The sequence below is a fragment of the Pristiophorus japonicus genome, unplaced genomic scaffold (assembly GCF_044704955.1).
Source record: "Pristiophorus japonicus isolate sPriJap1 unplaced genomic scaffold, sPriJap1.hap1 HAP1_SCAFFOLD_296, whole genome shotgun sequence".
In the NCBI taxonomy this organism is placed as follows: domain Eukaryota; kingdom Metazoa; phylum Chordata; class Chondrichthyes; family Pristiophoridae; genus Pristiophorus; species Pristiophorus japonicus.
The window spans coordinates 235,966-308,054 of record NW_027252735.1 but is presented as its reverse complement, the minus strand read 5'-3'; the positions used below and the strand labels follow the sequence as shown (position 1 = coordinate 308,054).

At 46.0% G+C, this 72,089-nt stretch overlaps 7 non-coding genes across 7 annotated transcripts; 4 read left to right on the top strand and 3 right to left on the bottom strand.

Annotated features, from left to right (window-relative positions):
- Positions 1 to 448: 448 nt before the first annotated feature.
- On the bottom strand, positions 449 to 521 carry trnav-uac (transfer RNA valine (anticodon UAC)). The gene has a single exon. It is a non-coding gene; the product is annotated as a tRNA-Val (tRNA).
- Positions 522 to 30,510: 29,989 nt separating this feature from the next.
- Positions 30,511 to 30,583, top strand: trnak-cuu (transfer RNA lysine (anticodon CUU)). Its single transcript has one exon. It is a non-coding gene; the product is annotated as a tRNA-Lys (tRNA).
- A 439-nt stretch (positions 30,584 to 31,022) lies between these two features.
- Positions 31,023 to 31,105, bottom strand: trnal-cag (transfer RNA leucine (anticodon CAG)). The gene has a single exon. It is a non-coding gene; the product is annotated as a tRNA-Leu (tRNA).
- Positions 31,106 to 42,495: 11,390 nt separating this feature from the next.
- trnaw-cca (transfer RNA tryptophan (anticodon CCA)) lies at positions 42,496 to 42,567 on the bottom strand. The gene has a single exon. It is a non-coding gene; the product is annotated as a tRNA-Trp (tRNA).
- A 10,220-nt stretch (positions 42,568 to 52,787) lies between these two features.
- On the top strand, positions 52,788 to 52,861 carry trnan-guu (transfer RNA asparagine (anticodon GUU)). The gene has a single exon. It is a non-coding gene; the product is annotated as a tRNA-Asn (tRNA).
- A 10,872-nt stretch (positions 52,862 to 63,733) lies between these two features.
- trnav-cac (transfer RNA valine (anticodon CAC)) lies at positions 63,734 to 63,806 on the top strand. Its single transcript has one exon. It is a non-coding gene; the product is annotated as a tRNA-Val (tRNA).
- A 5,791-nt stretch (positions 63,807 to 69,597) lies between these two features.
- Positions 69,598 to 69,671, top strand: trnan-guu (transfer RNA asparagine (anticodon GUU)). Its single transcript has one exon. It is a non-coding gene; the product is annotated as a tRNA-Asn (tRNA).
- Positions 69,672 to 72,089: the final 2,418 nt, after the last annotated feature.

Genomic DNA, 72,089 nt, shown 5'->3' with positions numbered 1-72,089 from the left:
AAATAAAGTAAAAGAATTTTGCAGTGAAAAGATTTAGAAGTGTTACTTGTATTTGTGTCTTTAATTAAACTTTGTGGCGTCTGATTCCCGTTCATGCCATTGCTGAAGAAGAAAGGAGGGTTTGACGTTGACCAGACTGCACTGCCCCTGATATTTGTGAGCTCATCCTTTATATTCAGTGGTTTCTCGCCCTTTGATGGGCTGCAGTGTAGCGGATATCACGTTGGCCTCACACGCAAAAGGTCCCCGGTGGATCCGTTTTCTCTCACTGAAAGTTATCTATTTATTGGTTAAATAAAGAGCAATTCAGGAATAAGGGAGCCCTTTTGCCAGGAGAATAAATAGCAAATAAAAACAGCAAATTCTGCAAATCTCAGCAAATCAGGCAGCATTTGCCAGGAGACTCAACTCGCCTCCGATTGTTCCCATTTGGCAAGTTTAAACAAAATGTTTCTGCCTGGGATCGAACCAGGGACCTTTTGCGTGTAAAGCAAACATGATAACCACTACACTACAGAAACCACTGGAACAACAGCCCCAACAGAGGGGAGCTGACCAGTGAGCTCCCTCTGCGCTGATCGGAAATGAGGAGGCTCACCTGAAACAACTTCTGTCCCACACTGCAAGTTCTCAATCCTTCTCCTCCGCTGCCCTTTACAGAAATGTCACGGATCACCCAGCCACCGTGTTCACTTCCACATCCTCACAGTGGGGCCACAGAGGCTCCTACCGTCTCCCCGCGATCAGCGAACTCGCCCAATTTACAAAATTAAACCCGGAACACGTGCCCGGCAAAGGGCAGGAGAAGCCAGATAGTCTGTAAGCTCGGTCTATCACAGAAAGTATTGGTATTCATGGTGCTTACAGCAATTATCAATCGTCTCACAGACCTCAATTATTTTTATGCGATGAATTGATCGAGTATCGTTACCAGGTCAGTGCGACGGATCTTAACCCCTCGACCACCAGGGAACAGTTATGATAGATGTTGATATATTTATATATATTTATATAAGAACCTGAATATCAACGGCTAGCTACCTTGACCTCATGGCGAACGGCAGTGCATCTAACTTTGAGTGAAGTAAATTGTTCCACAATGAAACCCATTTCATCTTTTGTTCCCTTTTAAACACTAGAAACTGAGACAGGGGGAATAAATAGAGAAATAAAAGCACAGGGATAGAGACAAGAGGAAGAGAGAAGGGGAAAGATACTGCCCCCACCCAGAACTAATGCAGAAACCCCTCTGCTGCGCTCGGGGTGGCCACCCACAGCCTGGATACACTAACGGGAGAACATCAGCGGCAGGTCGGGGCCATAAAAGGAACGGCGAGCGGCCCTGGGAGCAGCTTGGAGGTCCCGGGAGACTGCTCCAGGGAGCAGCGTGAGCTGGTGCAGGAGGGCAGCGGCAGCGAAGAGTGACGTCATCAAGATCCAGGTCGGTGATTGGAGCGTGGGCAGATACAGCAGGAGCGGCGAGATCGGGGCGAAGGAGCGGCGAGAGACTGTGGAGGGATGTGATCGGGGCCCAGGGGAGGCATGAGTTCAGGGCCAGGAGCCCAGGGTTAGCACGGGCCAGCCCACACTGCGATATGTGTGGACACTGGGTCCGTGCAGCAGAGCTGGTCTCCAGTCGTCTTGTTTAACCCTTGCCACTGGACCAAGACCTCGCTCTGTCAAGCCCGTGTGATGGCTGGGGTGCAACGGCCACCACACGTTAAAAAAATCCACGCACAGGCATCTTCCACCCTTCAACATACATTTCAGGACCTGGAATATTGAAACACCTGTGAACTCATCCTTTTTTGGCGAGGAAGCAAGTCATCCTCTCTTCGAGGACTGCCTATGATGATGATGAACTGGATTTGCTGCAGTCCACGGGCAGCAGGTGATGAAAGCGGGCGTGAGAGGGTGAGTGACAGGTGGGCACTGCTTCTGATGCTGTCTGACCCACGCTGGGAGTGACCGGGGATTTTAAAGCCCTTTCATTGCACCAATGCAGGGTAAATGAAACTGTGTTTCAGGAACCTTCATGTTTCCAAACATGGACAGTTTGCACTGTAGACCTTGTGGTGTAACGGTAGTGTGTCTGACTCCAGATCAGAAAGCTGTGTATTCAAATCATGTCGGGATCATTGTTCTTCAAAAGTTGCAAACTTCTTTGCTGTTTGGCAATAACCTGACACTTGCTCCAAGGTTTGTCTCACTCTTTCCCTGGTGTCAGGCACAGATGTGCCAGATTCCCTCATTTACTTCATGCAACAAGACACAAAAGTTCAAAATTTAAATGAACTTACAGTCTGGATGGCCGAGCCGTTGAAGGTGCTGCGTTCAGTTTGCAGTCTGCTCTTAAAGCGCGGTTTCAAATCCCTTTTCTTATTTTTAGTCATTAAGCAAAACCCATTTGCTTGGCACCACGACCAGCTCCTTAAAAGTGGGATTCTGCAGTTCACCTGCTCGCTTAACATTTCCGTCTGACCTGGTGCTGAAAGTGGAAATGTTTCCGCAGTGTCGCGGTTAACACGTTCGCCTCACACGCGAAAGCTCACCGGGTGGGAATATTTTCTGGAACTTTCTCCTCATGCATGCTCAGGGCGAGATTGTTCTCCTGTGAAAGGTCATATGATCATAAACATGTAAGGATTAGGAGCTGGAGTAGGCCATTCGGCCCCTCGAGCCTGGTCCACCATTCAAGAAGATCCTGGCAGTTCTTCGACATCAAGTTTAAACATCTGGGGCGGAGCCAACAGGCGTCTGGCTGCAATCAGTGACAAAAACGTTTGCTTTAGCAGAAGCACAGCGAGCTCAGTTGATACAGCGTGAGATTTTTAATCTCAGGTTCTCGGGTTCGAACACCAAGTTTGTTGATTACTTTTTAACTACATTTTATGTTGCTTTCATGGGAATACATCGTTAATTAACCGATGATCTTCTTTTGCACAAATAAAGAAATTCTAACTGAAGGAGAGTCCATAATTGGATAATTTATCTATGCTCTGCAAGTTAACTCTTAAACCATAAACCATTTTACACACTGCTTTCGGGGTCTGGTTCAAAATGTTCATTGCTGGTAACATCAACAGGAGACTGGGGAAACAGTGAGACTGACTTTAGAGCAAGGGTCTGGTTATTGTGAAACACCAAAGAAAATATACATTCTGGAAGAATAACATTGAAAGGAAATGTGACCCGACACCCAGAAAGAAGTGTTAAGACAGAAGATGAAATGCTGCATCCCTTTCTGCAAAAAATTCCTTTCACAAACATTTCTCTGACCGAAGCTGCACAAAACAAAAATGTTCGTTTCAAAGTCATTAAATTCCCGAATTTCCGCTTCACCGGAATCTCCTGAATCAGATGCCTCTAGTTTTGCCGACTCAATCCATGTCCCTTTGCAATGTTCTGCTTCCACCCACACTATGAAATGTGCCGCTAACTTATAGAATCATGGAATGGTTACAGCACGGAAGGCCATTCGGCCCATCGAGCCCGTGCCGACTCTCAGCGAGTCCCACTCCCCCGCCCTTTCCCCGTAGCCCTGCAATTGTTTTTCCTTCAGACACTGATCCAGCTCCCGTTTGAAAGATAAGATTGAGTCTGCCTCCACCATCCTTTCAAGCCGTGCATTCCAGATCCTAACCACTCGCTGCGAAATGGTCATCTCCTGTTCCTATGTGTAAAGTCTGGGAAACATGAGATCAATTCCTGCCACACTCACAGACTTCCTAAATATAGCACCGTCTTTCTATTCTCATAAATCCAGCTCCTGAAGTGTAGGCCAGCTGTGTAGGTGAAAGCTCTGGTTATGTTCCTAACATCACTTCAATTGCAGTGTTTCCGTAGTGTAGTGGTTGTCACATTTTCTTCACCCGCGAATGATCTTTGGTTCGAAACTGGGCGGAAACATTTTGAAAACCCGTTTAATTAAATATTAGAAAAAATGGATTTATTCATATTAATGTTTCAATATTAACAAAACACAATGTCCCACAGCCTTGTTAAATTTTCTGATATCTATGTTCAGTTCTGTATACACTCAAATTCGACACTTGAACTGAATGCTCATAAAAGTATTGGAGTGGGAACTCACTGGATAACAGCACAGCTGGCAATGTTTGCAGAATATATTCGTGACACCAAAGCACACAATGACAACCTGGAACTGTGCGGCACAGTATCCTCGGGGAAAACAGTTGAAGTCCCTGAGAGGGCTTAAACCACCAACTTTTTGGTTAACAACCGAACACGCGAACCCATTGCGCCACAGAGACTGACACGAGTGCATACTGCAAGACATCCCAAACCAGGGTGTCCATCAGTTAAAGCTTCAGATTGCTCCGACCAGTTGGAACTTGTCCACTCTCAGTTGCACTTTTCCCAAGTAAAGGGTGGGACATTCATTGTGGATGTGTGGAAGCAGTCTGGTCCCGCACATTGCAGACACTTCCATGTCACCACCAACCAGCTCTCCCACAACCGGTGTGATCTACCTTCCAGCCTTCCGGTGCCTTGTCTGTGACGAAGTATTCTGATTGTCCCGAAGCCTTATTAGGTTTTAATTCCTTTTCAGCTCCTGACTGCGGATATTCCTGTGATTAAACAGGAACTAAATGCTTGCAGGGAGAGTTGGATTCAGCGATTCTTTGCTTGGTGAAATTTCAAAGATTGAAAGCGACGCACATCATCCCCAAACCTCGTCACCTCCTCGCTAACCGCTACACGCTGCTCCCGTGAGATGGAAGCCCAGTTGCTGTTTCAAGCTTGAATGCAGGTACAAGCAGAACTCATTCAAAGAAAGTCCAAGTCCCTGAGGCACCTGATTATTTGCACCAAACTCCTTTGTAAAGAGTTGAGGTTCATGTTTGGTGATTTGGGCACATCTTTCCCCACACTACAACACTTCAAACATAACTCAACGGCTGTAAAGCGCTTTGGGGTGTCATGAGTTCCTGAAAGGCACTGCAGAAATGCAAGTCTTCCTTTGTAAAATTTCTATGCAATTTCAAAACTCGCCGGCAAAATAATGGACTCGTCCAGGATTGGAACCCAGGACTTCTCACAAATTTCATTTAACTTCTACTGAGCAAAAGTCACACTTTTAGATCAACGAACCAACTGCTTGACAATCATAATGCTAATGTATAGCCATTATAAAAGCAAGTTTTTGTGTGTGGCTACTCTTGATTAGAGAAGCACGTGAGACCGAATCAGTGACTTTGCTTTTTCGACCTGTCTTCTGAAGCGCCGCACAGTCCCACTCCGACAGTCAATGAGCTGTTGGGACGTTAGTGTATCCAGGCTGTGGGTGGCCACCCCGAGCGCAGCAGAGGGGTTTCTGCATTAGTTCTGTGTGGGGACAGTATTCCCCTTCTCTCTTCCTCTTGTCTGTATCACTGTGCTTTTATTTCTCTATTTATTCCCCCTGTCTCAGTTTCTCGTGTTTAAAGGGGAATAAAAGATGAAATGGGTGTCACTGTGGAACAATTTCTCTCGCTCAAAGTTAGATTCACTACCGTTGTGCCATGAGGTCTAGACAGCTTGCCGTTGACATACAGGTTCATATATAAATATATATTTTTATGTTGATACAAATTATCGAAGCTGTTCTCTGGTCGAGGGGTTAAGATCCCGAGCATTAACCCTTTCCATTCTCAATCAGTTCATCGCAGAAACATAATTGAGGTGTGTGAGAGGATTAATGATTGCTGTAATCGCCGTTAATAACCCCACTACTATCTGTTACAGAATGAGCTTACACACTCTCCCGCTTCTCCTGCCCTTTGCCGGACACATGTCCCGGGTTTAATTTTACAAACTGGGCGAGTTTGCTGATCGCTGGGAGACGGTCGGAGCCTCTGTGGCCCCACTGTGAGGATGTGGAAGTGAACATGTGAGATTTCTGTAAAGGGCAGCAGAGGAGAAGGATTGAGAACTTTCAGTTTGGGACAGAAGTTGTTTCAGGTGAGCCAACACATTCCTGATCCTCCTCTCTTCTTAGGTAATCCCGGAGTCGAGGATGACTTGCTTCCACATTAAAAATCAGTGGTGATCAGCACAGAGGGAGCTCACTGGTCAGCTCCCCTCTGTTGAGGTCACTGTGCCAGAGGTTTCCCTAGTGTCGCGGTTATCATGTTTGCTTTACACATGAAAGGTCACTGGTTCGATCCTGGGCGAGAACATTGTGTTGAAATTTCCGAAAGGGGAACAATCGGAGGCGAGTCTTGTCTCCTGGCAAACTCTAACTGACCTGCTGAGATTTCCAGCATTTGCTATTTATTCTCCTAGCAAAAGGGCTCCCTTATTCCTTAATTGCTCTTTATTTCACCAATAAATAGATAACTTTTAGCGAGAGAAAATGGATCCACCGGGGAACTTTGGCGTGTCGGAATAACCGGTGCTGATAAATTTGACAAAAGTTGCCCCAGATTCCTGGTGTCGCCAGCGATGAGGATTTTGAACCAGACTCCTAAAACACAGTGTGTAAACTGGGATCTGGTTTAACAGTTAACATGCAAAGCACAGAACAAATGATTGAAGTATCGACTGTCCCTCAGTCAGCATTTCTTTCATTGTACAAAAGAAGATGACGGGTTAATTAATGATGCTTTCCCGTGAAAACAACACAAAAGTTAAACAAAAAACATTCGGTGACTGGCAGGTGAGCGCTTCTTCTGATACCTGGTGGGAATGGGCAGGGATTTTAAAGCCCCTTGTATTGCAGAATCTTCATATAGACGAACATCTCAAGCTCCCTGTGTAGGCCTTGTGGTGCAACAGTAGTGCGTCTGACTCCAGATCAGAAGGTTGTGTGTTCAAATCACGTCGAGGTCACTGCTCTTTTGGGTAATCCCGGAATTAATATTTTCTTTGCTGTTTGGCAATAACCAGACCCTTGCTCCAAGGTCTGTCTCACTGTTTCCCCGGTGTCAGTCAGAGAAACACCTGTTGCCCTCATTTATTTCTTGTGACAAGACACAAAAGTTCAAAATCAACCTGCAGGTGGCCATACACCGCACTGGATAGTCAGGACAGCCGAGCGGTCTAAGCTGTTGTGTTCAGTCTGCTCTGAAAGTGTGGGTTTGAATCCCACTTCTAGCACCTTTTATTTTTAGTCATTAAGCAAAACTCATTTGCTTGGCACAACGATCAGCTCCTAAAAAGTGGGATCCTGCAGTTCACCTGCTCGCTCAGCATCTCCGTCTGACCTGGTGCTGAAGGTGGAGATGTTTCCGCAGTGTGGCCGTTCACACGTTCACCTTACTGTCATGTATCTCACACTACTCTGCAGTTCTAAGTCGTTTTGAACATCTCTTTCAGCCAGGTGTGGGTACCTTCAAAGGGGCTAAAGTTAAAATCTACATCACACAGGATGCCAGACCGGTCCATCACAAGGCTAGAGCTGTGCCTTATGTGATGAGGGAAAAGATTGAACACGAACTGGACCTGCGGGAAGGCATTATCTCATCCGTGGAATTTAGCGACTGGTCAAGTCCCATATTCCCCGTCATGAAGCCTGATGGATCCGTACAAATCTGTGGGGATTACAAGTCTACCATAAACAGAGTCTCCCTGCAGGACCAATACCCGCTGCCCAGAGCAGAGGACCTATTTGCCACGTTGGCTGGAGGAAAACTTTTCTCGAAACTAGATCTTACATCTGCGTATATGACGCAAGAACTGACCGAAGAGTCTCAGCTACTCACCACCATCAACACACATCGAGGCCTTTTTATGTACAATCGATGCCCATTCGGCATCAGGTCGGCAGCTGCTATATTCCAGCGCAATATGGAGAGTCTGCTCAAGTCCATCCTGGGGACGGTTGTGTTTCAAGATGACATACTCATCACGGGCAGGGACACCGACTCCCATCTCCGCAATTTGCAGGAAGTACTAAGTCGATTGGATCGAGTAGGCCTAAGAGTTAAGAAATCCAAGTGTCTGTTTCTCGCGCCTGAGGTTGAATTTTTGGGCAGAAGGATTGCCGCTGATGGAATCTGCCCAACAGAATCAAAAACCGAAGCAATTCGTCTGGCACCCAGGCCCTGGAATATCTCGGAACTGCCTGCCTTTCTCAGGCTATTCAATTACTTTGGGAACTTTATGCAGAACTTGAGCACGCTGCTGGAGCCTCTCCATGCTACTCAGAAAGGGGTGCGATTGGTTTTGGGGGGACGCCCAAGAACGCGCCTTCAATAAAGAACTCAATCTTCTATGTTCCAACAGTGTTTTAGCCTTTTTTGACCCAGGTAAAAAGTTAGTTCTTACATGTGATGCGTCAGCGTACAGGGTCAGGTGCGTTTTACAGCACGTCAATGATGCGGGTAAATTACAACCTATTGTTTATGCCTCCAGGTCACTTTCGCGGGCGGCGTGCGTGTACGGTATGGTTGAGAAGGAGGAGCTCGCGTGCGTGTACGGTGTCAAAAAGATGCACCAATACCTTTTCGTGGCCAAGTTCGGGTTAGAAACCAACCACAAACCCCTCACGTCCCCGCTATCTGAGTACAAGGCAATAAACGCCAAAGCCTCGGCACGCATTCAGCGGTGGGCACTCATGCTGGTGTCTTACGACTACACAATAAGGCACAGACCAGGCACAGACAACTGTGCCGATGCGCTTAGCAAGCTACCCCTGGCGACCACAGAAGGTTCGGATGAACAGGACTGTGAGATGGTCATGGCAATCAGTGCCTTTGAATCCACTGGTTCGCCCATGATGTCGCACCAAATCAGAGCCTGGACGAAAGATGCGTTTTAACTGGTGACTGGGCAGAGACCCGCGATGCCTGCCCCGAGGAGATCAAACCTTTCCATAGGCGCAGGCATGAACTATCACTACAGGCAGACTGCCTGATGTGGGGCAGCCGAGTAGTTATGCCCTTGCGAGGCTGAGAGGCGTTTGTCCGGGAGCTCCACCGCGAGCACCCGGGGATCGTCCTAATGAAGGCCATAGCCAGATCCCACGTCTGGTGGCCTAGCATTGACGCGGACTTGGAGCTCTGCATCCGTCGGTGCACCATTTGTGCCCAACTCAGTAATGCCCCCAGGGAGGCCCCCCTAATCCCTGGCCCTGGCTCACAAAAACCGTGGTCGCGGGTGCATGTAGACTATGCGGGCCCATTCATGGGCAAAATGTTCCTCGTAGCCGTTGATGCATTTTCAAAATGGATCGAGTTCACCATTTTAAACTCGAGCACTACCTCCACCACTGTGGAGAGCCTGAGAACCATGTTTGCAATGCACGGAATTCCTGACATATTGGTCAGTGATAATGGTCCGTGCTTCACTAGCGCAGAATTTCAAGAATTTATAGTTGACCACGGCATAAATCACGTTAAGACGGCACCGTTAAAGCCGGCCTCCAATGGCCAGGCGGAGCAAGCAGTGCAGATCATTAAACAAGGCATGCTCAGAATCCAAGGTCCCACGCTGCAGAGCCGCCTGTCGCGACTGCTGCTGGCATACAGATCTCGTCCACATTCGTTAACTGGGGTTCCCCCCGTGCAACTATTGATGAAATGAACCTTAAAGACCAGGCTCTCGTTAATCCTCCCAGACATGCATGAAATTATTGAGGCTAAGCGCCGGAAGCTAACTGAGTACCATGACCTAAATTTGAGGGGGAGGTGGAATGAGATAGGGGACAAAGTGCTTGTGCTAAACTATGGCAGGGGTCCCAAATGACGTACAGGGACAGTAACAGGCAAGGAAGGAAACAGGCTACTGGTTGTACAAATGGACAATCGCCAAACCTGTCGGAGGCATGTAGACCAAGTAAAAAGTAGATTCACCAACAATACTGCAGGACGATAGGCAGACTACAGTATGGAACTCACACCACACCTGGTGGACAGACAGAGGGAACAACCTGAGGAAAGGGCAGTCTCAACAGACAGCCCAGGCGAGATACCAGCAATCACACTGAAAGAAAAACAGGCACCAAGGCAAACAACTGAACCACAACTAAGACGCTCCACGCGAGAGCGTAGACCACCTGAGAGTCTGAATCTATAAAGACAATAAGACCTTGGGGGAGTTTGATGTCATGTATCTCACACTACTGTATATAACTGTATCTTACCATGCTATACATGACTGTAACTAGATATGACCTGTAACCACAAGCATACGTTACCACCAGGGGTGCACTTGCAGGAGACACTGCATACCTGTTCCACACAGGTATATAAAGGCAGGTCTCAGGCAAGTGTGGCACATGAGAGCTGTGAAATAAAGGTGCAGGTCCAGAGTGACCTTGACTTCAGCATGTGCTTCGTCTGAGTCTGTACTGCAGGGTCAGGACGTTACACTTACAAGCGAAAGCTCACCGGGTGGTAATATTTTCTGGAGCTTTCTCCTCATGCATGCTCAGGGGCGAGTTTGTTAGAAACATAGAAACATAGAAACATAGAAAATAGGTGCAGGAGCAGGCCGTTCAGCCCTTCGAGCCTGCACCGCCATTCAATGAGTTCATGGCTGAACATGAAACTTCAGTACCCCCTTCCTGCTTTCTCCTGTGAAAGGTTATAAGATCATAAACATGTAAGGATTCGGAGCCGGAGTAGGCCTTTCGGCCCCTCGAGCCTGGTCCACCATTCAAGAGGATTCTGTCAGTTTCTCGACAGCAAGTTTAAACATCTGGGGCGGAGCCAACAGGCGCCTGGCTGCAATCAGCGACAAAAAGGTGCATTTGGCAGAAGCCCGGCTCGGTCAATCGGTCGAGCATGAGAATCTTAATCTTGGATTCAGGGGTGTGAGCCCCACGTTAATTGTTAAATCATGTCCCATTTTACACACTGTGCTTTAGGGATCTGATTCAAAATGTTCATTGCTGGTAACATCAACAGGAGACTGGGGAAACAGTGCGACTGACTTTAGAGCAAGGGTCTGGTTATTGTGAAACAGCAAAGGAAATATAAATTCTGGAAGAATGACATCGAAAAGAAATGTGACCCCGACACACAGAAAGAAGTGTTAAGGCAGAAGATTAAATGCTGCATTCCTCTGTGCAAAAAATTCGTTTCACAAACATTTCTCTGACCAAAACTGCACAAAACAAAAATGTTCCTTTCAAATTCATTAAACTCCCGAATTTCCACACCCCCCGAATCTCCTGTTTTGCCGACTCAATCCATGTCCCTTTGCAATGTTCTGCTTCCACCCACACTATGAAATGTGCCACTAACTTATAGAATCATGGAATGGTTACAGCACGGAAGGCCATTCGGCCCGTCGAGCCCGTGCCGACTCTCAGCGAGTCCCACTCCCCCGCTCTTTCCCCTGAGCCCTGCAATTGTTTTTCCTTCAGACACTTATCCAACTCCTGTTTGAAAGATAAGATTGAGTCTGCCTTCAGTACATTCCAGATCCTAACCACTCGCTGCTAAATAGCCAGCTCCTGTTCCTATGTGTAAAGTCTGGGAAACACTGGATCAATTCCTACCACACTCACAGCCTTCCTAAATATAGCACCGTCTTTCTATTCTCGTAAAACCAGCTCCTGAAGTATAGTCCAGCTGTGTAGGTTAAAGCTCTGGTTATGTTCCTAACATTACTTCAAATGCAGTGTTTCCGTAGTGTAGTGGTTGTCACATTTGCCTCACACGCGAAAAGATCCTGGTTCAAAATTGGGTGGAAACATTTTGAAAACTTGCTCAATTAAATATTGGAAAAAATGGATTGATTCATATTCGTGGTTCAATATTAACAAAACACAATGTCCCACAACCTTGTAAAATTTTCTGATATCACTGTACAGTTCTGTATACACTCAAACTCTACACTTGAACTGAATGCTCATAAAAGTATTGGAGTGGGAACTCACTGGATAACAGCACAGCTGGAAATGTTTCCGGAATATGTTTGTGCAGTCAAAACGCGCAATGACAAACTGGAACCGTGCAGCATCGAATCCTCAGGGAAAACACAGTTAAAAACTTCGCTTCTGGGTGGGCTTGAACCACCAACTTTTAGGTTAATAGCCCAACGCGCTAAACCATTGCGTCACAGAGACTGACGCAAGTGCACACTGCACGACATCCAAAACCAGGGTGTCAGTCAGTTAAACCTTCAGATTGCTCCTACCGGGATGGAACTTGTCCACTCTCAGTTGTACTTTTCCCAAATAAAGGGTGGACATTCAGTGTGGATGTATGGAAGCAGTCTGGTCCCGCACACTGCAGACACTTCCATGTCACTGCCAACCAGCTCTCCCACAACCGGTGTGATCTACCTTCCAGCCTTCCGGTGCCTTGTCTGTGACAAAGTATTCTGATTGTCCCGAAGACGGTATTCGGTTTTAATTCCTTTTCTGCTCCCGACTGCAGATATTCCTGTGAATAAACGCGAACAAAGTGCTTACAGGGTCAGTTCGATTGACCGTTTCTTTGCTTGGTGAAATTTCAAAGATTGAAAGCGACACACATCAACCCCAGAAAATGCTGGAAACACTCAGCAGGTCGGGCAGTATCTGTGGAGGTGGGGAAGTGGGAATAATCGATTGGTTTGTTTGCGGCTTTGATCTGCTGCTGGGAAGTGAGGCAGCACTGCAGGATGCTTTTTTTCGAGGTGTAAGCAGAGGTTTCCGTCGTGTAACGGTTATCACCTTCGCCACACATGTGAAATATCCTCGGTTTGAGCACGGACAGAAACATTGTTTTGGAGAATATTTTTCTGTGGAATTCATTTTTTAAAAGTAGCCCCAGGTTCCTTGTATCATGAGCGATGGGCATTTTAACTCACTCTCCTAAAATACAGTGTGTGTAAAATCAGATAGGGGATAAAACTTCATCAATGATTAAAGTTCCTTAACTCATTAAAGTTCAGTTCTTGAAGTTTCCATCAATTCATTTCATAAACATAATTGAAGTGTGTGAGAGAATTAATAATGGGCTTTAATCGTTAAGGACCCCATTACTTTATGTTATAGACCCAGGTTACACACTCTCTTGCTTCTGAAAGAGTTGAGGTCCATGTGGGGGTGATTTGGGCACATCTTTCCCCACATTACAAGTGTGTCAGGAAATCAACCACCCAAAGCCCTTTCATTAACCACAGGGGTTCCCGCAATTGTCTGGTCTCAAAGCGGTTTTAGTCCTTGTCAATATCTCTTGTCCATTTCCCGGTGTTTCCCGATTCTGTCGGTCTCCCTGGCTCTCTTCAATCTGTGTTTGGCCACCTACAGATTGGATTTCAATGAATACCTGTGTTTGTGTTTTCAATAACAACAGAAAATGTTTCTTATATATTTCTTATGTTCTCTCCAAATCCTCGATATCCTTCCTAAATTGTGGTGCCCAGAACTGTAAACAGGATCCAACTGAGGCCTAAGCAGGGATTTATAAAGCTTTGATGTAAGTTCCTCACCGGTGTAATCTATTTCACGTTATAAAGCCAAGGGTCCTGTATTCTTTTTTAATAACCTTATCAACTTGTCTACCCACCTTCAAATATTGCTGTGTGTAAATCTCTCGGTCACTCTGTTTCTGCATCCCCTTTAAAACAACACCATTTCGTTGAAGTTTCCACAGATCACCACCGTGTGTTTCCCAGACCTTACACAGAGGGACATAGGAACAGGAGGAGGCCATTTAGCCCCTCGAGCCTGTTCCACTATTCAGTGAGATCATGGCTGATCTGATCGTGGCCTCAACTCCACTTCCCTACCATCTCCGCCTAACCCTTGACTCCTATATCGTTCAAAAATCTGTCTACCTCCACCTTAAATATATTCAATGACCGAGCCTTCACAGCTCTCAGGGGTAGAAATACAAAGATTCACGCCCCTCCGAGAGAAGAAATTCCTCCTCATCCCCATTTTAAATGGGCAACCCCTTATTCTGAAACTATGTCCCCTCGTTCTAGCTTCCCCCACGAGGGGAAACATCCTCTCTGCATCTACCCTGTCTAGCCCCCTCAGAATCTTACACCTTTCAAAGATATCATCTCTCACTCTGCTAATCTCCAATAGGTAGATCCCAACCTGTTCAACCATTCTTCATAAGACAACCTTGTGAACCTTCTGTGAAATGCCCCCAATGTAAGTTTATCCCTCCTGAAATGAGGAGAGCAAAACTGTACGCAGTACTCCAGGTGTGGTTTCACCTGTGCTCTGTACAGTTGTAGCAGGACTTCCGTACTTTTATATTCCATCCCCCTTGAAATAAAGGCCAACTTTCCATTTGCCTTCCTAATTACTTGCTGTATCTGCATGCTAACTTTTTGTGATCAGGAAGGCCAATGGTATCTTGGCCTTTATTGCAAAGGGGATGGAGTATAAAAGCAGGGAAGTCCTGCGACAGCTGTATAACGTATTGGTGAGGCCACACCTGGAATACTGCATGCAGTTTTGTTTTCCATATTTACGAAAGGCTATACTTGCTTTGGAGGCAGTTCAGAGAAGGTTCACTAGTTTGATTCTGGAGATGAGGGGGTTGACTTATAAGGAAAGGTTGAGTAGGTTGGGCCTCTACTCATTGGAATTCAGAAGAATGAAAGGTGATCTTATCGAAACGTGTAAGATTATGAGGGGGCTTGAGAAGGTGGATGCAGAGAGGATGTTTCCACTGATGGGGAGACTAGAACTAGAGGGCATGATCTTAGAATAAGGGGCCACCCATTTAAAACTGAGATGAGGAGAAATTTCTTCTCTCAGAGGGTTGTAAAACTGTGGAATTGCCTGCCTCAGTGAGCTGTGGAAGCTGGGACATTGAATAAATTTAAGAGAGAAATTGACAGCTTTTTAAATGATAAGGGGATAAGGGGTTATGGGGAGCGGGCAGTGAAGTGGAGCTGAGTCCATGATCGGATCAGCCATGATCTTATTGAATGGCGGAGCAGGCTCGAGGGGCCGTATGGCCTACTCCTGCTCCTATTTCTTATGTTCTTCTGTAAAAGGACTCCCAGATCCCTCTGCTCCACAGCATTTTGTAATCTCTCCCCATTTAAGTAATTATTAGCTTTTTTTGTTTTACCGACCAAAGTGGATAACCTCATATTTCCCACATTATACTGCAGCTGCCAATTTTTTCCTCACTCACTGAGCCTATCTATATCGCTTTGCAGATTGTTTGCGTCCTCCTCACAACTTGCTTTCCCACCATATCTTTGTATCAGCAGCAAATTTGTCTACATTACAAACATGCAGAGCCCAGAACAAATTATTTTGCACCCTGGCGATGTTTTCCCATTGCCTTTGAAGGCGTATATCGCAGATTACCCAGAATGAAACCGTACATTTAAGATTTATACTATGAGGGAAAATTGCACCTTATTTTATTAGTTCGAGGTGTTTCATTAATTGATTTGACATGCTGTATTTGTTTGAGGTGCTGTGGAAAAATGGATCCTTACTCATTGCTGACTCTAAGTTAGAACAAATGAGTGTTCGACAGTAAAATGAGCACTGCACTTTAATTGAGAATTACATATCCAGAGTTATAGTAGGCAGCCGCATATCGCAGTGAAGTAGAGCAGACCCGAGAGACTCAGCTAACATTTGGAAAGTAATCACTGAATTAACACAGAAGAGTGCAAAACATTCATCAGAACAATATACAATCAATACAAGGCGTCTGATTGTGTTTGAAGGAACATGGCCATTGGAGAGAGAGCATCGTTTCCAATTACATTATATAATAAGTCTGATCAACATTTTCCAGTTTTGGGACGTTTAGCTTCAATTTCGTAATTTTGCATTTAAACATATTCTATGTCATGAGGGACTCAAATCAGTGGCCGTAATGTGTTTGTTCAAACAACTGAAACTAATTTCAACTCTGTTGCATCTTGACTGTCCCAGTGGGGAGCCCACAGGATATAATTGAAAGGCTCCGGGAATATTTCAGAGTTTAATTCAGAGAGATTGCCTAAAGCATGAAGAGGCAGCATCGCTGAACACAGAAAATGCCTGATACGTCCTTACTACACAGTATAAATACACACGAGGCCCATGCTTGAGAGAAGGTCAGTCTGTGACCTGTCCTTTATTCCTTCGCACTCAAGTGATGAAGGTGGGTGGAGCTTCCCCTTTTATACCTGAAGGTCCAGGTTAGGAGTATCTCCCACCAAGTGGTCAGTGTTCTCACGGTGTACAACTTAGGTCAGTTTATACATGGGTTACAATGCTGGTTGAATACATGACATCACCTCCTACCCCAAAGTCTTATTGGGATCACAGGTTGAGTCTCTCTGGTGGTTTACGCTCCCTTGTAGAGCGCCTGAGTTGGGGCTCCAGTTGTTGGGCGCAGGCCTGAGTGTCTGCTGTTTGCAGTGCTCAGGCCTGTCCGGACTGCCCACAGTGACTGGGCTCTCCTCCCTTTGGTTCCGGTGTTCGGTCACCTGTGGTGGAGTGAACTCTATATCGTTCTCTTCCTCTGCTTCTTCTATGGGGTTGCTGAACCTCCTTTTTGTTTGATCCACATGTTTGCGGCAGATTTGTCCATTGGTAAGTTTAACTACCAGAAACCAATTTCCCTCTTTGGCAACCACAGTGCCTGCAAGCCATTTGGGCCCTGCAGCGTAGTTGAGGACAAAAACAGGATCATTTACATCAATACATCATGCCCTCGCATTCCTGTCATGGTAGTAATATTGTGACTGGCGCCTGCTCTCGACAATTTCTTTTATGGTGGGGTGTATAAGGGATAATCGGGTTTTGAGCGTCCTTTTCATTAGTAGCTCTGCTGGTGGAACCCCTGTGAGCGAGTGTGGTCGGGATCTATAGGCCAACAGGAGGCGTGATAAGCAGGTTTGTAGGGAACCCCCTTGGAATCTGAGCATCCCCTGTTTGATTATCTGCACTGCTCGTTCTGCCTGGCTGTTTGAGGCCGGCTTGAACGGTGCCGTTCTAACATGGTTAATTCCATTGCCTGCCATGAAGTCCTGGAATTCAGTGCTTGTGAAGCACGGGCCATTGTCACTGACCAAGATGTCCGCTAGACTGTGGGCGGCGAACATTGCCCGTAGACTTTCTACCGTGGCAGAGGATGTGCTTGAATTTAAAATGTCACACTCGATCCATTTGGAGTAGGCGTCTACTACAACCAAAAACATTTTCCCCATGAAAGGACCTGCGTAGTCCACATGGATGCGTGACCAAAGCTTGGCCAGGGGCTAAGGGGGGCTTCCCTGGGCGCATGGCCCAGCTGGGCACATGTGTTGCACCTGCGAACACAAAGTTCCAGATCTGCGTCTATCCCTGGCCACCAAACGTGTGACCTGGCAATTGCCTTCATCGTGACAATGCCCGGGTGCCCATTGTGGAGTTCTCTGATGAACACCTCTCTGCCCATCTGGGGCATGACTACGCGGTTTTCCCACAGTAGGCAATCGGCCTGAATCGAGAGTTCATCCCTGCCCCTGTGAAATGGTTTAAATTCCTCAGGGCATGCCCTGTACGTGGCTGCCCAGTCCCCTATCAGGACACATTTCTTGACTAGAGACAATAGCGGGTCTCTATTTGTCCAGACTTTAATCTGACGGGCTGTCACTGGTGAGCCTTCACTTCCGAAAGCTTCAACAGCCATGACCATCTCAGCACCATGCTCGGTAGCCCCCTCAGTGGTGGCTAGAGGGAGCCTGCTGAGTGCATCGGCGCAGTTTTCAGTGCCCGGTCTGTGCCGAATTGTGTAGTCATAGGCAGCTAACGTGAGTGCCCACCTCTGTATGCGGGCCGATGCGTTTGCATTTATGGCCTTGTTGTCGGCCAAAAGGGACGTTAGGGGTTTGTGATCTGTCTCCAGCTCAAACTTCCTACCAAACAGGTACTGGTGCATTTTCTTTACCACATATACACATGCGAGCGCCTCCTTTTCTACCATCCCGTAGCCCCTTTCTGCCTGGGACAGACTTCTGGAGGCATAAGCTACCGGCTGTAACTGACCCTTGGCATTGACATGCTGCAACACACACCCGACACCATAGGACGACAGATCGCACGTTAACACAAGTTTCTTACATGGGTCATATAGCGTTAACAGATTGTTGGAACATAACAAATTGCGTGCTCTATTAAAAGCCCTTTCCTGGCTGTCCCCCCAGACCCATTCATGACCTTTGCATAGGAGCACGTGCAGCGGCTCCAGCAGCGTGCTCAATTTGGGAAGAAAGTTGCCAAAATAATTCAGGAGCCCCAGGAACGAACGCAGTTCCGTCGTGTTACGGGGTCTGGGTGCTCTCTGGATCGCTTCCGTCTTGGATGCAGTTGGGCTGATCCCGTCTGCTGCTACCCTCATCCCCAGGAATTCTACCTCTGGAGCTAGGAAGACGCACTTCGCAGTTTTCAGGCGCAGACCTACCCGGTCCAGTCTGCGTAGCACCTCCTCCAGGTTGTGGAGGTGTTCTTCAGTATCGTAACCCGTAATGAGGATGTCGTCCTGAAAAACCACCACCCCTGGAATCGACTTGAGGAGGTTTTCCATATTTCGTTGGAAGAGCGCGGCGACCGAGCGAATCCCGAACGGACATCTGTTGTACTCAAACAACCCCTTGTGTGTCGTGATGGTGGTCAGCTTCTTCGACTCACTTGCCAGCTCCTGGGTCATGTAAGCTGAGGTCAGGTCCAATTTTGAAAAAAGTTTTCCACTGGATAGCGTCGCAAAGAGGTCCTCCGCTCTCGGTAGTGGGTACTGGTCTTGCAGTGACACCCGATTAATGGTGGCCTTGTAATCGCCACATATCCTGACTGACCCATCTGCCTTGAGCACCGGCACAATCGGGCTCGCCCAGTCACTGAATTCGACTGGCGAGATGATGCCTTCCCTCAGGAGGCGGTCCAATTCACCTTCTATCTTTTTCCGCATCACGTACGGCACCGCTCTGGCCTTGTGGTGTACTGGTCTGGCGTCCGGGTTTATGTGAATCACTACCTTGGCCCCCATGAAAGTGCCAATGCCGGGTTGAAATAATGAGTCAAATTTGTCCAGGACCTGTGAGCATGATACTTGCTCCACAGAGGAAATTGCATTGACATCGCCCCATTTCCAGTTCATGACAGCAAGCCAACTCCTCCCCAGTAGTGCGGGACCGTCCCATGGGACAATCCAGAGTGGCAACCTGTTCTCTGAATCTTTGTGGGTCACGACTACCGTGGCGCTGCCAAGCACCGGAATGATCTCCTTGGTGTAAGTCCGTAGCTGTGCGTCAATCGGCGATAATTTTGGCCTCCTGGCCTTGGATGCCCACAACTTTTTGAACTGTTTGATACCCATCAGGGACTGGCTGGCACTCGTGTCTAACTCTATTGATACTGGGATGCCATTGAGGAGCACTTTCATCATTATTGGTGGCGTCCTGGTGTATGAACTGTATACGTGCTCCACATGAACTCACTGAACTTCAGCTTCCAGCGATTTCCCCCAGTGTCCATTTCTGCAATTTCTGTAGGCATTTTGCTCATCTCTGCAAACTCCGGCTGAATGTATGCCTCCACGCCTCCAGCATGAGTTACGGTTTGAAACAAAAGATCCCTTGCCAGTCGATCGTCCCTGACTGCCCCTGTTATTGTCCTTGAGTGCACCATTAACAGGTGTTGATGGCCCCATTACTGGCCGCATTGTCCCTTGCAATGGCGTGAATCGCTGTTTAGCTTGCCATTGTCTCTGTCGAACTCCCCCTCTGGGTTCGACTCATGTTGGGGCATGCCTGACTGCCCTTGTCTGCCTGGAGAACTGTGTGCTGCTTTAACAATGTTGAATCTCTGTCCCAACCATTCCTTAACACAGTACCTCTCGTCTGTTCTGCTAGTGGCCATGCTCGTGTGGTTTAAATCCCAGTTTCTTGTCGCCATTGATACGTCCTTACTTCACAGTATAAATGCACACAAGGCCTATGCTTGAGAGAAGGTCAGTCTGTGACCTGTCCTTTATTCCATAGCACTCAAGTGATGAAGGTGGGTGGAGCTTCCCCTTTTATACTTGAAGGTCCAGGTTAGGAGTGTCTCCCACCTAGTGGTCAGTGTCCTCACGGTGTACAACTTAAGTCAGTTTATACATGGGTTACAATGCTGGTTGAATACATGACAATGCCTGCGACATTTTCCATCATTGATAAAATATTCTACGTGATCCTTGCAGTCACTGCTCTTCCTGGTCAGTGATTATAGTCATTGACGTTGTGTAACTCTGTGTGTGATCCATATTTGGCCTTGTTCTGTATCTGACAATGTAGTGATGACCATTAAATGATAGGGGCAGTGACATAATTTCAATAAATCGGAAGTCCACATTAGCCAAATTCCCACTGCTCATTTATGCCGTTCCTTTAACAGAAACCGTAACTCTGTACTCTGCAGACACGCAAATGATGAAGTTATTGCTGTTGTTGGAACACTTTGTATACTTGCACCTGCCCTCGGCACTAAAAGCTCTCTAAAGTTTGTTTCTTACTGGGATTCGCTGTCACAATAGAGTTGTGAGAACTGAGAGGCACTGGGCAGACTGCAATATCTGACCGGACTGAATCTGTATTACTGGGACTATCTGTCATTGTACAACTGTATTGAGTGTCGTTCATTGACTGGGGTCGAACATCTGACCATAGTGGCCATGTAATTACTGGAATTCTTTGAGGATACAACGAGCATGGTGGATAGAGGTGTACCGATGGATGTGGTGTATTTAGATTTCCAAAAGGCATTCGATAACGTGCCACACAAAAGGTTACTGCAGAAGATAAAGGTACGCGGAGTCAGAGGAAATGTATTAGCATGGATAGAGAATTGGCTGGCGAACAGAAAGCAGAGAGTCAGGATAAATGGGTCCTTTTCCGGTTGGAAATCAGTGGTTAGTGGTGTGCCACAGGGATCAGTGCTGGGACCACAACTGTTTACAAGATACATAGATGACCTAGAAGAGGCGACAGAGTGTCGTGCAACAAAATTTGCAGATGACATTAAGATAAGTGGGAAAGCGGTTTGTGTAGCGGACTCAGAGAGGCTGCAAGGAGATTTGGATAGGTTAAGCGAATGGGCTAAGGTTTGGCAGATGGAATACAATGTCGGAAAGTGTGAGGTCATCCACCTTGGGGAAAAAAACAGTAAAAGGGAATACGGAGACGTGGCTCCAGGATGATCAGGGCTGGGAACTCAACATTCAGGGGTATTCAACATTCAGGAAGGATAGAATAAAAGGAAAAGGAGGTGGGGTAGCATTGCTGGTTAAAGAGGAGATTAATGCAATAGTTAGGAAAGACATTAGCTTGGATGATGTGGAATCTATATGGGTAGAGCTGCAGAACACCAAAGGGCAAAAAACGTTAGTAGGAGTTGTGTACAGACCTCCAAACAGTAATAGGGATGTTGGGGAGGGCATCAAACAGGAAATTAGGGGTGCATGCAATAAAGGTGTAGCAGTTATAATGGGTGACTTTAATATGCACATAGATTGGGCTAGCCAAACTGGAAGCAATACGGTGGAGGAGGATTTCCTGGAGTGCATAAGGGATGGTTTTCTAGACCAATATGTTGAGGAACCAACTAGGGGGGAGGCCATCTTGGACTGGGTGTTGTGTAATGAGAGAGGATTAATTAGCAATCTCATTGTGCGAGGCCCCTTGGGGAAGAGTGACCATAATATGGTGGAATTCTGCATTAGGATGGAGAATGAAACAGTAAATTCAGAGACCATGGTCCAGAACTTAAAGAAGGGTAACTTTGAAGGTATGAGGCGAGAATTGGCTAGGATAGATTGGCGAATGATACTTAGGGGGTTGACTGTGGATGGGCAATGGCAGACATTTAGAGACCGCATGGATGAAGTACAACAATTGTACATTCCTGTCTGGCGTAAAAATAAAAAGGGGAAGGTGGCTCAACCGTGGCTATCTAGGGAAATCAGGGATAGTATTAAAGCCAAGGAAGTGGCATACAAATTGGCCAGAAATAGCAGCGAACCTGGGGACTGGGAGAAATTTAGAACTCAGCAGAGGAGGACAAAGGGTTTGATTAGGACAGGGAAAATGGAGTACGAGAAGAAGCTTGCAGGGAACATTAAGGCGGATTGCAAAAGTTTCTATAGGTATGTAAAGAGAAAAAGGTTGGTGAAGACAAACGTAGGTCCCCTGCAGTCAGAATCAGGGGAAGTCATAACGGGGAACAAAGAAATGGCGGATCAATTGAACAAGTACTTTGGTTCGGTATTCACTAAGGAGGATACAAACAACCTTCCGGATATAAAAGGGGTCAGAGGGTCTAGTAAGGAAGAGGAACTGAGGGAAATCTTTATTAGTCGGGAAATTGTGTTGGGGAAATTGATGGGATTGAAGGCAGATAAATCCCCAGGGCCTGATGGCCTGCATCCTAGAGTACTTAAGGAGGTGGCCTTGGAAATAGCGGATGCATTGACAGTCATTTTCCAACATTCCATTGACTCTGGATCAGTTCCTATGGAGTGGAGGGTAGCCAATGTAACCCCACTTTTTAAAAAAGGAGGGAGAGAGAAAACAGGGAATTATAGACCGGTCAGCCTGACCTCAGTAGTGGGTAAAATGATGGAATCAATTATTAAGGATGTCATAGCAGTGCATCTGGAAAATGGTGACATGATAGGTCCAAGTCAGCATGGATTTGTGAAAGGGAAATCATGCTTGACAAATCTTCTGGAATTTTTTGAGGATGTTTCCAGTAAAGTGGACAAAGGAGAACCAGTTGATGTGGTATATTTGGACTTTCAGAAGGCTTTCGACAAGGTCCCACACAAGAGATTAATGTGCAAAGTTAAAGCACATGGGATTGGGGGTAGTGTGCTGACGTGGATTGAGAACTGGTTGTCAGACAGGAAGCAAAGAGTAGGAGTAAACGGGTACTTTTCAGAATGGCAGGCAGTGACTAGTGGAGTGCCGCAAGGTTCTGTGCTGGGGCCCCAGCTGTTTACATTGTACATTAATGATTTAGACGAGGGGATTAAATGCAGTATCTCCAAATTTGCGGATGATACTAAGTTGGGTGGCAGTGTGAGCTGCGAGGAGGATGCTATTAGGCTGCAGAGTGACTTGGATAGGTTAGGTGAGTGGGCAAATGCATGGCAGATGAAGTATAATGTGGATAAATGTGAGGTTATCCACTTTGGTGGTAAAAACAGAGAGACAGACTATTATCTGAATGGTGACAGATTAGGAAAAGGGAAGGTGCAACGAGACCTGGGTGTCATGGTACATCAGTCATTGAAGGTTGGCATGCAGGTACAGCAGGCGGTTAAGAAAGCAAATGGCATGTTGGCCTTCATAGCGAGGGGATTTGAATACAGGGGCAGGGAGGTGTTGCTACAGTTGTACAGGGCCTTGGTGAGGCCACACCTGGAGTATTGTGTACAGTTTTGGTCTCCTAACTTGAGGAAGGACATTCTTGCTATTGAGGGAGTGCAGCGAAGGTTCACCAGACTGATTCCCGGGATGGCGGGACTGACCTATCAAGAAAGATTGGATCAATTGGGCTTGTATTCACTGGAGTTCAGAAGAATGAGAGGGGACCTCATAGAAACGTTTAAAATTCTGACGGGTTTAGACAGGTTAGATGCAGAAAGAATGTTCCCAATGTTGGGGAAGTCCAGAACCAGGGGTCACAGTCTGAGGATAAGGGGTAAGCCATTTAGGACCGAGATGAGGAGAAACTTCTTCACCCAGAGAGTGGTGAACCTGTGGAATTCTCTACCACAGAAAGTAGTTGAGGCCAATTCACTAAATATATTCAAAAGGGAGTTAGATGAAGTCCTTACTACTCGGGGGATCAAGGGTTATGGCGAGAAAGCAGGAAGGGGGTACTGAAGTTTCATGTTCAGCCATGAACTCATTGAATGGCGGTGCAGGCTAGAAGGGCTGAATGGCCTGCTCCTGCACCTATTTTCTATGTTTCTATGTTTCTATTATTTGAATGGGGAGAAATTACAACATGCTGTGGTGCAGAGGGACCTGGGGGTCCTTGTGCATGAATCCCAAAAGGTTAGTTTGCAGGTGCAGCAGGTAATCAGGAAGGCAAATGGAATGTTGGCCTTCATTGTGAAAGGGATGGAGTACAAAAGCAGGGAGGTGTTGCTGCAACTGTATAAGGTATTGGTAAGGCCGCACCAGGAGTACTGCGTGCAGTTTTGGTCACCTTACTTAAGGAAGGATATACTAGTTTTGGAAGGGGTACAGAGATGATTCACTAGGCTGATTCGAGAAATGAGGGGGTTACCTTATGATGATAGATTGAGTAGACTGGGTCTTTACTCCTTGGAGTTCAGAAGGATGAGGGGTGATCTTATAGAAACATTTAAAATCATGAAAGGGATAGACAAGATAGAGGCAGAGAGGTTGTTTCCATTGGTGGGGGAGACTAGAACTAGGGGACACAGCCTCAAAATACGGAGGAGCCAATTTAAAACCGAGTTGAGAAAGAATTTCTTCTCCCAGAGGGTTGTGAATCTGTGGAATTCTCTGCCCAAGGAAGCAGTTGAGGCTAGCTCATTGAATGTTTTCAAGTCACAGATAGATAGATTTTTAACCAATAAGGGAATTAAGGGTTACGGGGAGAGGGCGGGTAAGTGGAGCTGAGTCCACGACCAGATCAGCCATGATCTTATTGAATGGCGGAGCAGGCTCGAGGGGCTCGATGGCCGACTCCTGTTCCTAATTCTTATGTTCTTATGTTCTTATGTAATAGCGATTGTTGAATTGTACTGAGTGTGGGTCACGAACTGAAGTGGATCATTTTACCCCAGTTGTCATGTAACACTGGGCGTATATGCCACTATAGAACTGCACTGGTTGTGGGTCATTAACTGCAGTGGAACCCCTGATTCCATTGGCGATGTATTAGTGGAGGTATCTGTCATTGGAGAATTGTTCTGAATGTGAGTCACATATAGAATGACATATTATATACAGCACAGCAATAGCCCATTTGGTGTTTATATTCCACTCGAGCCTCCTCATGTCTTTTCACATCTAACTCTATCAGTGTAACTCTCTATTCCCTTATTCCTCAGTTACTTATCTAGCCTCCCCTTAAATTAATCTATACTTTTCGCCTCAACTACTTCCTCACCTATCTCTGTGTAATGACACTTTTGCTGAATTCCCCACTTGGTTTCTTGGTGACTCTCTTATATTGATAGTTCCAGTGTTGTTCTTCCCCACAGATGAACACGCTCTCTCTGTGTCAACTCAATCAAAACCTTTCATCATATTATACACCTCAATTAGGTCACACCTCAGACTTCGCTTTTCAAAAGAAAAGAGATCCAGTCTCTTCATCCCTTTCTGATAGGTATAAAGTCGTATTTCTGGTATCATTCTTGTAAATCGTGTTTGCAACCTCTCCAGTGCCTCTATATCCTTTTTATAAGGATATAAAGGCAAGAAACAAAAAGGGCGACTGAATATAAAAGGGCTGCAGGAGGGGTCAAAACTAAAAATCATGGTTTAAAAACTAGGATGAAAACACTCTATCTAAATGCACGCAGCATTCAAAATAAAGTAAATGAGATGATGGCACAAATCATTACAAATGGGTATGATTTGGTGGCCATTACAGAAACATGGTTGCAGGGTGACCAAGACTGGGAATTAAACATACAGTGGTATCTGACGATTCAGAAAGATAGACAAGAAGGGAAAGAAGGTGGGGTAGCTCTGTTAATAAAAGATGATATCAGGGCAGTTGTGAGGGATGATATTGGCTCCAATGAACAAAATGTTGAATCATTGTGGGTGCAGATTAGAGACAGTAAAGGGAAAAAGTCACTGGTCAGCGTAGCCTATAGGCCCCCAAATAATAACTTCACGGTGGGGCGGGCAATAATCAAGGGAATAATGGAGGCATGTGAAAAAGGAACGGCAGTAGTCATGGGGGATTTTAACCTACATATCGATTGGTTAAATCAAATCGCACGGGGTAGCCTGGAGGAGGAATTTATAGAATGCATACGGGATTGTTTCTTAGAACAGTATGTAACAGAACCTACAAGGGAGCAAGCCATCTTAGATCTGGTCCTGTGTAACGCGACAGGAAAAATAAATGATCTCCAAGTAAAAGGTCCTCTCGGAATGAGTGATCACAATATGGTTGAATTTGTAATACAGATTGAAGATGAGGAAGTTGTGTCAGAAACGAGCATACTATGCTTAAACAAAGGGGACTACAGTGGGATGAGGGCAGAGTTGGCTAAAGTAGACTGGAAGCAAGGACTAAACGGTGGCACAATTGAGGAACAGTGGAGGACTTTTAAGGAGCTCTTTCATAGTGCGCAACAAAAATACATTCCAGTGAAAAAGAAGGGCGGCAAGAGAAGGGATAACCAGCCGTGGATAACCAAGGAAATAAAGGAAAGTATCAAATCAAAGACCAATGCGTATAAGATGGCCAAGGTTAGTGGGAAACTAGAGGATTGGGAAAATTTTAAGCAACAGCAAAGAATGACTAAAAAAGCAATAAAGAAAGGGAAGATAGATTACGAAGGTAAACTTGCGCAAAACATAAAAACAGATAGTAAAAGCTTTTACAGATTTATAAAATGGAAAAGAGTGACTAATGTAAATGTTGGTCCCTTAGAAGATGAAAAGGGGGATTTAATAATGGGAAATGTGGAAATGGCTGAGACCTTAAACAATTATTTTGCTTCCGTCTTCACAGTGGAAGACAGAAAAACCATGCCAAAATTTGCAGGCCACAGGAATGTTGGAAGGGAGGACCTTGAGACAATCACTATCACTAGGGGGGTAGTGCTGGGCAGGCTAATGGGACTGAAGGTAGACAAGTCCCCTGGTCCTGATGAAATGCATCCCAGGGTATTAAAAGAGATGGCGGAAGTTATAGCAGATGCATTCGTTATAATCTACCAAAATTCTCTGGACTCTGGGGAGGTACCAGCGGATTGGAGAGCAGCTAATGTAATGCCTCTGTTTAAAAAAGGGGGCAGGCAAAAGGCAGGTAACGATAGGCCAGTTAGTTTAACATCTGTAGTGGGGAAAATGCTTGAAACTATCATTAAGGAAGAAATACCGGGACATCTAGATAGGAATAGTGCAATCAAGCAGACGCAGCATGGATTCATGAAGGGGAAATCATGTTTAACTAACTTATTGGAATTCTTTGAGGATATAACGAGCATGGTGGATAGAGGTGTACCGATGGATGTGGTGTATTTAGATTTCCAAAAGGCATTCGATAAGGTGCCACACAAAAGGTTACTGCAGAAGATAAAGGTACGCGGAGTCAGTGGAAATGTATTAGCATGGATAGAGAATTGGCTGGCTAACAGAGTCGGGATAAATGGGTCCTTTTCCGGTTGTAAATCAGTGGTTAGTGGTGTGCCACAAGGATCAGTGCTGGGACCACAACTGTTTACAAGATACATAGATGACCTAGAAGAGGGGACAGAGTGTAGTGCAACAAAATTTGCAGATGACATTAAGATTAGTGGGAAAGCGGTTTGTGTAGCGGACTCAGAGAGGCTGCAAGGAGATTTGGATAGGTTAAGCGAATGGGCTAAGGTTTGGCAGATGGAATACAATGTCGGAAAGTGTGAGGTCATCCACCTTGGGGAAAAAAAACAGTAAAAGGGAATATTATTTGAATGGGGAGAAATTACAACATGCTGTGGTGCAGAGGGACCTGGGGGTCCTTGTGCATGAATCCCAAAAGTTTAGTTTGCAGGTGCAGCAGGTAATCAGGAAGGCGAATGGAATGTTGGCCTTCATTGCGAGAGGGATGGAGTACAAAAGCAGGGAGGTCTTGCTGCAACTGTATAAGGTATTAGTAAGGCCGCACCTGGAGTACTGCGTGCAGTTTTGGTCACCTTACTTAAGGAAGGATATACTAGCTTTGGAAGGGGTACAGAGACGATTCACTAGGCTGATTCGAGAAATTAGGGGGTTACCTTATGATGATTGATTGAGTAGACTGGGTCTTTACTCATTGGAGTTCAGAAGGATGAGGGGTTATCTTATAGAAACATTTAAAATAATGAAAGGGATAGACAAGATAGAGGCAGAGAGGTTGTTTCCACTGGTAGGGGAGACTAGAACTAGGGGGCACAGCCTCAAAATACGGAGGAGCCAATTTAAAACCGAGTTGAGAAAGAATTTCTTCTCCCAGAGGGTTGTGAATCTGTGGAATTCTCTGCCCAAGGAAGCAGTTGAGGCTAGCTCATTGAATGTTTTCAAGTCAAAGATAGATAGATTTTTAACCAATGAGGGAATTAAGGGTTACGGGAAGAGGGCGGGTAAGTGGAGCTGAGTCCACGACCAGATCAGCCATGATCTTATTGAATGGCGGAGCAGGCTCGAGGGGCTAGATGGCCTACTCCTGTTCCTAATTCTTATGTTCTTATGTTCTTATAACACGGCGATGAGAATTGTACAGTGTACTGCAAGTGTGGTCCAAAGAAAGTTTGATACCAGTTCAACAGAACTTCACAACTTTTCAACACTATCCATCTTGAATTAACCCTTGGTGCTCCATTTTCTTTTTATGCATGTATAACCCGCATCACGAACTTTACTGTTTATTTGTATTTCTACTCTGAGATCCCTTTGCTCCTCGACCTCACTTAGATTCTTATTCTCACGTAGTATTTGACCTTATCTTTCTTACCAAAGTACATGACCTCACTCTGTCTGTGTTGGATTGAATTTGCCAATTCAATGTCCAGTCTACAAGATTATTAATGTATTGTTGTAGTTTGTTGCAGTCCTCCTCAATAATGTCTATCAGCCCCACCCCAATTTGGCCTCATCTGAAAGTGTAGAAATTGTTTTTTTGATTCCAAAGTCTAAATGGACAATTTAAATTGTGAACAGCATTGGTCCCACACTGATCCTCATGGGAGCCCACTTTACACCTTCTGCACTCAGAATAACAGTCCTTTACTTCTGCTTTCTGTCTTGGGGTCAGCTCGCTATACATTCCACGACTTGTCCCCTAACACCGCAAGCTCTGACCTTATTCATTATCCTAATATGTGGTACCTCATCAAAGACTTTTTGGAAATTTAAGTATATTATATCGACCACATTACCCTGGTCTACTCTCCCTGTTACTTCTTCAATGAAATCAAAGAAGTTGGTCAAGCAAGACTTTTGCTTTTGAATCCATGCTGATTATACATAATTATATTTTTGGTTTATAGATATTCTTCTATTCTCTACTTTAGTAGGGATTCCATTATTTTCCTGCCACCGAAGTTCCACTGACTGGTCTATAGTTCCCCGGACATGTTCTATCTTCCATCTCAAATATAAGTATTACGTTAGCTATCCGCCATTCCTCTGACACTACACATTTTTCAAACTAATCATTAAATATTTGTAATAGTGCTCCTGCTATCTCTTCGCTGAATTATTTTAAAGTGTATGGATGTAATCCATCCAGACCAGAGGTTCAATCCTCCTTTCATTTGGTTCGTTCATTTAATATTTCTCCTCTTTACTTATTGCAGTTATATAATTTCCCATACATTATTCCACCGTCATGTCCATCTGCCCTGTGTCCCTGGTAAATACAGAGGCAAAGTAATTATTTCATATTTTATGTAATTTTTCCATCGCTTCATGTGATTTAATATTGTCCATCGATTTGTGGCCCTATTCCCATCCGACATTCTTTTTTAAATGAATGTGCCTGTAGAAAGTTAGATGAGCGATTATGTTATTGGCCACCTAATAGTGGGAAGGATAAAGAGGTGTAAATTTAGGTAAAATGCAGAAAGATTCAAGATCTGTCGTGATAATGTGGGACTTCAACGTAAACTGGGAAAATAACCATGCAAAGGGAAAATGCAGGGGAGGATTTCCTGAAATCTGTATTAGAACTTTCTCCATCAGTATGTTTCCAGCACAATGGGGAAGAAAGCAGTTCTGGATCTCGGAAATGGATTAAGTAGAACATGTTTCTGTGGAGGAGCATTGAGGAAACAGTGATCACAATATCATTAGGTTTAGAGTAGTTATGGAAAAGGAGAAGGTATAATCATGTGTGAAAATACCCAACTGTAGGAGGACTAATTTTATGAGTTGAAAGGGATCCGGCCCAGGTAGATTGAAACCAAAGATTTCTCGGTAAAACAGTAAATGCACATTGGGAGACTTTCAAAAATGAGATAGATCGGGTAACGACTAGACACGTTCTCATGCAGGGTGCAGAAATAGCATGATAGCTAGCTACAGCTCGGTGGATGAATGAAGATCAACTAAAACACAAAAATGGAAGCTTGTGATAAACTTCAGGCTCATATTTCAGCAGAGAACCAAGCAGAATACAGAATGTACAGAGAAGGACTATCAAAGGAGGAGGAAGTAGAATCAGCAGAAAAACAGGATATTCGCCCATAGTACTTATCTGAGGAAGGACACACTTGCCTTGGAGGTGGTGCAACAGAGGTTCAACAGATTGATTCCTGGGATGAGAGGGCTGTCCTATGATGAGAGATTGTGTAGAATATGCCGATTCTCTCTGGGGTTTCGAAGAATCGGAGGTGATCTCGTTGAAACGGACAATATTCTGAAGGGGATTGACAGGGTAGATGTTGAGAAGCCCGGCTAGCTCAGTCGGTAGAGCATGAGACTCTTAATCTCAGGATCGTGGGTTTGAGCCCCATGTTCGTCGATTACAGTTCCTTAAAATTTATGTTGCTTTCACAGGAAAACATCATTAATGAACCCATTTTCTTCTTTTGCACAATGAAAGAAATGCGAACTGAGGGAGAGCTGATAATTTAATCATCTGTTCTGTGCTCTGCATAAGAACACAAGAACCAGGAGCAGGAGTCGGCCATTTGGCCCTTCGAGCCTGCCTTCTTTTGCACTGAAACAAATTATAACCGTGAGTTTAAATTAGCAGTGCGGGATATTTATCGGGCACCTTTCAATGCTTCACAAAACCATTCCTTTCGCTACAGCCACCCGGGATCGTTTCCCGGTTTGGGAAGTAACTTTGATATCACCGTTTGTAATTGAAGTGGAGTAATTTTATTATGTTGGATGGATGTCCCAAAGCACTTCAGAGTGGTGTTAAAACAAATGAGTTTGCAATTAAAAACACTGAATGTCAGGAGTGGGATTTGAACCCACGCCTCCAGAGGAGACTGCGACCTGAACGCAGCGCCTTAGACCGCTCGGCCATCCTGACTGTTGATGCTTCAGTTACAAGTTATTACTCGGGAAAGTTTCAGACCGGGTGCTTGTTCAGTGTTGCTGGAAGGCCCAGTGATCGGGATATCCTCTCCCCTGGGGTTTTCCTGAGCCTGTGCTCGGTGCACGGGGAGCTTTGGCCCGGGTCCGAGGTAGCTTACATCCCAGGGATGGACAATAACCCTCTGAGCTCTGGAACTGGGGAAGAGCGAATAATTAATGAGCCGTTTGTGGGTTTCAAATGCAACTTCGATCTGATGGAAGAAACCGATAGTGTTGTTTCACAGAATGAAAGAAATGCAAACAGGGACAATCGAAATTTCAATAACTGAACTTTAATAATTAGTGAAACTTTAACCCTTGATGAAGTTTTATCTCCGATCTGATTTTACACACTCTGTATTTGAGTAGATTAGTTTTAAAATGTTCATTGCTCATGCGACAGTGTACCCTGGACTGCTTTTGTTCAATTTTATTGCAGACAAGTTTTTGCTTCACAAATAATGTTTCCGCCCAGGCTCGCAACAGAGACCTTTCGCGTGTGAGGCAAACATGATAACCGCTACACTACGGAAACTGCTGCTTAGCTCAGTGCCCAGAGAGAAGTGTTCAGCAACAAGCTGAAATGCTCAATCCCTCTCTCTGCAAAAAGTTCCTTTCACAAACATTTTCTGACCAGAACTGCACCAAACAACAATGTTCTCCTTTCAAAGTCATTAAACTCCCCAATTTCTACATCTGCAATTTTAAGGACAAGGACTGAAAGCGCTTTGCAATCAGAAAATTGCCGGAAACCCTTGTGGTTAATGACAGGGCTTTTGATGGTTGATTTCCGTACACACCTTGTGTTATGTATTTAACCCTTGGCCACCTGTATCACACCACCACCAGAGGGCCGACCTGTTGGAGTCCCAAGGGATTCCAGCATCCATTGGGAGCACGGTATATAAGCACTCTGAAGTCTTATTAAAGGAGCGAATGTCACACTTACTCATTGTTCACAGTACTCAGTTTCATTCTTTATTATGAGCGTATCAATTGGCGACGAGACAACGAACAACCACGCGAAAATGCAAGTAACAGTTGGTATAACTTGATAACAGCACAGCTGGCAATGGTTGCGGAATATATTCGTGCAGCCAAAACGCACAATGACAACCTGGAACTGCATGGCACCGAATCCTCAGGGAAAAACAATTAAAGGCTTTGTCCCTGAATGGGCTACGATCCACCAACCTTGCAGAACGCACTGATCCATTGCACCACAGAGACTGATAGATGCACATATTGCAAGACATCCCTGTGATACCTTCACAGAGCACAGCACACACAGCTTCCTAACATGCAGGCTGCTCTCTCGGAACTCTCCGGAAAGAGCCTGTTCTGTTGAATGATTAACTGTACAGTTGCAGTACACAATACGTCCACATCCACAGTGTGGCGCTACAAGCATTACATGCTGACAGACATTACAATCCCAAACCAGGGTGTCAGTCAGTTAAAGCTTCAGATTGCTCTGACCGGGATGGAACTTGTCCACTCTCAGTTGTACTTTTCCCAAATAAAGGGTGGGACATTCATTGTGGATGTGTGGAAGCAGTCTGGTCCCGCACACTGCAGACACTTCCATGTCACCGCCAACCAGCTCTCCCACAACCGGTGTGATCTACCTTCCAGCCTTCCGGTGCCTTGTCTGTGACGAAGTATTCTGACTGTCCCGAAGCCGGTATCCTTTGTCATCAATAGGGTTTTAAGTTGTTTCGGTAATTTTTACCTGCTGGACAGTCGAGGCACAAATTGTCGAGTGGAACACTTGCGTGGACCCCGGTTTTCTAGTGGTTGATTTTCCTGGTTGGGTCCGTCGGTCGCGGTGGTCCGGTTGATGCCTGTTACCAAGTCAGTTGGTATTGATGTTCCACTGATTGGTTTTTTGAAGTTCTTTTCTCCGATGTCGTGATGTCTCTTCCTGTGTTACCTCGCCGTGTGCTCTCGATCTTGATCTTGTTGTTCCAAAGTAATGGTCAGAAAAATAGGTTGCTCTTGGTACGATAGGCCCCCAGTTATACTCTGAGAGGCTGCTTAATCTTCGTGCCAAATCTAACGTTTCTTTTGTTTAAGTTTTGCTGCCCATTGATTTAAGTGGTCTTCTTTGTATAAGTTTTGGCGGACTAGCTAACTGAGACTTGATTAAATGTTTTAATCTGGTGTTGATAGACTTTGGGATGGTGATACTCCTTATTTATGAACTTGTCCATTGTAATAGCACTGCTTTGGCTTCGGGAAGTCTGAGCTGAGCCAGATATTTCTATACATGTTGAAAAGGTGTTGGAATATGGATGTGATATTTGGGTCCTGTGGGTAGGGTGGATAATGTTTCTTCCGTGGTCGATTGTTTAAATGCTAATGTTTTCTGGGAGTCTGACTATGGTTAAAGAGCTCCCCCAGACAAACTGATTAGCTACAATATCCAAACTCTAAATCCCACCCCTCTGTCACTGCAGCTTTTCCCCACAGGCCCAAACATGCCTTTTAACATCCCAAACTTGGTTAAGAATTGTACATTTCCTCCATATGCTTTTTAGAATCCCAAACTTTAAGTTTAATAGTCCTAAATCGAATTTCCTTTTCAGTGAGTCCAAACACTGGGGGGTTTCCATGAATTTTGGAATCTACATTGGCAGTCCCTCGGAATCGAGGAAGACTTGCTTCCACTCCTAAAGTGAGTTCTTTGGTGGCTGAACAGTCCAATACTAGAGCCACAGACCCTATCACAGGTGGGACAGATAGTCGTTGAGGGAAGGGATGGGTGGGACAGGTTCTGCTGTCGACACTTGATTTCTGCATGCACTCGGCGTTGAGACTCGAGGTGCTCAGCGCCCTCTCGGATGCACTTTCTCCAATTAGGGTGGTCTTGGGTCAGGGACTCCTGGGTGTCAGTGGGGATGTTGCACTTTATCAGGGAGGCTTTCAGTGTGTCCTTGTAGAGTTTCTGCTGCCCACTTTGGCTCGTTTGCCATGAAGGAGTTCCGAGTAGAGCACTTGCTTTGGGAGTCTCGTGTCTGGCATGCGGACTATGTGGCCTGCCCAGCGGAGCTGATCGAGTGTGGTCAGTGCTTCAAAGCTGGGGATGTTAGCCTGAATAAGGCTGTTGATGTTGGTGCATCTGTCCTCCCAGGGGATTTGTAGGATCTTGCGGAGACATCGTTGGTGATATTTCTTCAGCAACTTGAGGTGTCGACTGTACATGGTCCATGTCTCTGAGCCTTACAGGAGGGCAGGTATTACTACAGCCCTGTAGACCATGAGCTTGGTGGCAGTTTTGAGGGCCTGGTCTTCAAACACTCTTTTCCTCAGGCGGCCGAAGGCTGCACTGGCGCATGGAGGCTGTGTTGAATCTCGTCGTCGGTGCCTGCTCTTGTTGATAGGAGGCTCCCCAGATATGGGAAGTGGTCCATGGTGTCCAGGGCCGCGCCGTGGATCTTGATGACTGCGGGGTAGTGCTGTGCGGTGAGGACAGGCTGGTGGAAGACCTTTGTCTTACGGATGTTTAGCGTAAGGCCCATGCTTTCATACGCCTCAGTAAATATGTCGACTATGTCCTGGAGTTCAGCCTCTGTATGTGCGCGGACGCAGGCCTTGGTGAGGCCTCACCTGGAATATTGTGTACAGTTTTGGTCTCCTAATCTGAGGAAGGACATTCTTGCTATTGAGTGAGTGCAGCGAAGGTTCACCAGACTGATTCCCGGGAGGGCAGGACTGACATGTAAAGAAAGACTGGATCAACTAGACTTTTCTTCACTGGGATTTAGAAGAATGAGAAGGGATCGCAGAGAAACATATACAGGTCTGATGGGATTGGACAGGTTAGAGGCAGGAAGTATGTTCCCGATGTTGGGGAAGTCCAGAACCAGGGATCACAGTCTAAGGACAAGGGGTAAGCCATTTAGGACCGAGATGAGGAGAAACTTCTTCACTCAGAGAATTCTGAACCTGTGGAATTCTCTGCCACAGAAAGTTGTTGAGGCCAATTCGTTTGATACATTCAAAAGGGAGTTAAATGTTGCCATTATGGCTGAAGGTATCAAGGGTATGGAGAGAAAGCAGGAAAGGAGTACTGAGGTGAATGATCAGTCATGATCATATTGAATGGTGGTGCAGGCTCGAAGGGCCGAATGGCCTAATCCTGCACCTGTTTTCTTTGTTTTTATGTTTCTATGTTTCTATGCAAAGCACAGAAAAAAATGGTTGAAGTATCGACTCTGCCTCAGTTAGCATTTCTTTCATTGTGCAAAAGAAGGTGACGGGTTAATTAATGATGCAATCCCGTGAAAGCAACACAAAAGTTGAACAAAAAAACATACGGTGACTGGCAGGTGAGCACTGCTTCTGACACCCGGTGGGAATGGGCGGGGATTTTAAAGCCCCTTGTATTGTGAAACCTTCATATCGTCAAACATTTCCGATGTGCTGTATCGACCTCGTGACGCAACGGTAGCGTGTCTGACCCCAGATCACGTCGAGGTCACTGTTCTTCAGGGTAATTCGGGAATTAATATTTTCTTTGCTGTTTGGCAATAACCAGACCCTTGCTCCAAGGTCTGTCTCACTGTTTCCCCGGTGTCAGACAGAGATACGCCTGCTGCCCTCATTTATTTCATGTGTCAGGACACAAAAGTTCAAAATAAACCTGCAGTTGGCCACATATAGCCCTAAATAGTCAGGATGGCCGAGCGGTCCAAGGTTCTGTGTTTAGGTCGCAGTCTCCTCTGGAGGTGTGGGTTCACATCACACTTCTGACACTTCCTGTTTTTAATCATTAAGTGAAACTCATTGTTTGACACCACGACCAACGCCTAAAAAGTGGGATTTTGCAGTCCACCTGCTCGCTTAACACTTCCGTCTGACCTGGTGCTGAAAGTGGAGATGTTTCCACAGTGTAGCGGTTAACACGTTCGCCTCACACGCGAAAGCTCACCAGGCGGGATTATTTTCTGGAGCTTTCTCCTCATGCATGCTCAGGGACGAGTTTGTTCTCCTGTGAAATGTCATAAGATCATAAGCATGTAAGGATTAGGGGCCAGAGTAGGCCATTCGGCCCCTCGAGCCTGGTCCACCATTCAAGAAGATCCTGGCAGTTCCTCGACAGCAAGTTTAAACATCTGGGGCGGAGCTGTAATCAACGACAGAAAGGTGCATTTTGTAGAAGCCCAGCTAAATCAGTCAGTAGATCATGAGATTCTAAATCTCAGGGTCAGAGGTGCGAGCCCACGTTGGGTGATTATTTTTCATCGAATTATATAATCAGAAGTTTACAGCACGGAAGGAGGCCATTTCGGCCCATCGTGACCGTGCCGGCCAATAACAGGCTCTCCAGCCTAATCCCACTTTCCAGCTCTCGGTCCATAACCCTGCAGGTTACGGCACTTCAGGTGCACATCCAAGCACTTTTTAAATGTGGTGAGAGTTTCTGCCTCTCCCACCATTTCAGGCAGTGAGTTCCAGACCCCCACAACCCTCTGCGTGAAGAAATTTCCCCTCAAATCCCTCCTACACTTTCTACCAATGACTTAAAATTTATGCCCCATGGTTGTTGACCCCTCTGCTAAGGGAAATGGGCCCATTCTGTCCACTATATCAAGGACCCTCATAATTGTATACACTTCAATGATGCCTCCCCTCAGCCCACTTTGTTCCAAGAAAAACAACCCCAGCCTATCCAATCTGTCCTCATAGCTAAGATTCTCCACTCCCGATAACATCCTCGAAATCTCCTCTGTAAGTCTCCAGTGCAATCACAGTTCTTCCTGTAAAGTGGTGACGAGAACTGCACGCAGTACTCCAGCTGTGGCCTAACCAGTGTTTTATATTCAAGCATAATCCACCTGCTCTCTTATTCTAGGCCTCGGCTAATAAAGGCCAGCATTCTGTATGTCTTCTTAACCAGCTAATCCACCTTGCCTGCTACCTTAAGGGATTTGTGGACATGCACTCCCAGGTCGCTTTGTTCCTCTACAATTCTTAATGTCCTACCATTTAATGTTTAATCTCTTTCTATTGTGCCTGTAAGCACTCAAGTAATGACTCCATGAGGCAAGGTATTGTACTTGAACTGTGGTGACCTTCGTTCATTTATTGCAGTTCCTGAGTGAGGATACAGTATGGTGAGCTCCGTTTTATACCTGGTTACCTGTCGTGTACCGGTGACCCCGAGGTCTCCACCAGTTGCACCCTCTGGTGGTACAGGCATAGTGTATACAGTGTGAAGTTACATCCAGTAGTCTTATGTAACTGTACATTGAGTGTACAGGGAGTATACTTATATTAAACAGACACAACATCACTCTCCACTTAGTCTTGTGCCACTTGCCTTTGCATTGTGTGCTCTGGCCCGAGACTTGAGTGCCCAAAGCCCTTGCACCTTGTCAATGCTTTGGCTTGGTTCTCTCCCTGTGGACCCCCAAGTCCTTATTACCACGACATTGGGAAATGGTCAGCATTGGATGGTTGGAGGTTGCAGTGGGGGTTGTGTGGGTTCTGGGTGTGATCCATGTGTGTCCATGGCTACATACATCCATTCCCCCGCCCCATACATAGACCCTGTGTGTGGCTCAACACCTGCATGTGCAGACCTGTACAGACAGAAAGAACAAAAAAACATCGGATTAGTTACATCACTGTTTGGGTTCTGCAGTAGTGGAACAAGTACATTTTACAGGTAAGGTACATACGTGGTATCACAGTCTTGCCCCTGGGTTGTGTAGGTGCAGGTGGGTGAGGACACTAGTTCCAGAGTAACCAGATTGTGTCCAGGTTGTCTGATGGCGGAGCTGTGTCCCCTGCCAGCTGGGTGGGCTCAGATCGCTCACCTGGCTGAGTCTCAGAGCCTTTGCCGTTGCCTAGTGATGGGCAGAGCCACAGGAGTGTGTGGCCTCTCTGTCCTCCTTTGAGGGCTGCGGTGTCTCCCCGCTGCTCTTCAGCGATAATGGGAGCCTGGTCATCCCAGGTCCCGTTGGGAGGTCAGGAGGGTGCTATCCGCTCGCTCCCAGTACTGGCCCTGGTGGCCAGAGAGTTAGAGCCGATCGGGGGCAGGGTACCGGTAGTGGTGACTTTGCTGTCCGCTGATCACTGGGCCTGCAGCTGGTATGCTCCCTCTGTGTGTGGCCACACTCCCTGGGGTATCACATTGGTCCCGGAGGGGCAGGCTACATGGTCGCTGGACCTGGGTGCTGACGGGAGGTTGCCCTTGGTTTTGTCGGCAGACATGTAAATCCCAGCATCGCACGTCATCACTTCGTTTACTCTCACAATACATTGGTTCTGATCGCAAGTGCCTGACTTATCATGATTAGTTACATTTACAAACTTGAAATTGTCAGTTACATCTTTTACATTTGTATCACCATCATCGCTGTATAAAGAGTGGAACTGTCCCTTTAATTGTGATGGGTTGCCGGTCTCCTTTAAGAGGGTCTTTCAATCTTTACCCCAATCCGGTTCGCCGCTCGGCATCACGTGTTGCTCCCTTGTGGTCTGGCTGCCGCCATCTTGACTTCAGGTCCTTCACCTCGTGGTTCAGACGCCATCTTCTTTCTCTCCATGACGTAGGCTGCGGTGATCCTTTTCTCCACAGGTTCTGCCACGGAAGACAGGAAGTTATCTTCTGCATGAATTTTCTTCTCCGGAGTACTGCCACTGGAGCCTGGAAGGTGAGGTCTGGTTGTTTGGGCTGGATCATCTCGCCGTTGGGTTGAGCTGTCTGTGTCGTCGCCGCACAGTCGAGTTGGGTGGTTGGTTTTTCAGGTGTTGTGCTGGATCCAACTTCGGGGTCATGGGGGATGTCGATCGCTGGAGGTTGGAGCTATTCCCAGCTCCAATTGATCTTTTTCATCCACCTTCTTCCTAATAGCTTTGGACCATCCCCAGCAACGGTCCACAAAGGTAACCTTTGCATCTCACCACCATGGGACACCTGGACAGCCACGCTGCCAACGACTGGGATGTATCGTTTGTGTAGGTGAGCAGTTTCACTTCGATCGGGATCATTTTAGGTCGTTCGATTGGATTGTCCCAGAGTTTCTCAAAGGCTGCCTGATTCATCAGTGACTGGCTCGCCCCTGTGTCCACCTCCATCATGACTGGAACATCGTTGACTTCAACTTCCATTTTCAACGGGGAATTCTCGGTGGTGCAGGTAAACACTCCGTACACCTCATCGTCGCTGGACTCCGGATGATCAGCCAACTCTTCATCGACTCGGTGAGTATGATTTCTCTTGCATATTCGCTGGAGGTGGCCCTTCATGTTACAGCCTTTGCAAGTATAGTCTTTATAGCGGCACTGGTGGGCCCTGTGATTTCCTCCACAGTGCCAGCATGGGGTTGGCCGATTGGCCACATGTGGCGGACTCAGGATTGTGGGACTCGGGGTTCTGTTCTCTCTTCCCTGAGAGAGACTGCTAGCAGCAGCCCTGCCTCTAAAAAGCACCTTTTGGTTCACAGTACTTGCCGGGTTAGAGTCCTGGGGGTGAGACATCCACTTGGAATCGCAGGCCGAGATCATGAACGCCTGGCTCACGTTAATTGCCTTCTGCAGGGTGACCGTGGTGTCCGCAGAGAGCAGCCTATGGAGAAGGCCCTTGTGACCGATTCCAATAACAAAGATGTCCCTCAGTGCTTCGGTGAGGTGATCGCTAAAATCACATGGTGCAGCCAATCGTCTCAGGTCTGCAGCATATTTTGCGATTTCTTGGCCTTCGGATCCACCGGTGGGGAGAGAACCGGTGTCTGGCTGTGAGGATGCTCTCTTTAGGTTTGAGCTGTTCCTGTACCAGCGTTACGAGCTCAAGATATGTTATTGTCTTCTCTGGGACTAGCAGGTCCCTGACAAGGCCATAGACGGTGGGCCCACAACTACTGAGCAGGATAGCTCTGCACTTATCAGCCAGCGAGGTCGGGTCGTCTCCCCCGATGTCATTTGCAATAAAGAAGTGTTCGAGCCTTTCCACAAAGGCCTTCCAATCTTCCCCATCGGCGAATTGTTCAAACGTGCCAAGGTTAGCCATTGTCACATGGAAATTCGTATTCTCGTCACCGGTTATTGTGTCTGTAAGCACTCTCGTAATGACTCCACGAGGTAAGGTATTGTACTTGAACTGTGGTGACCTTAGTCCACTTATTGCAGCTCCTGAGTGAGGGTACAGGACTGTGAGCTCCCTTTTATACCTGGTTACCTGTCGTGTACAGGTGACCCCGAGGTCTCCACCAGTTGCACCCTCTGGTGATACAAGCATAGTGCATACAGTGTGAAGATACATCCAATGCTCTTATGTAACTGTACATTGAGTGTACAGGGTGTATACTTATTTTATACATGCACAACAAAGATCATCGGTTAATTAATGGTGTTTTCCCGTGAAAGCAGGATAAAATTTAACAATGATTTAATTTCTGCATTTAGAAAGACATGGGTTAATCACGGATAGTCAGCATGGATTTGTTCAGGGAAGGTTTTGTCTGACTCACTTGATTGAATTTTTTGAGGAGGTAACCAAGTGGATCGATGAGGGCAGTGCGTACGATGGAGTGTATAAGGATTTTAGCAAAGCTTTCACCAAGTTCCCACCTGGAAGACTGGTCACGAAAGTAAAAGCCCATGGGATCCAGGGCAAAGTGGCAAGTTGGATCCAAAATTGGCTCAGAGGCAGGAAGCAAAGGGTAATGTTTGATGAGTGTTTCGGACTGGAAGGATGGTTCCAGTGGGGTTCCACAGGGCTCAGTGCTAGGTCCCTGGCTTCTAGTGGCAACATCAATGATCTAAACTTAAATATAGGAGGTATGATTAAAACGTTTTCAGGTGATACTAATTTAATCCAGAGAAGTGTGAGGCTGTGTATTTCGGGAGGGCAAACAAGGAAAGAAACACACATTAAATGGTCCGACATTGAGAAGTGTGGAAGAACAAAGGGACCTTGGAGTGCATGTCCACAGATCCCTGAAGGTAGCAGGCCAGTTGGATAAGGTGGTTAAGAAGGCGCACGGAATGCTTGCCTTTATTGGCTGAGGCATGGGATAGAAGAGCAGGTTGGTTATGTCTGAAATGTATAAAACACTGGTTAGGGTACAGCTGGAGTACTGTGTGTAGTTCTGGTCACCGTATTACAGGAATTATGTGATTGTACGAGAGGGTACAGAGGAGATGAACGAGGATGTTGCCAGGCGTGGAGAATCTTAGCTATGAGGACAGATTGGATCGGCTGGGTTTGTTTTCATTGGAACAGAGGAGGCTGAGGGGAGACAACATTGAGATGCATAAAATGATGAGGGGCCGAGATATAGTGGATAGCAAAGGGGTCAACAATCAGGGGGCATATATTTAAAGCAATTGGTGGAAGGTTTAAAGAGGATTTGAAGGTAAAATTCTTCATGCAGAGGTTTGTGGGGGTCAGGAACTCGCTGCATGAAAGAATGGCGGAGGCAGATACCACATGTAAAAAGTATTTGGATGTGCACCTGAAGTACCGTAACCTGCAGGGTTATGGACCCAGAACTGGAAAGTGGAATGAAGCTGGATCGCCTCTTGTTGGCCGGGGTGGAAGTGATGGGCCGAAATGGCTGCAAACTTCTATCATTCTATAATTCTATGAAAAATGTAAATGTCCAATGTGGGTGTCGAAACTACGACCCTGAGATTAAAAATCTTATATTTCACCGACTGAGCTCGCCAGGCTTCTGCCAAACATACCGTTCTCTCACTGATTGCAGACAGGCGCCTGTTGGCTCCGCCCCAGATGTTTAAACTTGCTGTCGAGGAACTGCCAGGATCTTCTTGAATGGTGGACCAGACTCGAGGGGCCGAATGGCCTACTCCGGCCCCTAATCCTTCCATACTTATGATCTTATGACCTTTCACAGGAGAACAAACTTGCCCCTGAGCATGCATGAGGAGAAAGCTACAGAAAATATTCCCGTCTGTGAGGCGAACGTGTTAACCGCGACACTGCGGAAACATCTCCACTTTCAGCACCAGGTCAGACGGAGATGTTAAGCGAGCAGGTGAGCTGCTGAATCCCAGTTTTAAGGAGTTGGTCGTGGTGTCAAACAATGAGTTTCGCTTAATGATTAAAAATAATAAATGTCAGAAGTTGGATTCAAACCCACACCTCCAGAGAAAACTGCGATCTAATCACAGCACCTCAGACCACTCGCCGGTGTGTGTGGTCACCTGCAAGTTGATTTTGAACTTGTGTGTCCTGGCACATGAATTAAATGAGGGCAGCAGGCGTATCTCTGCCTGACACCGGGGAAACAATGAGACAGACCTTGGAACAAAAGTCTGGTTATTGCCAAACAGCAAAGAAAATATTAATTCCGGGATTACCCAAAAGAACAGTGACCTCGACGTGATTTGAACACGCAACCTTCTGATCTGGAGTCAGACGCGCTACCATTGCGCCACGAGGCCTACACAATGTGTTTGAGATGTTCCTCTATATGAAGCTTTCACAACAGAAGGGGCTTTAAAATCTCGTCCCATTCCCACCAGGTGTCAGAAGCAGTGCTCACCTGCCAGTCACCGTATGTTTTTTTCTTAAACTTTTGTGTTGTTTTCATGGAAAAGCATCATTAATTAACCCCTCACCTTCACTTGCACAATGAGAGAAATGCTAACTGAGGGACAGTCGATACTTCAATCATTTGTCCTGTGCTTTGGGGAGCGGGTAGGGAAGTGGACCTGAGTCCATGATCACATCGGCCATGATCGTATTAAAAGGCGGAGTAGGCTCGAGGGGCGTATGACCGACTCCTGCACCTATTTCTTTTGTTCTTATGTTCTTCAGCATGTTAACCCATTTTACACACTGTATTGCCGATGTCACCAGGAATCTGGGGCAACTTTTGTCAAATTTAACAACACCGGTTATTCCTTCCGTGCAGATAAATTAGAATCAGTCGTGAAGATAAAATCCCATGGTGATCATTTTCAGATTCAACGCAGTAGGATTTCAAATAAAGTGAAAGAATTTTACAGTGAAAAGATTTGGAAGTGTTACTTGTATTTGTATCTTTAATTAAACTTTGTGGCGTCTGACTCCCGTTCATGCCTCTGCTGAATAAGAAAGGAGGGTTTGACGTTGACCAGACTGCACTGTCCCTGATATTTGTGAGCTCATCCTTTATATTCAGTGGTTTCTCGCCCTTTGATGGGCTGCAGTGTAGCGGATATCACGTTGGCCTCACACGCGAAAGGTCCCCGGTGGATCCGTTTTCTCTCACTGAAAGTTATCTATTTATTGGTTAAATAAAGAGCAATTCAGGAATAAGGGAGCCCTTTTACCAGGAGAATAAATAGCAAATAACGACAGCAAACGCTGGAAATCTCAGCAGGTCAGGCAGCATTTTCCAGGAGACTAAACTCTCCTCCGATTGTTCCCTTATAGCAAGTTTAAACATAATGTTTCTACCCAGAATCAAACCCGGTACATTTCATGTATAAAGCAAATGTGATAACCACTACACTACAGAAACCTCTGGCACAGCAGCCCCAACAGAGGGGAGCTGACCAGTGAGCTCCCTCTGTGCTGATCGGGAATGTGTTGGCTCACCTGAAACAACTTCTGTCCCACACTGAAAGTTCTCAATCCTTCTCCTCCGCTGCCCTTTACAGAAATGTCACGGATCACCCAGCCACCGTGTTCACTTCCACATCCTCACAGTGGGGCCACAGAGGCTCCTACCGTCTCCCCGCGATCAGCGAACTCGCCCAGTTTACAAAATTAAACCCGGAACACGTGCCCGGCAAAGGGCAGGAGAAGCCAGATCGTCTGTAAGCTCGGTCTATCACAGAAAGTATTGGTATTCATGGTGATTACAGCAATTATTAATCGTCTCACAGAACTCAATTATTTTTATGCGATGAATTGATCGAGAATTGAAATCAGTTTACTGCGCCGGATCTTAACCCCTCGACCACCAGGGAACGGTTATGATACATGTAGATATATTCATATATATTTATATATGAACCTGAATATCAACGGCTCGCTACCGAGACCTCATGGTGCAACGGGAGTGCGTCGAACTTTGAGTGAGAGAAATTGTTCCACAGTGATACCCATTTCATCTTTTGTTCCCTTTTAAACGCTAGAAACTGAGACAGGGGGAATAAATAGAGAAATAAAAGCACAGGGATATAGAGGAAGAGAGAAGGGGAAAGATACTGTCCCCACCCAGAACTAATGCAGAAACCCCTCTGCTGCGCTCGGGGTGGCCACCCACAGCCTGGATACACTAACGGGAGAACACCAGCGGCAGGTCGGGGCCATAAAAGGAACGGCGAGCGGCCCTGGGAGCAGCTTGGAGATCCCAGGAGAATACTCCAGGGAGCAGCGCGAGCTGGTGCAGGAGGGCGGCGGCAGCGGAGAGTGACGTCATCAAGGTCCAGGTCGGTGATTGGAGCGTGGGCAGATACAGCAGGAGCGGCGAGATCGGGGCGAAGGAGCGGCGAGAGACTGTAGAGGGACGTGATCGGGGCCCAGGGGAGGCATGAGTTCAGGGCCAGGGGCCCAGGGGCAGCACGGACCAGCCCACACTGCGATATGTGTGCACACTGGGTCCGTGCAGCAGAGCTGGTCTCCAGTCGTCTTGGTTAACCCTTGCCACTGGACCAAGACCTCGCTCTGTCAAGCCCGTGTGATGGCTGGGGTGCAACGGCCATCACACGTTAAAAAAATCCACGCACAGGCATCTTCCACCCTTCGGGATGTAGTTTGGGTCCTTCATTGAAACGCCTGTGAACTCATCCTTTTTCGACGTGAAAGCAAGACATCCTCGTTTCGAGGGACCGCCTATGATGATGATGATGATGGATACATTAACGTCCCAACAGCTCATTGACTGCAGGAGTGGGACCGTGCGGCACTTCAGAAAACATGTCGAAAAGGCAAAGTCACTGATTCCGTCTCATGTGCTGCTCCGATCAAGAACAGCAACACACACTAAAAATGCTTCAATAATGGTGACATCTTATCTCCACATTTGCTGAGCAGGTGGTTTGTTGGTCGAGGGGTATGATTCTTGTTTCGCAGTTATTACTTGAAATTTGCAGAAAAATCCTGGTTTCAAATCCCAGACCAGCCTTGAATTTGTTTTGAAATTTTGCAAAGAAGGACTTGCATTTCTGCAGCGTCTGTCAGGAACTCATGATGCCCCAAAGCGCTTTACAGCCGTTGAGTTGCCTTTGAAATGTTGTCATGTGAGGAAAGATGTGCCCAAATCACCTCAACTCTTTGCAAACGAGTTCATAGAATCAAATAAGTTTACAGCACAGAAGGAGGCCATTTCGGCCAATGGTGTCCGCGCCGGCCAACAAGAGACTATCCAGCCTAATCCCACTTTCCAGCTCTAGGTCCATAACCCTGCAGGTTACTGCAGTTCAGGTGCACATCCAAGCACTTTTTAAATGTGGTGAGGGTTTCTGCCTCTACCACCCTTTCAGGCAGTGAGTTCCAGACCCCCACAACCCTCTGCGTGAAGAAATATCCCCTCTAAACTTTCGACCAATTACTTTAAATTTATGCCTCCTTGTTGTTGATCCCTCTGCTAAGGAAAATAGGTCCTTTCTATCCACTATATCTCGGACTCTCATCATTTTATACACCTCAATGAGGTCTCCCCTCAGGCTCTGTTCCATGGAAAACAAATCCAGCCTATCTAATCTGTCTCATGGCTAAGATTCTCCACTGCCGGCAACATCCTCGTAAATCTCCTCTGCACCATCTTCAGTGCAATCATGTCCTTCCTGTAATATGGCGACCAGAACTGCACGCAGTACTCCAGCTGTGACCTAACCTGCCCCACCGACCCCATCTCTTGTATTCTATGCCTCGGCTAATAAAGGCAATCATTCCATATTTCTTCTCAACCACCTTAGCTACCTGGCCTGCTACTTTCAGGGATCTGTGGACATGCACTCGCTGGATTCTGGGGAGGACCCAGCAGATTGGAAAACTGCAAATGTAATGCCCCGATTTAAAAAGGGAGGCAGACAAAAAGCAGGAAACTATAGACCAGTTAGCCTAACATCTATGGTTGGGCAAATGTTGGAATCATTTATTAAAGAAGCAGTAGCAGGACATAGAAACATCGAAACATAGAAAATAGGTGCAGGAGTAGGCGTTCGGCCCTTCGAGCCTGCACCACCATTCAATAAGATCATGGATGATCATTCAGCTCAGTACCCCTTTCCTGCTTTCTCTCCATACCCCTTGATCCCTTTAGCTATAAGGGCCACATTGAACTCCCTCTTGAATATATCTAACACACTGGCATCAACAACTCTGCAGCAGAGAATTCCACGGGTTAACAACTCTCTGAGCGAAGAAGTTTCTCCTCATCTCAGTCCTGAATGGCTTACCCCTTATCCCTTAGTCTCCGACCCCTGGTTCTGGACTTCCCCGACATCGGGACCTGTCCAGTCCCGTCAGAATTTTATATGTTTCCATGAGATCCCCTCTCATTCTTCCAAACTCCAGTGATCTCTCGATCCCTTGATTCCCAGAGACTCGAAAAATCTATCTAACGCAGCCTTGAATATATTCAGAGACTCAGCATCCACAGGCCTGTGGGGCAGAAAATTCCAAAGATTCATATCCCTCTGAGTGAAGAAATTCCTCCTCATCTCTGTCTTAAATGGCCGACCCCTTAACCTGAGACTGTGCCCCCTGGTTCTAGACACTCCAGCCCGGGGGAAACAACCTCTCAGCATCTACCCTGTCAATCCCCTTCAGAATATTGTGTGTTTCAATGAGATCACCTCTCATTCTTCGAAACTCCGGAGAGTATCGGCCCTTTCTACACAATCTCTCAACTTAAGACAGTCCTCTCATCCCAGGAATCAATCTGGTGAACCTCTGTTGTACCACCTCCCAGGCAAGTGTATCCTTCCTCAGATAAGGAGACCAAAACTGTGCGCAGTACTCCAGGTGTGGTCTCACCAGGGCCCTGTACAATTGTAGCAAGACTTCCTTACTCTTGTACTGTGGGCTATATATTAGGTACTATGGGGCGAGTGCCCTGTTTTTTTGCTGATTCGATGGTTGTATAAAAAGTTATTAAAATTTGACAGTTGCTCGGGAAACATATTTGTATTTCCTTCAGTGTACTCCTTTACTCTTCAAGGGCTAGATTTTCCCCAAGCAGTTTTGTCGGCGCACTGACCTCAAGCGCATTGACTTTGCGCGCTGGAAACGGCGCGGGGAAAAACTCGCCCCATCCTGGCCGCTGTGTACAGTCCCCGGAGTCCTGGCGTGGTGTCGATGGTGAAGTGGGGGGCGGAGCCAAATGCCTGCGCCGAAAACACTGCCGGCACCTTCGCACATGGGCAGTAGGGAGAGAAAACTTGGCACTCTGCCATTTTTAAACAGTGTCAAACCCGATGAAAAGCACAGTAGCTTCTCAGCTTCTCCGGTCGCTCGGCGGGCTCTCCCCCCGTCCCTCCCCGATAAAACGCACAGCTCCAGCAGCTGCAACTTCTCCGGTCCACAAGCTCACACTTCTCCGGTGTGTAGAGGCAGTATTTCCCCTTCTCTCTTCCTCTTGTCTATATCCCTCAGCATTGTTTTCTGGATTTATTCCCCCGGCCTCATTTTATGTGTTTAAAGGGAACAAAAGATGAAGTGGGCGACACTCTGGAACAATTTCTCTCACTCAAATGTATCTATTTAATGAAGTGAAATAAAGTGCAATTAAAGAATAAGGGAGAAGCCACTGTCACCCTTTTGACAGGAGAATAAACTCGCCCATGGCTGTTCATCCACAGAAAGTTTAAACATAATCTTCCTGCACGGGATCCTTTCACGTGGAAAGCAAATGTGATAACGGCTCCACTGCGGAAACCGCTCTGACCAGAAGTACAGCAGAGGGCAGCTGACCAGTGAATGCCTTCTGTGCTGATCGGGAATGTGTTGGCTCACCTTAAACAACTTCTGTCCCTCACTGACAGCTGTCAATCCTTCTCCTCCGCTGCCCTTTACACAAACATGTCACTGATCCCCACCCACCACCCCACATCCCCATCGTGTTATCTTCCATGTTAGCACAGTGGGGCCGCGGAGACACCTACTCTCTCCCCGCGGTTAGTGAACTCAGTCAGTCTGTAAAATTAAAGGGGAACAAGTGTCCCGCAAAGGGCAGGGGAAGGGAGAGAGTCTGTAACCTGGGTTTAATTGTTTGTCAAAGGCTACCCGTCCTGTTGTGTATTTCCAGCAGTTTCCTACTTTCACAGGTGGAGATACCGGGGCTGGACCATGCTACTAAAATACAATGAGGTCGGGATAAAAGTTCCTCACATACTCAGGGCAAATTAAATGATTGAAGTTCTACAATGGATTAATTAATGATGTTTAAATCAACGAATCTTTTTTTCCACATGAGATGCATGTAACTCTTTCTTATAAGGTTTTAATTTTGATGGAAGTGCAATTTCCCTGGCCGGAAATCGACCCAGGGCCGCGGTGGTGAGAGCGCCGAATCCTAATCACTGGACCAACAGGTAATGCTGCATTGCTGCATCGCTGCATCGTAATGCTTGGTGTCATTATTGTCCTTTTCAATCCACTTGTTTCACACCGAAACACATCGTAACCTTGATCTGAATTTAACGCCACGTCATTCTTTGAAATCACCTTTAAATGATTGGGTAAAACCACTCCTTGTACCACCGAAAAACAGCTTCGATTCCAGGTCAGGGCGGTAACTTCTGTAACAGCTTTTTTCAATTCAAAACCTTATAAGATTGAAGACATGCAGCTAATAAGAAAAAATAAGAATTAATTAAATCACAGTTAAATAACCGATCACCTTTTTCAGGATGAAATAAATATTAATATAGCTACTGAGGGACAGTAGTATCTTTAATCATTCATTTTCTCTTTACATGTGATGAATTTTTTGCCCGATCTCATTTACATGCTGTATGAGAAATTGTAAGTGTTTATGACTCAGTTGTAAAACCATTGATTGTGTGTGTGTCTATTCTTGATAGGAGGAGCACTTGAGACCAAAGTTCCAGTTCGAGATATGCATCAATAGAATCAATTTTCACCAGTTCCTTTAAACCCAATAACATAATTTATTTTGATTGGACTGGATGGAGGAACATGATCCATGTAAAAAATTGTTATCGTTTTACTTGTGCTGAATGCTCATAAAAGTATTGGAGTGGGAACTCACTGGATAACAGCAAAGCTTGCAATGTTTGCGGAATATATTCGTGAAGCCAAAATGCACAATGACAACCCGGAACTGTGCGGCACCGAATCCTCGGGGAAAAACATTAAAAGGCTTCGCCCGGAGATGGGTTTGGATTACCCACCTTTCAGTTACCAGCCGAATGCGCTAAACCATTGCACCACAGATACACACTGCAAAACATGCAAAACCAGGGTGTCAGTCAGTTAAAGCTTCAGATTGCTCCGACCGGGATGGAACTTATCCACTCTCAGTTGTACTTTTCCCAAGTAAAGTGTGGGACATTCATTGTGGATGTGTGGAAGCAGTCTGGTCCCGCACACTGCAGACACTTCCATGTCACCACCAACCAGCTCTCCCACAACCGGTGTGATCTACCTTCCAGCCTTCCGGTGCCTTGTCTGTGATGAAGTATGGTTCAAAAGTTTTGGAATAGTTGGTTCCATGGTGTAATGGTGGGCCCTCTTGATTTTAAATCTAGCGATCTGAGTTTAAATCTCGGTGAAACCTAAATTCTTGTTGTCCCAGCTGCTGAAAATTTGGGACAAACAAGTGAAAGACACCTGGTGCTGGTGGGCAGTTTTGTTGCCTTTTTCATTAATGCTTGATCTACAAGTCTAGTTGTCAAATTGTGTGCTCAACCGTCAGTTATCTGCTGCAAATCAGCGGAGGACAAATCACTTTGTTGTCTAATGCTGCCTTTGCCTGCACAATGTGTGCTGAGATTATCTGTACAATATGCATTCCGCAGAATGAATAAAAGCAATGCTTTTTGAAATGCAGGCACTGCATGTTTTGCACTCGATAAAACGTTGCATTTTCTTTTCATTAATTTTACATTAATGCATTGCAATGCCAACGCACTTTTTACGTGGCAAGATCGATAATTAGCAGAGCGTAATGAAGACATCGCAAAGTTTCTGTTTAAAGAATGGACTCAGTCGAGAATATTTTGTGGATTTTATTTTTCTGAGGCTATTTTCCCTATGCTGGGGACACCCTGCGCAGATATGTGAAAAAGCTGGTTTTGTTAAAACTCCAGAGACCGCATGGCAGTTCGCTCGGACAAAAGAGCTGTCAGTCATCCAATGACAAAAGAGCTGTCGGCCAGGAAGGGGGGCCACTGACAAAGCCACTCTAATTTGTAAAAGCACTTCTCACCTCCATCTCAGAAGGAGACACAGAACAATGAACCCACCAGCCTGGCCAGCCAAGGAGGAGCTAGGTCTTTCCCAACACAAAGGCTCAGAGAGATACCCAGACTAAGGGCCATCAGCCCAATGCATGGGAGGGATGGCCCATCACTGACTAAGTACCCGTGCTTAGAAACAAAGGGGTTTTAAAGATTGGCGGACAAGATAGGGGTAGCAAGACTCCCAGAAAGACAGGGTCCTTTCCACTTTATTTTTAGCTTGGAGCTTGGTGTGAAGCTTGGAGCTTGCAGCTTGCAGCTTGTGTCTAGAGAGAGCCCTCTCTCCCTCTCGCTCTCGCTCCACCGATCGATGTACCAGAGGAAGGGGCCGCAGTACTGCAGAAGAAGCCACCGAGACTGAAGACCAGGCAGTGACTTCCCACAGCTGAGCTGAGCAAGGAAACGGGCTGCGTGTGGTGGTGAACATGGTCGCGAGTGTCCCAAGCCAGTAACCAGATATCACAGGCCAGCTGGGTAAGGGCTCAGGGTTTTCTCAGAAGTGAAGCTTTCCAGGGCTATTCTGGGGAGGGTAATTCATTGGTAGGGGTGGGGTTAGAATCCACCAGGGAATTACTGCGTGTTACTAGGTTCATTTCTGTACTGTATGTATGTTGTTTGTAACCGGGATTTTATTCTCCACAGAGACAGTGATTTCTTTTAGCAGTGCATGTTTTAGACAGTGTATGTTAGACCAAATAAATATACTACGATTTATCACTGAAGCATCCCTTTCCATGACTCATTTAATTTACACTCTGAATAATAATTCCGGATCTAGAACTTTCGTAAGGTGGGGGCGATTCAAACCGTCCATCTGGCAATTGGGCGAGGATCACAAACACTTACAATATTTACTAAAGGATATACTTGCTTTGGAGGCAGTTCAGAGAAGGTTCACTGGGTTGACTCCGGAGATGAGGGGGTTGACTTATGAGAAAAGGTTGAGTAGGTGGGGCCTCTACTCATTGGAATTCAGAAGAATGAGAGGTGATCTTATCGAAACGTATAAGGTAATGAGGGAGCTTGATAAGGTGGATGCAGAGAGGATGGTTCCACTGATAGGGGAGACTAGAACTAGGGGGCATAATCTCAGAATAAGGGGCTGCCCATTTAAATCTGTGATGAGGAGGAATTTCTTCTCTCAGAGGGTTGTAAATCTGTCGAACTCACTGCATCAGAGAGCTGAGAAAGCCACGACATTTAATACATTTAAGACAGAGATAGCTTCTTAACTGATAAGGGAATAAGGCTTATGGGGAACGGGCAGGGATGTGGACTTGAGTCCATGATCGGATCAGCCATGATCATATTAAATGGTGGAGCAGGCTCGAGGGGCCATATGGCCTACTCCTGCTCCTAGTTCTTAAGTTCTTATGTTCTGAATAGCGACACACAAAAAAATGCTTTGATCATGGTTACACCTTATCTTCACGTTTGTCAAACAGTTGGCTCGTTGGTCTCGGGCTGTGATTTCCCTTCGGAGTTGTTAATTGAAATTTACGAGGGGTCCCAGAGGAGCCCTGATATTGCTCGCATATTTTGAAATTGCATCGAACTTTTGCAAAGAAGGACTTGCATATCTGCAGCGCCTTTCAGGAACTCATGACGCCCCAAAGCGCTTTACAGCCATTGAGTTATGTTTGAAGTGTTGTAGTTTGGGGAAAGATGTGCCCAGATCACCAAACATGTACCTCAACTCTTTGCAAAGAGTTTGGTGCAAATAATCAGGCGTCTCAGGGACTTGGACTTTCTTTGAATAAGTTCTGCTTGTACCTGCATTCAAGCTTGAAACAGCAACTGGGCTTCCATCTCACGGGACGTTTGGGGTTGATGTGCGTTGCTTTCAATCTTTGAAATTTCACCAAGCAAAGAAACGGTGAATCCAACTGTCCCTGTAAGCATTTAGTTCCCGTTTAATCACAGGAATATCCGCAGTCAGGAGCTGAAAAGGAATTCAAACCTAATACCGGCTTCGGGACAATCAGAATACTTTGTCGCAGACAAGGCACCGGAAGGCTGGAAGGTAGATCACACCGGTTGTGGGAGAGCTGGTTGGCGGTGACATGGAAGTGTCTGCAGTGTGCGGGACAAGACTGCTTCCACACATCCACAATGAATGTCCCTCCATTTATTTGGGAAAAGTACAACTGAGAGTGGACAAGTTCCATCCCGGTCGGAGCAATCTGAAGCTTTAATTGACTGACGCCCTGGTTTTGGATGTCTTGCACCTTATACTTCCATCAGTCTCTGTGGCGCAATGGGTTAGCGCGTTCGGCTGTTAACCGAAAGGTTGGTGGTTCGAGCCCACCCAGGGACGAAGTGTTTAACTGTTTTTCCCCGAGTATTTGGTGCCGCACAGTCCCAGGTTGTCATTGTGCGTTTTGGCTGCACGAATCTATTCCGCAAATGTTGCCAGCTGTGCTGTTATCCAATTAGTTCCCACTCCAATATTTTATGAGCATTCAGTTCAAGTAAAACGATAACAATTTTTTACATGGATCATGTTCCATCCAGCCCATTAGAAATAAATTATGTTACTGGGTTTAAAGAAACTGGTGGAAATTGATTCTATTGGTACATATACAGAACTGGAACTTCGGTCTCAAGTGCTCCTCCTATCAAGTATAGACACACACACAATCAATGGTTTTACAACTGAGTCATAAACACTTACAATTTTAAACCATTCTCATACAGCGTGTAAATGAGATAGGGATAAAACTTCATCACATGTAAAGAGAAAATGAATGATTGAGGATACCACTGTTCCTCAGTAATTATATTATTATTCATTTCATTCTGAAGAAGGTTATCGGCTAATTAACGGTGATTAAAAGAATTCTTACTTTTGCACGTTGGCTGCATGTCGTCAATTTTATAAGGTTTTGAATTTAAAAATGGGTTACAATGCTGGTTGAATACATGACCCCAAAGTCTTTTTGGGATCACAGGTTGAGTCTCTCTGGTGGTTTACGCTCTCTTGTAGAGCGCCTGAGTTGGGGCTCCGGTTGTTGGGCGCTGGCCTGTGTGTCTGCTGTTTGCGGTGCCTCAGGCCTATCCGGACTGCCCACAGTGACTGGGCTCTCCTCCCTTTGGTTCCGGTGTTCGGTCACCTGTGCTAGAGTGAACTCTCTATCATGTTCTTCCTCTGCTTCTTCTATGGGGTTGCTGAACCTCCTTTTTGTTTGATCCACGTGTTTGCGGCAGATTTGTCCATTGGTTAGTTTAACTACCAGAATCCTATTGCCCTCTTTGGCAATCACAGTGCCTGCGAGCCATTTAGGCCCTGCAGTGTAGTTGTGGACAACAACAGGGTCGTTTACACCAATATATCCCCTGCATTCCTGTCATGGTAGTTATATTGTGATTGGCGCCTGCTCTCAACAATTTCTTTCATGGTGTGGTGTATAAGGGATAACGGGATTTGAGCATCCTTATCATTAGCAGCCCTGCGGGTGGAACCCCTGTGAGCGAGTGTGGTCGGGATCTATTGGCCAACAGGAGGCGTGATAAGTGGCTTTGTAGGGAACCCCCTTGGATTCTGAGCATCCCCTGTTTGATTATCTGCACTTTTCGTTCTGGCTGGCCGTTTGAGGCTTGAACGGTGCCTTTCTGACATGGTTAATTCCATTGCCTGCCATGAAGTCCTGGAATTCAGTGCTTGTGAAGCACGGGCCATTGTCGCTGACCAAGATGTCCGCTAGACTGTGGGCGGCGAACATTGCCCGTAGACTTTCTACCGTGGCAGAGGATGTGCTTGAATTTAAAATGTCACACTCGATCCATTTGGAGTGAGCGTCTACTACAACCAAAAACATTTTTCCGATGAAAGGACCTGCGTAGTCATCATGGATGCATGACCAAGGCTTGGCGGGCCATGGCCTGGGGCTAAGGGGGGCTTCCCTGGGCGCATTGCCCAGCTGGGCACACGTGTTGTACCTGCGAACACAAACTTCCAGATCTGCATCTATCCCTGGCCACCAAACGTGTGACCTGGCAATTGCCTTCATCATGACAATGCCCGGATGCTCATTGTGGAGTTCTCTGATGAACACCTCTCTGCCCATCTGGGGCATGACTACGCGGTTTCCCCACAGTAGGCAATCGGCCTGAATCGAGAGTTCATCCCTGCCCCTGTGAAATGGTTTAAATTCCTCAGGGCATGCCCTGTACGTGGCTGCCCAGTCCCCATTCAGGACACATTTCTTGACTAGAGACAATAGCGGGTCTCAATTTGTCCAGACTTTAGTCTGACGGGCTGTCACGGGTGAGCCATCGGTTGCGAAAGCTTCAACAGCCATGACCATCTCAGCGGCATGCTCGGTAGCCCCCTCAGTGGTGGCTGGTGGGAGCCTGCTGAGTGCATCGGCGCAGTTTTCAGTACCCGGTCTGTGCCGAATTGTGTAGTCATAGGTGGCTAACGTGAGTGCCCACCTCTGTATGCGGACCGATGCGTCTGCATTTATGGCCTTGTTGTCGGCCAAAAGGGACGTGAGGGGTTTGTGATCTGTCTCCAGCTCAAATTTCCTGCCAAACAGATACTGGTGCATTTTCTTTACCGAATATACACATGCGAGCGCCTCCTTTTCTATCATCCCGTAGCCCCTTTCTGCCTGGGACAGACTTCTGGAGGCATAAGCTACCGGCTGTAACTGACCCTTGGCATTGACAGGCTGCAACACAAACCCGACATCATAGGACGACGCATCGCACGTTAACACAAGTTTCTTACATGGGTCATATCGCGTTAACAGATTGTTGGAACATAACAAATTGTGTGCTCTATTAAAAGCCCTTTCATGGCTGTCCCCCCTAGACCCATTCGAGACCTTTGCTTAGGAGCACGTGTCGCGGCTCTAGCAGCGTGCTCAATTTGGGAAGAAAGTTACCAAATAGTTTGGGAGCCCCAGGAACAAACGCAGCTCCGTCGTGTTACGGGATCTGGGTGCTCTCTGGATCGCTTCCGTCTTGGACGCAGTAGGGCTCATCCCGTCTACTCCTCCCCTCATCCCCAGGAATTCTACCTCTGGAGCTAGGAAGATGCACTTCGCCTTTTTCAGTCGCAGCCCTACCCGGTCCAGTCTGCGTAGCACCTCCTCCAGGTTGTGGAGGTGTTCTTCAGTATCGTAACCCGTGATGAGGATGTCGTCCTGAAAAACCATCGTCCCTGGAATCGACTTGAGGAGGCTTTCCATATTTCATTGGAAGATTGCGGCGGCCGAGCAAATCCCGAACGGACATCTGTTGTACTCAAACAACCCCTTGTGTGTCGTGATGGTGGTCAGCTTCTTCAACTCTCTCGCCAGCTCCTGGGTCATGTAAGCTGAGGTCACGTCCAATTTTGAAAAAAGTTTTCCACCGGATAGCATCGCAAAGAGGTCCTCCGCTCTCGGTAGCGGGTACTGGTCTTGGAGTGACACCCGATTGATGGTGGCCTTGTAATCACCATATATCCTGACCGACCCATCCGCCTTGAACACCGGTACAATCGGGCTCGCCCAGTCACTGAATTCGACTGGCAAAATGATACCTTCCCTCAGCAGGCGGTTCAATTCACCTTCTATCTTTTCCCGCATCACGTACGGCACCGCTCTGGCCTTGTGGTGTCCTGGCCTGGCTTCCGGGTTTATGTGAATCACTACCTTGGCCCCCATGAAAGTGCCAATGCCGGGTTGAAATAATGAGTCAAATTTGTGCAGGATCTGTGAGCATGAAACTCGCTCCACAGAGGAAATAGCATTAACATTGCCCCATTTCTAGTTCATGACAGCAAGCCAACTCCTCCCCAGTAGTGCGGGACCGTCCCCCAGGACAACCCAGAGTGGCAACCTGTTCTCCGAATCTTTGTGGGTCACGATTGTCGTGGCGCTGCCAAGCACCGGAATGATCTCCTTGGTGTATGTCAGTAGCTGTGCGTCAATCGGTGATAATTTTGGCCCTACTGGCCTTGGACGCCCACAACCTTTCAAACTATTTGTTACCCATCAGGGACTGGCTAGCCCCCGTGTCTAGCTCCATTGATACTGGGATGCCACTGAGGAGCACTTTCATCATTATCGGTGGCGTCCTGGTGTATGAACTGTATACGTGCTCCACATGAACTCACTGAACTTCAGCTTCCAGCGATTTCCCCCAGCGTTCATTTCTGCAATTTCTGTAGGTATTTTGCTCATCTCTGCAACCTTCGGCTGAGTTTGTGCCTCCATGCCTCCAACATGAGCTGTTGTTGGAAACAAAAGATCCCTTGCTAGTCAATCGTCCCTGACTACCCCTGTGACTGTCCTTGAGTGTGCCATTAACAGGTGTTGATGGCCCCATTACTGGCCACATTGTCCCTTGCAATGGTGTGAATCGCCGTTCTGCTTGCCATTATCTCTGTCGAACTCCCCCTCTGGGTTCGACTGCATGTTGGGGCATGCCCGATTGCCCTTGTCTGCCTGGAGAACTGTGTGCTGCTTCAACAATGTTGATTCTCTGTCCCAACCATTCCTTAACACAGTATCTCTCGTCTATTCTGCTAGCGGCCATGCTCACGTGGTTTAAATCCCAGTTTCTCGTCACCATTGATACATCCTTACTATACAGCAGAAATGCACACGAGGCCCATGCTTGAGAGAAGGTCAGTCTGTGGCCTGTCCTTTATTCCTTAGCACTCAAGTGATGAAAGTGGGTGGAGCTTCCCCTTTTATACCTGAAGGTCCAGGTTAAAAGTGTCTCCCACAAGTTCACCACCTAGTGGTCATTGTTCTCACAGTGTACAACTGAGGTCAGATTATATATGGGTTACAATGTTGGTTGAATACATGACAATAAGCACTTAAAATTTTAAACCATTCTCCTAAAATACAGTGTGTAAACGAGATAGGGATAAAAGTTCATCACATGTAAAGAGAAAATTAATGATTGAAGCTAGTAAAAGATCCTCTCGGAATAAGTGATCACAGTATGGTTGAATTTGTAATACAGATTGAGGGTGAGGAAGTAGTGTCTCAAACGAGCGTACTATGCTGAAACAAAGGGGACTACAGTGGGATGAGGGCAGAGTTGGCTAAAGTAGACTGGAAACACAGACTAAACGGTGGCACAATTGAGGAACAGTGGAGGACTTTTAAGGGGCTCTTTCATAGTGCTCAACAAAAATATATTCCAGTGAAAAAGAAGGGCGGTAAGAGAAGGGATAACCAGCCGTGGATAACCAAGGAAATAAAGGAGAGTATCAAATTAAAAACCAATGCGTATAAGGTGGCCAAGGTTAGTGGGAAAATAGAAGATTGGGAAAATTTTAAACGACAGCAAAGAATGACTAAGAAAGCAATAAAGAAAGGAAAGATAGATTACAAAGGTAAACTTGTGCAAAGCATAAAAACGGATAGTTAAAGCTTTTACCAATATATAAAACGGAAAAGAGTGACTAAAGTAAATGTTGGTCCCTTAGAAGATGAGAAGGGGGATTTAATAATGGGAATCTTTATGGGTAGAGCTGCAGAATACCAAAGGGCAAAAAACGCTAGTGGGAGTTGTGTACAGACCTCCAAACAGTAGCAGTGATGTTGGGGAGGGCATCAAACATGAAATTAGAGATGCGTGCAATAAAGGTGCAGCAGTTATAATGGGTGACTTTAATATGCACATAGACTGGGTTAACCAAACTGGAAGTAATACGGTGGAGGAGGATTTCCTGGAGTGCATAAGGGATGGTTTTTTAGACCAATATGTCGAGGAACCAACTAGGGGGGAGGCCATCTTAGACTGGGTGTTGTGTAATGAGAGAGGATTAATTAGCAATCTCGTTGTGCGAGGCCCCTTGGGGAAGAGTGACCATAATATGGTGGAATTCTGCATTAGGATGGAGAATGAAACAGTTAATTCAGAGACCATGGTCCAGAACTTAAAGAAGGGTAACTTTGAAGGTATGAGGCGTGAATTGGCGAGGATAGATTGGCGAATGATACTGAAGGGGTTGACTGTGGATGGGCAATGGCAGACATTTAGAGACCGCATGGATGAACTACAACAATTGTACATTCCTGTCTGGCGTAAAAATAAAAAAGGGAAGGTGGCTCAACCGTGGCTATCAAGGGAAATCAGGGATAACATTAAAGCCAAGGAAGTGGCATACAAATTGGCCAGAAATAGCAGCGAACCCAGGGACTGGGAGAAATTTAGAACTCAGCAGAGGAGGACAAAGGGTTTGATTAGGGCAGAGAAAATGGAGTACGAGAAGAAGCTTGCAGGGAACATTAAGACGGATTGCAAAAGTTTCTATAGATATGTAAAGAGAAAAAGGTTAGTAAAGACAAATGTAGGTCCCCTGCAGTCAGAATCAGGGGACGTCATAACGGGGAACAAAGAAATGGCGGACCAATTGAACAAGTACTTTGGTTCGGTATTCACTGAGGAGGACACAAACAACCTTCCGGATATAAAAGGGGTCGGAGGGTCTAGTAAGGAGGAGGAACTGAGGGAAATCCTTATTAGTCGGGAAATTGTGTTGGGGAAGTTGATGGGATTGAAGGCCGATAAATCCCCAGGGCCTGATGGACTGCATCCCAGAGTACTTAAGGAGGTGGCCTTGGAAATAGTGGATGCATTGACAGTCATTTTCCAACATTCCATTGACTCTGGATCAGTTCCGATGGAGTGGAGGGTAGCCAATGTAACCCCACTTTTTAAAAAAGGAGGGAGAAAGAAAACAGGGAATTATAGACCGGTCAGCCTGACATCGGTACTGGATAAAATGATGGAATCAATTATTAAGGATGTCATAGCAGTGCATTTGGAAAGAGGTAATATGATAGGTCCAAGTCAGCATGGATTTGTGAAAGGGAAATCATGCTTGACAAATCTTCTGGAATTTTTTGAGGATGTTTCCAGTAGAGTGGACAAGGGAGAGCCAGTTGATGTGGTATATTTGGACTTTCAGAAGGCTTTCGACAAGGTCCCACACAAGAGATTAATGTGCAAAGTTAAAGCACATGGGATTGGGGGTAGTGTGCTGACATGGATTGAGAACTGGTTGTCAGACAGGAAGCAAAGAGTAGGAGTAAATGGGGACATTTCAGAATGGCAGGCAGTGACTAGTTGGGTACCGCAAGGTTCTGTGCTGGGGCCCCAGCTGTTTACACTGTACATTAATGATTTAGACGAGGGGATTAAATGTAGTATCTCCAAATTTTCGGATGACACTAAGTTGGGTGGCAGTGTGAGCTGCGAGGAGGATGCTATGAGGCTGCAGAGCGACTTGGATAGGTTAGGTGAGTGGGCAAATGCATGGCAGATGAAGTATAATGTGGATAAATGTGAGGTTATCCACTTTGGTGGTAAAAACAGAGAGACAGACTATTATCTGAATGGTGACAGATTAGGAAAAGGGGAGATGCAAAGAGACCTGGGTGTCATGGTACATCAGTCATTGAAGGTTGGCATGCAGGTACAGCAGGCGGTTAAGAAAGCAAATGGCATGTTGGCCTTCATAGCGAGGGGATTTGAGTACAGGGGCAGGGAGGTGTTGCTACAATTGTACAGGGCCTTGGTGAGGCCACACCTGGAGTATTGTGTACAGTTTTGGTCTCCTAACCTGAGGAAGGACATTCTTGCTATTGAGGGAGTGCAGCGAAGGTTCACCAGACTGATTCCCGGGATGGCGGGACTGACCTATCAAGAAAGATTGGATCAACTGGGCTTGTATTCACTGGAGTTCAGAAGAATGAGAGGGGACCTCATAGAAACGTTTAAAATTCTGACGGGGTTAGACAGGTTAGATGCAGGAAGAATCTTCCCAATGTTGGGGAAGTCCAGAACCAGGGGACACAGTCTAAGGATAAGGGGGAAGCCACTTAGGACGGAGATGAGGAGGAATTTCTTCACCCAGAGAGTGGTGAACCTGTGGAATTCTCTACCACAGAAAGTTGTTGAGGCCAATTCACTGAATATATTCAAAAAGGAGTTAGATGAAGTCCTTACTACTAGGGGAATCAAGGGGTATGGTGAGAAAGCAGGAATGGGGTACTGAAGGTGCATGTTCAGCCATGAACTCATTGAATGGTGGTGCAGGCTAGAAGGGCCGAATGGCCTACTCCTGCACCTATTTTCTATGTTTCTATGTTTCTAAATGTGGAAATGGCTGAGACCTTAAACAATTATTTTGCTTCGGTCTTCACAATGGAAGACACAGAAACCATGCCAGAAATTGCTGGTCACAGGAATGTGGGAAGAGAGGACCTTGAAACAATCACTATCACTAGTGGGGTAGTGCTGGACAGGCTAATGGGACTCAAGGTAGACAAGTCCCCTGGTCCTGATGAAATGCCAGGGTATTAAAAGAGATGGCGGAAGTTATAGCAGATGCATTCATTATAATCTACCAAAATTCTCTGCACTTGCGGAGGTACCAGCAGATTGGAAAGCAGCTAATGTAACGCCTCTGTTTAAAAAAGGGGGCAGACAAAAGGCAGGTAACTATAGGCTGGTTAGTTTAACATCTGTAGTAGGGAAAATGCTTGAAACTATCATGAAGGAAGAAATAGTGGGACATCAAGATAGGAATAGTGCAATCAAGCAGACGCAGCATGGATTCATGAAGGGGAAATCATGTTTAACTAATTTATTGGAATTCTTTGAGGATATAACGAGCATGTTGGATAGAGGTGTACCGATGGATGTGGTGTATTTAGATTTTCAAAAGGCATTCGATAAGGTACCACACAAAAGGTTACTGCAGAAGATAAAGATACGCGGAGTCAGTGGAAATGTATTAGCATGGATAGAGAATTGGCTAGCTAACAGAAAGCAGAGAGTCGGGATAAATGGGCCCTTTTCGGGTTGGAAATCGGTGGTTAGTGGTGTGCCACAGGGATCGGTGCTGGGACCACAACTGTTTACAATATACATAGATGACCTGGAAGAGGGGACAGAGTGTAGTGCAACAAAATTTGCAGATGACACAAAGATTAGTGGGAAAGCAGGTTGTGTAGAGGACAGAGAGGCTGCAAAGAGATTTAGATAGGTTAAATGAATGGGCTAAGGTTTGGCAGATGGAATACAATGTCAGAAAGTGTGAGGTCATCCACCTTGGGAAAAAAAAACAGTAAAAAGGGAATATTATTTGAATGGGGAGAAATTGCAACATGCTGCGGTGCAGAGGGACCTGGGGGTCCTTGTGCATGAATCCCAAAAAGTTAGTTTGCAGGTGCAACAGGTAATCAGGAAGGCGAATGGAATGTTGGCCTTCATTGCGAGAGGCATGGAGTACAAAAGCAGGGAGGTCCTGCTGCAACTGTATAGGGTATTGGTGAGGCCGCACCTGGAGTACTGCGTGCAGTTTTGGTCACCTTCCTTAAGGAAGGATATACTAGCTTTGGAAGGGGTACAGAGACAATTCACTCGGCTGATTCCGGAGATGAGTGGGTTATCTTATGATGATAGATTGAGTAGACTGGGTCTTTACTCGTTGGAGTTCAGAAGGATGAGGGGTGATCTTGTTGAAACATTTAAAATAATGAAAGGGATAGACAAGATAGAGGCAGAGAGATTGTTTCCACTGGTCGGGGAGACGAGAACTAGGGGGCACAGCCTCAAAATACGGGGGAGCCAATTTAAAACCAAGTTGAGAAGGAATTCCTTCTCCCAGAGGGTTGTGAATCTGTGGAATTCTCTGCCCAAGGAAGCAGTTGAGGCTAGCGCATTGAATGTATTCAAGTCACAGATAGATAGATTTTTAACCAATAAGGGAATTAAGGGTTATGAGGAGCGGGCGGATAAGTGGAGCTGAGTCCACGGCCAGATCAGCCATGACCTTGTTGAATGGCGGAGCAGGATCGAGGGGCTAGATGGCCGACTCCTGTTCCTAATTTTTATGTTCTTATGTTATTATGTACCACTATCCCTCAGTAACCATATTATCATTTCTTTAATTCTGCAAAAGAAAGTTATCGGTTCATTGAACGTGATTAAATGAATTAATTTTTTCACATTAGCTGCATGTTGACATTTATATAGGGCTATTAGTTTGAAAACTGTGTTGTAAATATTATCTCCCTGACCAAGAATTGAACCTGTGTTGCGGTGGTGCAAGGGGTGGATTCAGTGAATTATTTGAATGTGATTTCAAGTGGCGTTTACTTTAGTGTATGTAGGTACCTTGAGTAATGACTCCACGAGGCAGGGTATGATACTTAAACTGTGTAGACGTGTACTCCTTTATTTGAAGCTCCTCGAGTGAGGACACCAAGCTGTGAGCTCCTTTATATACTGGGTTGCAGGTAACCTTTCGGTCTCAAGCAGCAGCATCCTCTGGTGTAGGTCAGGTGTGTAGAGTGTAAGAGTACATTCAGTGTTACATAGCAGTGTTACAGACATCACACAGTAAACAGGCATGCATACACAACAGTTACAATCTTTTTCGGTGTGAATCAAGTGAACTGAAAATGACAATAATGTCATGAACTATAATGATGCAGCAGTAAAACGGTCTATCGGTCCCTGGTTGTCGAGTGGTAAGGATTCAATGCTCTCAACGTTGTGTCCTGGATTCAATTCCCACCCTGGGAAGTTGTACTTTTAATTCAAAACCTTATAAAAAAAAGAGTTCATTTATTTTACAGATCTATATGCAAATCTTTTATAAAAAATAAGAATCATTGACTTGAACATCATTAATTAATACATAAATTATTTTGTAAATCTTTTACCATTTATTTTGCCATGAGCATATGAGGAACTTTTATTCCGATCTCATTGGGTTTAATTGTGGTACAAATGACGAACCGGGGGCTGGGTTAAGGAAAGGTTTACGTGGTGTAGCCGTTATCATGTTCACCTCCCACATGAAATGTCCCTGGTTTGAGCCTGGGCGCGTGCTTTATTTTAGAATATATTTGCTGTGAAATACATTGAACAAAAGTAGCCCCAGGTTCCGTGTCTTATGAGCAATGAACATTTTAAACCAATCTCCTAAAATACAGGGTGAGTAAAGTCAGATTTATGGATTGAGTCGGCACAACTGGAGCTTTCTGATCCAGAAGATTCGGGGGGTGCGTTAATTTGGGAGTTTGACGACTTTGAAAAGAACATTTTTGACTTGTGCAGCTTCGGTCAGAGAAATGTTTGTGAAAAGATTTTTTCACAGAAAGGGATTCAGAATTACACCTTCTGGCTTAACACTTCTCTCTGGGCACTAAGTTTAGCAGTGGTTTCTGTAGTGTAGTGGTTATCACGTTTGTCTCACACACGAAACGGCCCCGGTTCGAGCCTGGGCAGAAACATCATTTTAGAATATATTTGCTGTGAAATAAATTGAAAAAAGTACCCCACGTTCCTTGACTTCTGAGCAATGAACATTTGAAACCATTTCAAAAATTCAGAGTGTGTTAAGTCAGATAGGGTGTAAAATATCATCTATGATGAAAGCTCCTGAAATTATTACAGTTCAGTTATTGAAGTATTGACGATAAGTCTGCAAAACAATCCGGGTGGGAATATTGGCCCAAAAATTCCGGTTGGAGGCTTCCCACGGGCAATTCCTTTCCGATCGGTGATGTTTTAATCACCCCACCTCCCACAGAGTTTAATTAATTGCATGTAATTATTTGAAAAAAGTTTGAATTAAAAAGTTACTTTCCGAACTCGGGCTCCCTCTGTGAATGCCTAACCACGAAACGAGCAGGATACACATTAAATAATTTAATTCCAGACTTCATATTTCCTTTGCTGTTTCACAATAACCAGACTTATGCTCCAAAATCTGTCTCACCGTTTCCCCGGTGTCAGTCAGAGAAGCACATGGGACTGAATCAGTGACTTTGCTTTTTCGACCTGTCTTCTGAAGCGCTGAACGGTCCCACTCCGACAATCAATGAACTGTTGGGACGTTAGTGTATCCAGGCTGTGGGTGGCCACCCCGAGCGCAGCAGAGGAGTTTCTGCATTAGTTCTGGGTAGAGGCAGTATTTCCCCTTCTCTCTTCCTCTTGTCTATATCCCTCGGCTTTGTTTTCTGGATTTATTCCCCCGGCCTCATTTTATGTGTTTAAAAGGGAACAAAAGATGAAGTGTGCGACACTCTGGAACAATTTCTCTCACTCAAATATATCTATTTCGTGAAGTGAAATAAAGAGCAATTAAAGAATAAGGGAGAAGCCACTGTCGCCCTTTTAACAGGAGAATAAACTCGCCCATGACTGTTCATCCACAGCAAGTTTAAACATAATCTTCCTGCACGGGATCCTTTCACGTGGAAAGCAAACGTGATAACGGCTCCACTGCGGAAACCGCTCTGACCAGAAGGACAGCAGAGGGCAGCTGACCAGTGAATGCCTTCTGTGCTGATCGGGAATGTGTTGGCTCACCTTAAACAACTTCTGTCCCTCACTGACAGCTGTCAACCCTTCTCCTCCGCTGCCCTTTACACAAACATGTCACTGATCCCCACCCACCATCCCACATCCCCATCGTGTTATCTTCCATGTTAGCACAGTGGGGCCGTGGAGGCACCTACTCTCTCCCCGCGGTTAGTGAACTCAGTCAGTCTGTAAAATTAAAGGGGAACAAGTGTCCCGCAAAGGGCAGGGGAAGGAAGAGAGTCTGTAACCTGGGTTTAATTGTTTGTCAAAGGCTACCCGTCCTGTTGTGTATTTCCAGCAGTTTCCTACTTTCACAGGTGGAGATACCGGGGCTGGACCATGCTCCTAAAATACAATGAGGTCGGGATAAAAGTTCCTCACATACTCAGGGCAAATTAAATGATTGAAGTTCTACAATGGATTAATTAATGATGTTTAAATCAATGAATCTTTTTTTCCACATGAGATGCATGTAACTCTTTCTTCTAAGGTTTTAATTTTGATGGAAGTGCAATTTCCCTGGCCGGAAATCGACCCAGGGCCGCGGTGGTGAGAGCGCCGAATCCTAATCACTGGACCACCAGGGAACGCTGCATTGCTGCATCGCTGCATCGTAATGCTTGGTGTCATTATTGTCCTTTTCAATCCACTTGTTTCACACCGAAACACATCGTAACCTTGATCTGAATTTAACTTCACGTGATTCTTTGAAATCACCTTTAAATGATTGGGTAAAACCACTCCTTCTGCCACCGAAAAACCGCTTCGATTCCAGGTCAGGGCGGTAACTTCTGTAACAGCTTTTTTCAATTCAAAACCTTATAAAATTGACGACATGCAGCTAATATGAAAAAATAAGAATTCATTTAATCACCGTTAAATAACCGATAACCTTTTTCAGGATGAAATAAATAATAATATAGTTACTGAGGGACAGTAGTATCTTTAATCATTCATTTTCTCTTTACATGTGATGAATTTTTATCCCTATCTCATTTCCATGCTGTATGAGAAATTGTAAGTGTTTATGACTCAGTTGTAAAACCATTGATTGTGTGTGTGTCTATTCTTGATAGGAGGAGCACTTGAGACCGAAGTTCCAGTTCGATATATGCATCAATAGAATCAATTTTCACCAGTTCCTTTAAACCCAATAACATAATTTATTTTGATTGGACTGGATGGAGGAACATGATCCATGTAAAAAATTGTTATCGTTTTACTTGTGCTGAATGTTCATAAAAGTATTGGAGTGGGAACTCACTGGATAACAGCAAAGCTTGCAATGTTTGCGGAATATATTCGTGAAGCCAAAATGCACAATGACAACCCGGAACTGTGCGGCACCGAATCCTCGGGGAAAAACATTAAAAGGCTTCGCCCGGAGATGGGTTTGGATTACCCACCTTTCATTTACCAGCCGAATGCGCTAAACCATTGAAACACAGATACACACTGCAAGACATGCAAAACCAGGGTGTCAGTCAGTTAAAGCTTCAGATTGCTCCGACCGGGATGGAACTTATCCACTCTCAGTTGTACTTTTCCTAAATAAAGGGTGGGACATTCATTGTGGATGTGTGGAAGCAGTCTGGTCCCGCACACTGCAGACACTTCCATGTCACCACCAACCAGCTCTCCCACAACCGGTGTGATCTACCTTCCAGCCTTCCAGTGCCTTGTCTGTGACGAAGTATGTTTCAAATGTTTTGGAATAGTTGGTTTCATGGTGTAATGGTGAGCTCTCTTGACTTTAAATCTAGTGATTTGAGTTCATATCTCAGTGAAACCTAAATTCTTGTTGTCCCAGCTGCTGAAAATTTGGGACAAACAAGTGAAAGACACCTGGTGCTGGTGGGCAGTTTTGTTGCCTTTTTCATTGATGCTTGATCTGCAAGTCTAGTTGTCAAATTGTGTGTCAACCGTCAGTTATCTGCTACAAATCAGCGGAGGACAAATCACTTTGTTGTCGAATGCTGCCTTTGCCTGCACAATGTGTGCTGAGATTATCTGTGCAATATGCATTCCGCAGGATGAATAAAAGCAATGCTTTTTGAAATGCAGCCACTGCATGTTTTGCACTCGACAAAACGTTGCATTTTCTTTTCATTAATTTTACATTAATGCATTGCAATGCCAACGCACTTTTTACGTGGCAAGATCGATAATTAGCAGAGCAGAATGAAGAGATCACAAAGTTTCTGTTTAAAGATTGGACTCAGTCGAGAATATTTTGTGGATTTTATTTTTCTGAGGCTATTTTCCCTGTGCTGGGGTCACCCTGCGCAGATATGTGAAAAAGCTGGTTTTGTTAAAACTCCAGAGACCGCATGGCAGTGAGCTGGGACAAAAGACCTGTCAGTCATCCATTGACAAAAGAGCTGTCGGCCAGGAAGGGGGGCCACTGACAAAGCCACTCTAATTTGTAAAAGCACTTCTCACCTCCATCTCAGAAGGAGACACAGAACAATGAACCCACCAGCCTGGCCAGCCAAGGAGGAGCTGGGTCTTTCCCAACACAAAGGCTCAGAGAGATGCCCAGACTAAGGGCCATCAGCCCAATGCATGGGTGGGATGGCCCATCACTGACTAAGTACCCGTGCTTAGAAACAAAGGGGTTTTAAAGATTGGCGGGAAAGATAGGGGTAGCAAGACTCCCAGAAAGACAGGGTCCTTTCCACTTTATTTTTAGCTTGGAGCTTGGTGTGAAGCTTGGAGCTTGCAGCTTGCAGCTTGTGTCTAGAGAGAGCCCCCTCTCCCTCTCGCTCTCGCTCCACCGATCGATGTACCAGAGGAAGGGGCCGCAGTACTGCAGAAGAAGCCACTGAGACTGAAGACCAGGCAGTGACTTCCCACAGCTGAGCTGAGCAAGGAAACGGGCTGCGTGTGGTGGTGAACATGGTCGCGAGTGTCCCAAGCCAGTAACCAGATATCACAGGCCAGCTGGGTAAGGGCTCAGGGTTTTCTCAGAAGTGAAGCTTTTCAGGGCTATTCTGGGGAGGGTAATTCATTGGTAGGGGTGGGGTTAGAATCCACCAGGGAATTACTGCGTGTTACTAGGTTCATTTCTGTACTGTATGTATATTGTTTGTAACCGGGATTTTATTCTCCACAGAGACAGTGATTTCGTTTAGCAGTGCATGTTTTAGACAGTGTATGTTAGACCAAATAAATATACTACGATTTATCACTGAAGCATCCCTTTCCATGACTCATTTAATTTACACTCTGAATAATAATTCCCGGATCTAGAACTTTCGTAAGGTGGGGGCGATTCAGACCGTCCATCTGGCAATTGGGCGAGGATCACAAACACTTACAATATTTACTAAAGGATATACTTGCTTTGGAGGCAGTTCATAGAAGGTTCACTGGGTTGACTCTGGAGATGAGCGGTCGACTTATGAGAAAAGGTTCAGTAGGTTGGGCCTCTACTCATTGGAATTCAGAAGAATGAGAGGTGATCTTATCGAAACGTATAAGGTAATGAGGGAGCTTGATAAGGTGGATGCAGAGAGGATGGTTCCACTGATAGGGGAGACTAGAACTAGGGGGCATAATCTCAGAATAAGGGGCCGCCCATTTAAATCTGTGATGAGGAGGAATTTCTTCTCTCAGAGGGTTGTAAATCTGTCAAACTCACTGCCTCAGAGAGCTGAGAAAGCCACGACATTAAATAAATTTAAGACAGAGATAGCTTCTTCACTGATAAGGGAATAAAGCTTATGGGGAACAGGCAGGGATGTGGACTTGAGTCCATGATCGGATCAGCCATGATCATATTAAATGGCGGAGCAGGCTCGAGGGGCCATATGGCCTACTCCTGCTCCTAGTTCTTAAGTTCTTATGTTCTGAATAGCGACACACAAAAAAATGCTTTGATCATGGTTACACCTTATCTTCACGTTTGTCAAACAGTTGGCTCGTTGGTCTCGGGCTGTGATTTCCCTTCGGAGTTGTTAATTGAAATTTACGAGGGGTCCCAGAGGAGCCCTGATATTGCTCGCATATTTTGAAATTGCATCGAACTTTTGCAAAGAAGGACTTGCATATCTGCAGCGCCTTTCAGGAACTCATGACGCCCCAAAGCGCTTTACAGCCATTGAGTTATGTTTGAAGTGTTGTAGTTTGGGGAAAGATGTGCCAAGATCACCAAACATAAACCTCAACTCTTTGCAAAGAGTTTGGTGCAAATAATCAGGCGTCTCAGGGACTTGGACTTTCTTTGAATAAGTTCTGCTTGTACCTGCATTCAAGCTTGAAACAGCAACTGGGCTTCCATCTCACGGGATGTTTGGGGTTGATGTGCGTCGCTTTCAATCTTTGAAATTTTACCAAGCAAAGAAACGGTGAATCCAACTGTCCCTGTCAGCATTTAGTTCCCGTTGAATCACAGGAATATCCGCAGTCAGGAGCTGAAAAGGAATTCAAACCTAATACCGGCTTCGGGACAATCAGAATACTTTGTCACAGACAAGGCACTGGAAGGCTGGAAGGTAGATCACACCGGTTGTGGGAGAGCTGGTTGGTGGTGACATGGAAGTGTCTGCAGTGTGCGGGACCAGACTGCTTCCACACATCCACAATGAATGTCCCTCCATTTATTTGGGAAAAGTACAACTGAGAGTGGACAAGTTCCATACCGGTCGGAGCAATCTGAAGCTTTAATTGACTGACACCCTGGTTTGGGATGTCTTGCACCTTACACTTCCATCAGTCTCTGTGGCGCAATGGGTTAGCGCGTTCGGCTGTTAACCGAAAGGTTGGTGGTTCGAGCCCACCCAGGGACGAAGAGTTTAACTGTTTTTCCCCGAGTATTTGGTGCCGCACAGTCCCAAGTTGTCATTGTGCGTTTTGGCTGCACGAATCTATTCCGCAAATGTTGCCAGCAGTGCTGTTATCCAATTAGTTCCCACTCCAATATTTTATGAGCATTCAGTTCAAGTAAAACGATAACAATTTTTTACATGGATCATGTTCCATCCAGCCCATTAGAAATAAATTATGTGATTGGGTTTAAAGAAACTGGTGGAAATTGATTCTATTGATACATATATAGAACTGGAACTACGGTCTCAAGTGCTCCTCCTATCAAGAATAGACACACACACGATCAATGGTTTTACAACTGAGTCATAAACACTTACAATTTTAAACCATTCTCATACAGCGTGTAAATGAGATAGGGATAAAACTTCATCACATGTAAAGAGAAAATGAATGATTGAAGATACCACTGTTCCTCAGTAATTATATTATTATTTATTTCATTCTGAAGAAGGTTATCGGCTAATTAACGGTGATTAAAAGAATTCTTACTTTTGCACGTCGTCAATTTTATCAGGTTTTGAATTTAAAAATGGGTTACAATGCTGGTTGAATACATGACCCCAAAGTCTTTTTGGGATCACAGGTTGAGTCTCTCTGGTGGTTTACGCTCTCTTGTAGAGCGCCTAAGTTGGGGCTCCGGTTGTTGGGCGCTGGCCTGTGTGTCTGCTGTTTGCGGTGCCTCAGGCCTATCCGGACTGCCCACAGTGACTGGGCTCTCCTCCCTTTGGTTCCGGTGTTCGGTCACCTGTGCTGGAGTTAACTCTATATCATGTTTTTCCTCTGCTTCTTCTTTGGGGTTGCTGAACCTCCTTTTTGTTTGATCCACGTGTTTGCGGCAGATTTGTCCATTGGTAAGTTTAACTACCAGAATCCTATTGCCCTCTTTGGCAATCACAGTGCCTGCGAGCCATTTAGGCCCTGCAGTGTAGTTGTGGACAACAACAGGGTCGTTTACACCAATATATCGTGCCCTCGCATTCCTGTCATGGTAGTTATATTGTGATTGGCGCCTGCTCTCAACAATTTCTTTCATGGTGGGGTGTATAAGGGATAACAGGTTTTGAGCGTCCTTATCATTAGCAGCCCTGCGAGTGGAACCCCTGTGAGCGAGTGTGGTCGAGATCTATTGGCCAACAGGAGGCGTGATAAGTGGCGTTGTAGGGAACCCCCTTGCATTCTGAGCATCCCCTGTTTGATTATCTGCACTTTTCGTTCTGCCTGGCCGTTTGAGGCTGGCTTGAACAGTACCTTTCTGACATGGTTAATTCCATTGCCTGCCATGAAGTCCTGGAATTCAGTGCTTGTGAAGCACGGGCCATTGTCGCTGACCAAGATGACCGGTAGACCGTGGGCGGCGAACATTGCCCGTAGACTTTCTACTGTGGCAGAGGATGTGCTTGAATTTAAAATGTCACACTCGATCCATTTGGAGTGGGCGTCTACTACAACCAAAAACATTTTTCCGATGAAAGGACCTGCGTAGTCATCATGGATGCGTGACCAAGGCTTGGCGGGCCATGGCCAGGGGATAAGGGGGGCTTCCCTGGGCGCATTGCCCAGCTGGGCACACGTGTTGCACCTGCGAACACAAACTTCCAGATCTGCATCTATCCCTGGCCACCAAACGTGTGACCTGGCAATTGCCTTCATCATGATAATGCCCGGATGCTCATTGTGGAGTTCTCTGATGAACACCTCTCTGCCCATCTGGGGCATGACTACACGGTTTCCCCACAGTAGGCAATCGGCCTGAATCGAGAGTTCATCCCTGCCCCTGTGAAATGGTTTAAATTCCTCAGGGCATGCCCTGTACGTGGCTGCCCAGTCCCCATTCAGGACACATTTCTTGACTAGAGACAATGGCGGGTCTCTATTTGTACAGACTTTAATCTGACCGGCTGTCACAGGTGAGCCTTCACTTGCGAAAGCTTAAACAGCCATGACCATCTCAGCGGCATGCTTGGTAGCCCCCTCAGTGGTGTCTAGTGCGAGCCTGCTGAGTGCATCGGTGCAGTTTTCAGTGCCCGGTCTGTGCCGAATTGTGTAGTCATAGGTGGCTAACGTGAGTGCCCACCTCTGTATGCGGACCGATGCGTTTGCATTTATGGCCTTGTTGTCGGCCAAAAGGGACGTTAGGGGTTTGTGATCTGTCTCCAGCTCAAATTTCCTGCCAAACAGGTACTGGTGCATTTTCTTTACCGAATATACACATGCGAGCGCCTCCTTTTCTATCATCCCGTAGCCCCTTTCTGCCTGGGACAGACCTCTGGAGGCAAAATCTATCGGCTGTAACTGACCCTTGGCATTGACATGCTGCAACACACACCCGACACCACAGGACGACGCATCGCACGTTAACACAAGTTTCTTACATGGGT